Genomic DNA, 69,695 nt, shown 5'->3' on the forward strand with positions numbered 1-69,695 from the left:
CAAACTGCCGGAGCAATTTATCCACTCGGGATAGTTTATGGGCCTCGTAGAGATTATCCAAGCTGAGTACCACTGAACTGTCCTGGGCTGTGACCATTCAGGGGATATCACATCGTATTGTGTTGCTACTCACTGCTTAAGATAATTAAGATGGGCTTTGGGAATACAGGCAGGCTTTCCTAGAGTTACCTCCCATAACGGGATTAACTCTTACTCGACACACCATCATTTACAGCTCAGAGACTCTTCTGTATGTTGTCTTGAGCCTGACTGAGTTAAGCAGGGAAGGCCATTTGTGTTTTTACGTGTATGGGTGTTTTGCCTACATGTGCTCTGTACCACATGCGTGCAGTGCCCCAGGAGGCCAGAAGAAGGCGTTGGGTTCTCTGGAACTAGAGTTACGAATGGTTGTGAGCCACCATGTGGGTGCTGGGAATCAAACCCAGGTCCTCCGGAAGAGCAGCCAGTGCTCCAGTGCACGGAGCCACCTCTCCAGCCCAGTTTTTGTGTTTCTTGAGACTACATCCTCTCTGTAGGCCAGACTGAACTCAGACTTGTGGCAGCTCCTTCCTTAACCTCCTGAGTGCTGGGATTACACTGTGAACATCCCTTTTAGGAAGGCCCATGGGATCCCATTTCACAGGGGCAGAAACAGGGCCAAGAGGTTAAACCGCCCCAGAACCTGTGGTGCTCATTTGCAGCTGGAATGAGGCCCCAGCTGTCAGTGTCCTGATCCAGCACGGGGAGACCCTTGGGTCTCACTGTCCATATCATACAATGTCAGTGTGAGATGGCGTCTTCCAGCCTCTACCTTCGTGTTGGCTGAGTTTGACTTCCCCTGGATTTTGAGAAGTCTCTCTTGTCTTTTCCTCAGTCCCACTTCTAATCTCTGTCTTTCTTTTCTTGGTCTCAGTGAAATTATTGCCAGTGGACTGTGAGAGAAAAACAGATGAGGTAAGCTTTCTCTGATTTTTTTTTTTTTTTTTTTTGATTTTTCGAGACAGGGTTTCTCTGTGTAGCTTTGCGCCTTTCCTGGATCTCACTCTGTAGACCAGGCTGGCCTCGAACTCACAGAGATCCGCCTGGCTCTGCCTCCCGAGTGCTGGGATTACAGGCGTGCGCCTCCACCACCCAGCCTTCTCTGCTTTTTTTATTCTTCTGAGGACTCAAGCCACCACTCAGAGGTAAACTTTCCCAGATCATGATAGGACCATTTTCAGGGAGAGTGCCCCAGAATGTACCAGAATCACATCATGTTCCTTGGTGTTTGTGTCAGACTTAATTCTGGGAGCAAAGCAGTACTTGAAATATGGAGGACTGAGCTCCTCATAGCTGGTCCTAGGCTTCTTACAGATGTTCTCCCAGGGAGTTGGGAGTTGGTGAGCACCTCTCCAGCCTGCTGTGCTGGACACAGGACTGCCAGTGTCCAACGCTGATAAGCCACTTAGTTTTGCCTTTTCTCTGCTGTACATCTGTCTTTCTGACAGTGTTCTGATTTCTGATTTGACACATCAAGGGGCCAATTGAGGGAAATTAGCCCTCTTAGCCGATGTTTCGGTTTGTTTTATGAAGCCCTCACATTCTCCACAAATAATGTTTGGGGAAGGTGAGTGGCCCTCAGCATATGAATCATGTGAGCAGCATTAATGCACAGCCAGGAAGCGGGGTTCTGGTGAGTCTGAGGAAGATATGAGGCGGTAAATTTTCAGGTCATAAATCCTACCAGGAGGAGGCGGGTGCTGCCAGAGGGCATGACTTAGAGCTCTAATTATTAAGTGTGGGTGCCAGGCCGCCACAGCCCAGGGGCTAGCAAAGAAAGGGCAGACTGTTGCCCCTCCCCTTGTTAACGGAGGGCAGCCTGCTGCAGAGCCCCTGGTTTTATTTCCTTGGCTTTTCTGATGTGTCCTGTTTGCGGCTGGTTTACGACATTTCTTGATTGCTGTCATCCACCAAGCATTTTTTGCTTCCCAATTGTTCTGCAAAACCAGGCTCATAATAAGTTTAATCTGCTTTCCATCATAAAGCTGGGCTGATGATTACACAGTGTGCTCCAGAAACAGGCAGCCAGAGAGAGGAACAAACGCAAAAACAAGAAAAAGAACTTTCCACAGGACCCCTGCTCGCCTTCAGTTTCCCACTTAGTTAGCTAAGGCTCTTCGTTCCAGTCCTGCACGATCTTCAGAGATGGTGGGCCTCAGGTGAAGGGCACATTGGCTCCTGGCCTTCTGTGAGCCCAGACACACACCCTGCAGGTCCTGCTGGACTCTGCAGAGCTGCTCCCCTCAGCTGGCTGGAGCTCTGGGCTTTGGACTCTAGACATTGTAGATTTGTAACCAACCCATCCCACATCTGTGAAAGGACAGCAGATCTGGGCCATAGCTGCACAAGATTCATTTTCTGGCCACTTTGGGCACCCTTGGCCTTCGTGACAGGTGGGCCCAGGAACAGGCAGGCAGGGGCATCGTTTTTGGCCCCAGAGAGGTTTCTTGCTAGTTTCCTTTGGGTGGCCTGGTTCACCCCAAATCCAGACACGTATTTAAGTATCAGGTAAGTTAGTCTTGTTGGCAGCAGGATTCTGATACTATTTTTCTTTTTGCCTCTGCTGTGGAGAATGTAGGGACAGGCTGGGAGTGGGTGTGTTGTCTTAATCAGGCCATCTTCTGTCTGGTAACGTCTGTCCTGTTTCCTCTGGGTGGTGTCAGCCCATGCAAGGTTTATATGTGGGCTCACATGGAGTCCCCACTGCAGTCCCCACTCAGGCAAGGCCTTCTACCTCCTGCAGTCACTGAATTCTGTGCTGTCTTTCCAGTGTCTGCAGGCTGTGCTACATGCTTTCCAGTGTCTGCAGGCTGTGCTACATGCTCTCCCTTCTCCAGAAGTCGGGCTGGAGCCATGGTGGCCATCCCTTCGTTACTGTACTGTCTTTATGCCACAGACCCAGTTACTCCGTCCCTCCCTCCCTCCCTGCCAGCGCTCTGCAGGTTTATCTCTCTCATATGAAACTAGGAGGTGGGGGCCGGACATGTGGCTCTGGCACTACATAAAGCAGGCGTGGTGGCACAGGCCTGTAATCCTGGCACTCACCAGCTGGAGACAGGAGGAGCGGGGTTAAAGATCATCCTTAGCTACATAACCAGTTCATGGCCAGCCTGGTCTATATGAGACTGTCTCAAAAACCAAAAAAGAAAGCCCCTAAAATGTAGAGACACTCCTTGCTGTCCAAATGGATGTGGCAGTGTGGCCGTGGACACAGACAGACCCTTGACTGTTCCCTTGCCTTTCAGTTCTGTCAGGCCAAGCAGAAGGCAGCCCTGCTGGAGCTATTGCATGAGCTGTACAACTTCCTGGCCATCCAAGCAGGTGAGTAACCTACCACCGCCAAGCCCCAATTCCCCACCCACCACTCCAGCCCACTGTGGGCATGCAGTACAGGCCTGGGTCTCCTTTTTCCCTAAAGGCTCTAGGTCCACAAACACATGGGCCTCTCGGCAGGTACGAGGTTCTGCCCCCACGTGCTTTGGGGCCTTGTGTTGGTTGGAAGGGACCAGGCCTTGGAAGTCCCCTGGACCCGAGGCACTGGTCCTGGGTCTCCTCCTTGTTTGTAGGACGGGCCCAGGTGGTCTGTGGGCAGCCTGAGGTAGAGCTTCTCTGCTCCACACTAGTTCTGAGTACCTGTCCTCCATCCCACCTTTCCGATTTGGGCCTGGCTTATGCCATCAAGGGCCTTGGCAAAGGCAAGGGCTGAAGTTCAGAGACTGATAGGAAATATGAACTATACCCCTTTCTTTATCCCTTTAGAGAGGAACTGTGGCTGGGTATTGTCCTGGCCCTGGTAGGGAGTGAAGTGGCTGCTTGTGGTCTAATATGACAGTGGGCCACACGCTGCAGAAAGCATGGTGACGCATAGTGCCAGAGTGGTTAGGAAAGCCCTACGCCAGCACAGGTCGGCCTGGGTGTGTGCATGTAGGGATGGGCAGGCAAGGGCAAGAGAAGAGGAAGTAATACCAGGAAGTGTGGGTGCCCGGCCACAGGAGCCTGGTCCAGCAGGCTAGGGAGTCACATGCTGAGGGAGAGCCAGCTGCCTAGAAGGCAGATACCCAGCAGCTGAGCGATGCTGTATCATTGAAGCAGAATCATCGTTAAGCCTCATTGACAAAGCTCTGAGATGGAAAGGGGACGGAAGAAACCAATCAGGAGGCTGTTGAGGTGCCTAGCCAGGGCCAGACTAATCCAGGTATAGCAGGAGGATCAGAGAAGCTGCCTTGGCCTCAGAAAACACAGGAAGATTTAGCTGCATTGGAGGACACACCAGAAACTGCCCCTCTCTGCCCAGTGCACGCGCACACACACGCACGCGCGCACACACACACACACACACACACACACACACACACACACACACACGGCCAGGTTGAGCCCCCAGGCGCGGCTGTCCATGGGCATCAGATACCTTGTATGTGCCTCATCCTGTGCTGTCTGTCCCTCCAGAGCCTGGCAGGAAGCCCTGTGAAGGAGGGCCACAGCTGCAGCAGGCTTAGGTCTACTGGGGGCTTCTCAAGCAGGGGTCCTTAGCCAAGGCCTCAAAGGCTTACAGGACAAGGTGGAGCCAGCCTCCCGGGGTGCTTAGAGGAACTGCCCTTGGACTGTCAGCTGACACCCCACAGACGGCTCATCTTCCCTGGGTCCCTTTTGGACATCACTCCCCAGGGTCTCTCTAACAATGGGCTTGGCTTCCAGGTTCCAGCATGTGTCCGGATCAGAGTGTCTGGTGGCCGGCCTCCTGCCTTTCTTTTTTCCCAGGCTGTGTATATTTATAGAGCTGCTCTGGTACCTTCCGAAGCTCTCTGTCTGATCCTTCTAGGGATCAGCCGCAAACAGACTTTGGCATTGGGCAGCTTTTCAGTCATTTAATGCAAATCGCTGCCCTGCTTTGCAGGTCAGGTTTTAATGATCTGGAATCGATCCAAGCTAAGTGGCTTTTGATCTTGTCGCAGAGTGAAGATGCCCCACAGAAGCTGGGTGCTGCTGGGCCACATGCTCCTGATTATAGCTGATGGCTTGATTCTCGCTGTATTTTTAGGCCATTTCAGTGTGCTTTTTTTTTTTTTTTTTTTTTTTTTTTTTACCTCTTCTCTGTGTTTGAATGTCTCTCTCTCTCTCCTTTTTTTTTTTCCTCCTTCCTAGGTAATTTTGAATGTGGCAACCCGGAGAAGCTAAAAAGCAAATGCATTCCTGTTCTGGAGGCTCAGGAGTACATAGCTGTGAGTAGGCTGCAGGCTGCTCCCTCCCTGCAAGGCTGCAGCTTCCTATTGATTTGTCGGGCCCTGCAGTGTTTTGTTTTGTTTTGTTTTTCTTCCCTTTTTTGTTTTGTATTTGCTTTGTGGCTTTTGGTTTTCTTTCTTTTAATTTAGTGGAGCGTTGGGTTACTGTGGAGGGGACTGTGCCCAGGGTGGCCCTGCTGAGTGTGGGCAGGTGATCTGGTCTGACCTGAGGCCCCTTCACCAGCTGAATGGCCATGGCAGGCAGTCCCTTCTTCAGAGGACCTCAAAGGGTCCTCAGGCCCGCCCCTTCTCTGTTCACAATGGGAGGCACATGTGTCCTCTTTCCCTGTCCCCTTGTGACTACTTTTGGATCCTTGGCTTCCATTTGCCTTTCTCCGTGCCTCCATGGTAGTTCTGGAGCTTACGGATTTACAGGGCCTGAAGGGCTGGGTAGCTCAGTTTCACTTCGTAGATGAGGAAACTGAGGAAAGAGAGGGTCAGGGAGTGTCTGAGGCCGCACAGCTGTGACTGGTTGTCATCCGCTCCAACCCTGGCACTGTTTCCCGTCCCTCCCTTCCACTGGTGCCAGCTGTGTGTGCCCACTGGCCGCCGCGCCGCCGCCGCTGCAAACCTGCATTGTTTGCCTGCTGAGCTTTGCATCATCCTCTTCCTAGCTCTCCTCGCCCCAGCTTGCCCTCCCTGCCTGTTTGCTGTGCATGGGGCATGTGGGGGACACAGGAGAGGGCTTTGGCAATCCAGCCTCAGAATAATGTCCTGGCAGCAGTGTCTGAGGCAGGGCTAAACCCCGTCTTCCACCCCACAGAACGTGACCAGCAGCCCCTCGGCAAGGTTTGAGGCCGCGCTGACCTGGATACTGAGCAGCAACAAGGACGTGGGCATCTGGTGAGTGTAGGCAGTCGTCGCGGGAGGCTGGACCGCCACTGCCCTCCCCCGTGTGCTGACTCCCTCATTACCCAGACAGCAGAGGGCAGGCGCATCCAGGCTGCAGACCAGAGAGCAGCACTGCCAGGTGGGGTGCAAGCCTGCTGAGCCTGTGAGCCTGGCGCCTGCTAACTGAAGGGGAAGGAGATGGTCTGTGTGTTGGTTTTACTCAGTATGGAAAGGCCTTGGGAAGTGCTGGGTTCTGTTCTGACCAGGGGGTTTCCCTGCATTTCCATTGCTGGCGAGCACTGTTAGCAGCCCTATTTGGGAAGAGTGGGAGGGGTCCCCAGCCTGTGCCAAGCAGCCCTGCGAAGGGCTGGGACCTCACCGGCCCTTCCGTAGCTCTTCCTCAGAACCTCTGTTCCATTCCAGCTCCTGATATTAACACACACTCTAGGGTTTTGTTCTCTTTTTCCCTAATCCACCCAAATTACTGATTCCATCACAGTGCATCCAGCACAGCCCCTTGGGCGGCTTGGCCTAAAGCTCGGTAACTGGATGCGAGGCACGATTAAGATCCGATGGCTTAAAAGCAGCTGCCCTGAGCGGCTGAGCCATCTTCCTGCGTTGAGAAAGGCAGAGGAGAATCGGATTTTCCCTCCGCAGCACTCCCTGGAGCTGCCAACACAGGAGAATGATGGCACTTGCCTTTTCCTGCTGGGGAAGGCAGCTGGGAGGGTGGCTGAGGGAGCTCAGCCAGCCAGTGTTGGAAATGGGGCACAAGGCATGGGCATCACATAGCAGCCATTCCAGAGAGCATGGTGTGGGCATCAGCATCCCTGCAGGTCCTCACATTGCCTTACCAAACATTTGGCTGGTGTCATGGTGGCAGGGGTCTGGTCACTGACAGCCTGGTGGTTCCCATGGGCTTCCTCAGTGCTCCTGATCTTTACACCTAAACAGTTTGCTCCTGTTTCCCGGAAGAAAAGCGCAGCCTCCCAGGCTCTGTCTTTCAGTTCTTGCCACACACTCTTGCAAAGCCAGGGATTCAGTAAACATTTCCATTTCTCTATGCTGGGAGGTGGGAATCCAATTTACAGCTTAATCTTTTGCATGCTGAGAGAGGCTGTCAAAGACCCAGCAGAGGGGGACCCACTTCAGCGGCAGGGGTTCAAGCTTGCTGCCATCTTTAAAGCTTCCTTCTTTCTAAGTAGCCAGTGTGGGAATTTGCAAGGAGGAGCACAGCCAGGACAATGGGCTGCTCTGAGCAGGCGGAGACTTCCGGCTTCTCCATGTCCTCGCCTCCAGGCTGACGTGGGGCTCAGGCCGCAGCCTGTTTACAGCCCCATGTCTTGTTTCAGGTTGAAAGGGGAAGACCCGTCTGAGCTGGTGACCACGGTGGACCAAGTGGTTTGCCTGGAATCTGCCCGGCCCCGAATGGGTGTTGGCTGCCGCCTGAGCCGTGCCCTGCTCACCGCTGTCACCCACGTGCTCATCTTCTTCTGGTGTACGTCCTCACTGTCTGCCATGCTCTCCGTCCCTTCCTGTCCTGCCACCTGCCAGCAGCCCAGCTCCGTCCGAGGCTGCCTGGGCCTGAGGAATGAGTCAGGCACTGAAGGGATCATTGCATCTCATGAGCAGGACGGCCTCTGCCCCGGGGTCTCTACCCTTGCGGACTGGTGGCTGGATCTGTAGTAGAACCAGAAATGTCCTTGGCATAGGGCAAGTCGGCCTCCCTGAGAGGGCTGGACCTGTGGGAGTCAGCCTCTGCTGCCTCCATTGGCCCAGTCAGGCTCCCAGTGCTCAGAGCAGCTCCACACAGAAGGTGCCGTGGGATCTTGGCCTAATTTTACTCCAGAAAACTGCCAGCATCTGCAGAGGTGGGTAAAAGCAGAGAGGATGCAGACTGCAGAGAGAACGGCGAACCTGGCTTGTCTCCTTCCAGCAGTAAGGAAAAGGCTGGGGCATGGAGATGGCAGCCTTCAGCACAGCCAGCAATGGAGCATAGGCTGCCTTGTGTAATGCCTCCCCATGCTGAGATGTTGGGTTGTTACCAACTACAGCATCTCAAAATACAGATTTGGCATGTATATTTGTCTGTAGCACAGGCTCCAGCCCGTGAGGGGATGATGGTGTGAGTTTGGGATAGCCTGAGGTCTGGGTACCTGGGACACCAGGTGACAGGAGCTGGAGACAGGTCATCACTCTAGCCTGTCCTTGCTGAGTAGGTGATGGTGTTCTGGTGTGTTCTAGGCCTGGCCTTCCTGTGGGGCCTCCTGATTCTCCTGAAGTACCGATGGCGAAAGCTGGAAGAGGAAGAGCAGGCCATGTACGAGATGGTGAAGAAGATTATAGGTGCGTGTCCCCTGGTGGAAGGGTGCTCACGCCTGCCGGGTGGCTGCTGACCGCTTCACTCTCTCCCACAGATGTGGTCCAGGATCACTATGTGGACTGGGAGCAGGACATGGAGCGCTACCCATATGTGGGCATCCTCCACGTGCGAGACACCCTCATCCCCCCGCAGAGTCGGTGAGTCCTGCTCCTGGGGTGGCTGGGGTGACCCACTGAAAGCCGTGGGAGGGAGCCCTGAACAGATCAGCAGCAGACCACGAGGATCATTTGCCTGCCCCCTGCTGCCAGCCTGACTCTTAGTGGCAAAGAGCTAGACAGGAGGACCGGGGGCATCAGCCACTCTCTGCAGAGTGTGCCAGTTTGGGCACTAGTCGCCATGCTGAGGCTGAGTCCCAGTGCCCTCAGTGGTTCCAGCTACAGGGGTCTCATGTTCCTGTGAGTCCCTCCTAGTGGATACTGTCAGCAGTACCTCGTGTTTGTAAGACAGTGGCCAAGAGCAGTGTCTGCCTCATCACAGCCGACAGTGGAAGTGAACAGCTAGGCACTAGCCTCCGAGCAAGAGAGCACTAGCCTCCGAGCAAGACAAAACCTCCCAGCAGCCTTCGGGCACGCTCCTCTTGGGGTTCCATGGGCCAGCATCAGTTTGTCTCCGAGTTGGTCACTGGCAAGGGGATAGAACGAGCTTTTCAGGGCCTGTGACCCTAACCCTGAAGTCGTACACCTCATAGGGTGGATGGGGCACTCAACAGGGTCCCCCCTGCTGTCAGCACAGAGTGCATCCCCTCAGAGTAGACTAGGCTGTTCCCTAGCTGACTGTCACCTGCCATGTGATGCTCAGAGGTTACACTTCCCCTGTGCTTTTGTGGCCTCCCCAGACACACTCACTCTCCTGGTCCTAACTAAGCCCACAGACTTGAGAACAGTTGTGGGGTGGGGGTGGGGGGCATGTATGGACAAGGAAGCCCAGGCTTTGGGGAGTAAAGGGACTTAGCCAAGAGTGCTGTGGTAGCATTCTGTGTAGCTGCCACCAGGCCCTGTCACCTGCTTCGCCTTTCTGTGCAGCCAGGAGATTGGAAGAGGAGAGCATTTGCAGGTCTGGGATTTTTGTCTCGTTTCATTGACACAGAATTTCACTGTGTAGCCCAGGCAGGCCTTGAACTGATGATCTGGTGGGACAGCTTGCTGGGTTGCGCGGCAGCACACTTTCCTGGTGAACACGAATCCTGGCTGCTCTCCAACAGCATGCATTTGGCAGCTGCTGGGTTCACCTGCCCACAGGCTGCAGGCAGGGAGTCCCCGCCCACAGGGGGCCACTGCTGCTCAGAGAGGTCAGCCTATGGATCCTGTGGATCCTCAGGTGACACCAGGTTCTCCATCTCTCAGGGGAAGCCATTTGCTGCACCCAGACTCCTGCCTAATTCCTGGCCCTGCCAGGAGCTGTATAGCCAGCCTTTCAAGGCTCACTCTGCTACAGTGGATTGCACTGCCTCCAGTGGGCTGCCCCATGTCCATCCGTCCACTTCCACACATTTATTGATCCTTACTGTGTACTGTGAAGTTGGAGACAAGAGTAGGAGAAGCAAGCATAGGGAACCGTGGGATGCTGGCCAGGGCTGGGGCCTCGGAAAGGGCACAGGTGCTGAGGAGGTGGCCTTGAAGTTTGCCACGCGCGTTCCAGTCTAGCTGTGTGAACACCAGAGCTGACCTGGCACTCTGACTACAGCCGTGTCACCCACACATCACAGGCTTGCTGGGTGCATAGCTGACCCACAGCGGTCAGCGCTACCAGGAGGCTCACCCACCCCGGTGTCTTCTGAGCCGTGCCATGAGCCACCAGTCTGCCAGGATAAGGGCCTACCTGGGGCCTGGTGGGAGATGTGAGCAGCTGCAGGAGCTGATTAGAACAACTGGCTGGGCAGGTCCTTCATGAGCACTCCTGCAGCCTCAGGGACCTGGCATGAGGGTTGGCATCTTCATCCCTCAGGCTTTTTCTTTTGAGTGTGTGGCATTACCCTGGCCATCCCGCCTCCCGTCCATTTGTGCTCACACACGCAGACCTGCACAGTCGGGAAGGTGTGCTGAAGGGGAGGGAGGGCACCGCTTGGGCCGTAAAGGAAACATGGCGCGCACACACTCTGTCCTGAAACCTTTTTGTTGGGAAGGGGAGCCCACAGAGCAGGGAGTGGCTTTGACTTCTAACTCAGGGAGATACATGTCCTCTTCTTCAGAGGCTTCACTTGTCCCCCTGCCCCCCTGCAGGGCTGTGAATTTGGAGTGCTCCGCCAACGTGGTGTACTTCCCACGTGGACTTGGGTACCCACCACTGCCAGCCCCCAGCTCCCTCTTACTAAGGCTTGTGGAGTCTCTGGGGGCACCTCTCCACCCTCTACAGTTGTGATGGTGCCTGACATGTCCTCTGCTGGATAAGTGCCTCGACAGACAGGGCCTAACACGCCCGCCCTCTGTGGGAAGGTGACATGGTGCCAGCCTGATGCCTGCTGAGCTCTACCTTCTCGTTGTAGGCGGCGCATGAAGCGAGTGTGGGACCGCGCTGTGGAATTCCTGGCTTCCAATGAGTCCCGGATCCAGACTGAGTCCCACCGCGTGGCTGGGGAGGACATGCTGGTGTGGAGATGGACTAAACCTTCCTCCTTCTCTGACTCAGAGCGATAGGACAGGGCCTGTCGCAGCCAGCCTGGCCTGGTCACCCCGCTGGGGCAAGGGCACAGGCCTTCGGTGCTCACTCACACCTGCCTTGATTGCCCTCGATCTCAGTTCTGAGACACGTGGGCTTCCTTAGGGTAGCAGGGAGGACAGGTGAGACCCTCCTCTATGCCAGTCTTACTGACAGAAAGGGAGAAGGGCTTGCTCTCCCTGGATAGAAAGACGGGCAGTGGTTGGAATCCTGGAGGTCCTGCACACAGCTAGACAGCAGCCAGTGATCTGAAGCCCCTTGCTTGGGAAGTGGGTCGGGTGGTGGGCTGGGGCAGCAGGGCCTGGGGAGCGCTTATAGTCCGTGTGCCTTTGCAGTGTTTCCAGGGAGCTTGAGGGTGAGGGAGGAAGCCTGTCCTGCTGCTGCATGGGCCTCTTTGTTCAGAAGGGGAAGATGCTGGAAGTTAGAGCCAGCTGGAGGGGACAGGATAGAGGTGGCCAGGATCTGGAAGGGGTGGAGGGTCCAGCCACAGCTGCCTGTGCCTCAGTCCTTCTCACAGATGGGAAGTGTAGCCCTGAGCCAGGGTGGAGCCTCCGAGCCAGGGTGGAGCCTCCGCCTCCCGCCCAGCTCACCACCTCATTTTTACTGTGACAAGGTCTCTGCTGGCTGGTGAGCTGGAACAGGGCACAGGCGGGGTGCAGCATTGTGGCTGCACACTGCCCCCTGCAGGCTACTTGGGAGCAGTGTGCACCATTAGCCTGCTGTGCAGTAGAGGACCTGCTCCAAAAACACCCAGTGGGGGGTCTCATTAGCTGAGAGGGAGGCTCTCCAGCATCTCCTCTAGCCGCCTCACCCACAGCACAGGAGGATGGCAGGTGGACGTGAGGTGCAGCTGCCTCCAGAAGACACAGACGCCCCCTTCTGGACCTGTTGCCATTCTGTTTCTTAATAAAGCACCATCTCCGTTTAGCAATACTCTCATTTCCTCGTGTCCGGGTGGTTGGCAGGACTGGGGTCTGAACAGGTGCCTGTGGCAAAGGCCTGTTCTCATGATCAGGCTCCAGCTAGAAGAAGCTTTTGTATTGGGGGTGGAACTGTTGGAAAAATAAAATATTTATTGAAAATGGATGTGGTTTTTGTCCATAATGCTTCCCCTTTCTCCCCAAAGTGATGGTGAGTAATGAGAAGGTTGGGCCACCTTGGCAATGGGCTTCAAATAAGCGGCTTCAAGCCACATGAGCACCTGTCCTGTAGGGTCGCTTTGTGGACTCCACAACCCAGTGGGTTGAGAGCTCCCGTTCATGCTGACTTGCCTATCAACCCCCTGTCCCAAGGTTCCCAGGAGTGCTGAGTATCCGTAGAAGGAAGAGCCAGGAAGCCGAGTGGAGCTGGTAATGTCCTTGAAGGAGGCATACTTCCTATGTCTAGGCCCAGCGTTAGTGACGGGCTGGTGTGCACAGAGTTGACAAGGGGATGTTTCGAGAAGACCATAGACACATTACAGGCATTCATCCCTCTCAGGTCCCCAAGGCTAGCAGCTCAAATACAAGGTAGCCTAGCTATATTCTGTGGTTACATCCGGTCTTGGCCCCTTACTGGCCCCACCTGTGTAGACACTGGCTCAAAGGCACGTGAGCTTGGGCTTCTGTTGCACAGATCATGGATGAGCTGTGGAGGGGCCCAGCTCCTCAACTCAGGAAGAAGCCAGCCGGCCTGGCCCTCTTCTGTCTCCGTGGAAGGCTTTCCCTGGTATGTTTTGTCTGAAGTGGTGAGAGAGCAAACCCGGGGTTCTCTCCATGGCAGGGAAGCTGCTGGGAGAGCAGAAGCCAGAACAACATACAGGGAACAAAAGGCCACGGAGCCAGGCACTCATAGCAGCCTGCTTCTCAGTGAGAGCACATCAGCGTCTGAGGACAGCATGGAGCCAGGGAGTTTGTCAGAGGAGGGGGGTGGAGGCATCCTTGACAAAGCTGTGACCTAGGAGGGGTTTTGTTGTCTTTGAGACAGTGTCCGGTAGCCCAGGCTGACCTTAAATTTCTTCCTCCTCTACCTCCCAAGTGCTGGGATTACAGGTGTGCACCGCCAAGCAGTGTTTACTGGGGATTGATGGGAGAGTTTTGTGCGGGCTATGCCAGCACTCTACCAGCTGAGCTACACCTATCTGGGTGTTTCTAAAGCTCTGTCCAAAGTGTCCCTAGGCTGCTGACCTAGCTATCCTTAGTGATGAACAGCTCTCCTGGGGTGGGCCACTGAAGAAGCATCAGAAGGATGAGGGAGACTGTACCCCACAAACCTCAGCATGGACATCCACCCAGGAGCTCTGAGCTACCTTCCAGAGGCTCTCTACTCACCAACAAGGTAAACACTGCCGTTTGTCACCAATTTATCCTAAGGCTTGGGTAGCAGCTGTTTCCCGTAATTAATACACCGTTGACTTTGAGCTCAAAAAATCCCCACGCTGAAGCACACGTGTAGACTCAAATCCATTATCCTGTCGGCCTCTCCTAAACAGAAGGGACAGAAGACCAGATATGTCACCCAGTTGTCCCAAAAAAGTTCTCCTCGGGACACCAGGCAGCTTCTTCCACCACGTCTCCAGAAGAGGGTCCCTAGGATGTACGAGGGACAGCAGAGACAGACGGCTGAAGGGATGTGGTTTCACTTCCCACTGTTTCCCCAGTGCCTGATGCTGTCTGTACTCAGATGGAGAGGCATGGAGCCAGCATCCTCAGGTCAGCTATGCCCTGCTGTGGCTGGGGTCTCTGTGCTATATAGCAAGGGCAGGTAACCTGTCTCTCTTCCTGGACCCCAACCGCCAATCCCTGCCTCAGATCTTTGCACTCACTGCTCACCTGCTCTGTGTCCCCCAGCCCCCCATAGGATCCACCCCCTCCTTCAGGCTTGCTCCCTCACCTTCCCTATCTGAGGTTATACCTATACCCCTATGCCTCGAATCTTCTAGGATTTATTCCTCTTTTTCCTCTACCCGAATATCTGGCTTGCTACATATTTTTTAAAATTATATTTAATTATGTGTATTGTGTAGGCATGTGCTTGTGAATGTGAGTATAGGTTGTGGTGAATTTTACAACCTGGGTGCTGGGGAGCCGAGCTTGGGTCCTCTGCAGGAGCAGTGTGTGCTCTTAACCACTGAGCCATCTCCAGCCTCTGGCTTGCTACAAGTTTTCCTTGGTGGTATCTGGCCACCACTGCAGTGGTCTCAGCTTCTCAGGGCCACGTACATTTTTTGATCCTTTCTGTGAGGTGTGCCCAAGTTCTTAGTGCCTGGGACAAGATAGACACTTCATAAATATTCAATAAATAGAACCTCCATCCCAGAAGAAGAGCTGGGCACTGAGCCTCTAAGGTCTAAATCCTTCCAGCTTCTGTTCAGACTGACTTGATTTTGTTTTCTATTTTCCTTTTAACCTGAGGGATTAAGTCCCTTCCTCTCCTTCCAAGATCCTAGCATATCCACTGCCTTGCAGAGGGGCCTCCTCTGGCTGCCTCACTGGCGGTGTCTCCTTGGGAAGTCGTGCCCATCTCCTGGCTGCGAGACCAGGCTGGGTTGTCTGAAGTCAGGAGCAAGTGTGTGCACTGCTCTTCACGGGGAATGTGGCAGGGCATTGAACTCACAGTGTGCATAGGAATCCAAGCATGGGCAGCCACTCTGTAAATCAGGAGAGTGCTGCCCACTGAGTGCCCCAGGCCGGGTTGCCCCAGGCTGGGCAGATGAGCAAGACCAGTCTCCAGTAAGGAAAGAGGAACTGAAAGAACAGAGTGACAGACTCCTAGGAGCGAGGCCAGAAGATGCATCACTGGTGACGGCTTCTGAGCTGCTTCTGTCTCATAAGGAGACAGGGGGAAGTACAGTGATTTTCTTCAATGAAAACAGGCAACAGAATTCCCTTTGCCTCGTTCCCCTGGCAATTAAGCCCTTCTCTGCAAATGAAATGATTTGGTTTTCCTAGGGACTAATTTAAGCACACTGGAAGGACCGCTGAACTTTCTGATTGCAAATGCTAGCGTGTGCAAACAGAACTGGCATTGGAGCCAGCCTGTCGAGGGAGGCCTGCCTATGAGCCCGTAGCCTTGGCAATGGTCCCGCTCCTCTGAGCCCCTCTGTGAGGCTGACCCTCAGCCCTTTGCCAACCCATCCCAAGTGGAGGAGGCCAGGCCAGCTCACATGGCAATCTTGGAAACCAACAACACTCAGCGGGGTAAACCACTGAAGACCTCACCCTTGGCCACTCCCACACTTCCGAGATGGAGCCTCTTCTCTGCCTTCTGGGCCCTGAGTGGCTGCATTGCTGCTTTGATTAGTGTGATATGGCCCCAAGGACACTGGCTTGGTCTCCATCTAAAGCCCCAAGCAGCCTTGGCTCTTTAGTATTTTCCCCCATGAACCTGAGCCCTGTAGAAAGAACACCATCTACCTCCTAGGAGAGAGCTGAGGCAGGGATACCCAGCAGTCCTAGCGATCCCAGCTGACACACAGGTGTGTGGCTGTCCCCTTCTGTGTGAACAGGTGAGCCAACCTGGAAGGCTGAGCCCGGGAATGGAGGCACCTGGAGGTGACTGGGTTCCTCTTGAAGCCTCTCAGGGCCTGTTATCATTGTTACACCTTTTCAACTGGGAGTAATTGAAGACTGCTGGGGATGTAGCTCAGTTGGTAAAGCTCAAGCCCAAACAAGCACACATCCCAGAGTTCCCTCTCAACACCACAGGAACCAGGTGGCGCTGCGCACCTGTAGTGACTACATTTTGGAGGTCAAGAAAGGAAGATCACAAGTTCGAGATCGTCTGTGGCTAGTGAATTTGAGATCAACCTGGGCTGTATGAGACATTGTCTCAAAAAAGGAAAAGAGTTTACTTTGTAAGATGTTGCTAAAATGCCTCCCCAGAAGGAGATATAAAGTCCCAATGACAAACCAAGGCACAATTCCTCCAAAGTTCACTTTAGGGGACTGTGATTGTGTGTCGTGTTGACAAGGGGTGGACTTGGGATGGCTCCTGCTGGCTGTCAGTCTGACTGTATCCGGAATGAACTGGAACCCCCCACATGGACACACCTGTGAAGGATTGTTGCTCAATTTGAAGTAGGAAGAGTCGCTTCTTTGGTGTATGGGAGGGGTTTGAGACAGGGTTCCTCTGTGTAGCAGCTCTGGCTCTCCTGGACCTCCCTCTATACACCAGGCTGGCCTCGAACTCACAGAGATCTGCCTGCCTCTGCCTCCTGAGTGCTGCGATTAAAGGTGTGCACCACCACCGCCTAGCAAAAGATCCTAATCCAGATCTTTGAGGTAGGAAGGCATACCTCTAATCTGGGCCACCTCTTCTGCTGGACACGAAGGGAGGAAGCTTTTGCTCTTTCCTGGATTGCTCTTGCCTTGGTAGCAAGTCCATTCCTGCTGTGTCATTAGAGCCTACTTCTTCGGGATTCTGGCATATACTAAAGACCAGCTGAAATATCCAGCTTCATGGACTGAGCAACTACTGGATTCTTGGCCTTCCGTTCATATGCAGCCCTTGTTGGATTACCTGGACCACAGCCTGTAAGTCAGTCTAATAACCCCCCCCCCCTTCTTTTTTCCGTGACAGGGTTTCTCTGTGTAGCTTTGCGCCTTTCCTGGAACTCACTTGGTAACCCAGGCTGGCCTCGAACTCACAGAGATCCTCCTGGCTCTGCTTCCCAAGTGCTGGGATTAAAGGTGTGTGCCACTACTGCCCGGCTCCCCTTTTTATATATAGAAGGAGATTCGTCCTGTAAGTTCTGTTACTCTAGAGAACCCTGACTAATACAAGAACCAGTGAGTTTATTTGGCTTCCCTATAGAGCAGAAGTGAGGGGTTACATTAGGGGTGTGGGTGCTCAATCCTCTCCCCCTCCAACAAGCTGACCTGGAAAGCCTTCACACCCCATAGCTGCATAGATGGAGGCCCCTCTTCCTTGGCCTGTATACTCCAGCACCTCCTGAGGCCATGTGCAGTTAAGGGGCACTGTTTATACAACAGCTGTAAGGGGTGGGCTAGATACTCAGGCTAGGGTCTCTACACTCTCTCCACCATTCTATGAGGGGGTGTAAATGTCAATAAGCCTGGCTGGAGTAATCCTTGTGGAAGGGGGGGCCAGCTGAACTCCCCTGTGTGGTAGTTGTTTTCGGCTCTGAAGACAGTCACTCACGACACAGGAAGATGCAGAGGTAGTACAGAGTCCCTACCTCGCAAGACTACCACCCACCTTCCTTGGTGATGTTTCTCCAGTGACCACATCACAGTGTCAGGTGGCAGAGCTGGCCTGGAAATGGGCAGTGAGCTCGGGGACAGGCCTTGTCAGGCCTCACTAACTTTGCACACACCTGTCATGTAGGGGATCCCTCCAAGCCGCCAGTTTCCAGGGGGATGGTGGGCACCTGATACATAGGTGACATGTGGAAACTTAACTCAGGCAAAGCTGGGTGTGGGTGCCTGCACTCACTCACAGAAGCCAGTCCACTGAGGCAGGGTGGCTGGTCCAGGACAGGGAGGTGTCAAGGCCTGGATATGAGCCAAGTCTCCGGGGACTACTCACATGCACCCCAGCTCTGACGATAGATCAGAGGGAGGCAGTCTCAGGCAGTTGTCGGTGAACTGGGGGTCCACTTCTAGGGCAGCCCTGGGTAAGGAATGGCCCACGACGTCCCCTAGTCAGGGTCATGGTACATGTGTCTGGTGTCCCAGCAGAATCACAAGTTTGGAGGTTCCTAAAGTAAGAGGACATGTGCAGAGCAAGGCCTTGGGGTTGAGGGCCTCTCATTCGGGACTCAGAGAATGAACACCTCAGGGGTTGCAGGAACTTAGGTAGCAGGAAAGGACAGGGAGAGCTGGCATACAGAGGGAACCTGGGGGCTCTGGCCAAAATCCTGACACAAGAGAAAGTTAGGATTTGCCCACTCCCCGTGAAGTTAGGCACAGCCGTATGATGTGACAAATGATTCCTCAAGGCAGACCCATTAATACCTCATCCACGAGCTGAGGCTGTGGCTGTGCCCTTGGCCTGGGTCTCAGAGTGATGATAACATGGAGTGCCCCACAAGGTAGCAACGTCTGCAGGGACCGATTTGTCCCAGCCGGTGTGTATCCAGGCTTGCCTGTTACTGCAGCTCCAGCTAGCTCATGCTGACTGCAGGTCTTCTTGAGAGAAGGACAAAAACCTCAGTTCAGAAACATACCTGAGTCCTCTACATGTCAACAACATGCGGTGTCTGGAGGCTGCAGAACGGACTAGAAGAATCAAGGTCTGTCCAAGGCTGGATGACTCAGTGTTTAACAACATGGACCGCTCTTGCAGAGGACCCGAGTTCAGTTCCTAGTACCTACGTCAGGTGACTCACAGCCACCTGGAACTCCAGCTCCAGGGGATCCAACACCTCTTTTGGCCTCCACTAGTACCTACACTCATGTGCACATATCCACACAGACATTCAGACACAGACACAGACACACACACACACACACACACACATACAAATTAAAAATAAAATGTTTATAAAACAAAGAAGAACGATGACTGTCTGGGAGTTTGCAGAGAACCCCAGTTCTGTTCCTAGCGCTCACACTGGGTAGCACATAATCACTAGGAACCTCAACTCCAAGGGATCTGACATCATCTGGCCTTTTTGGGGACCTGCAAAAGTCTTCTTTTTCCTTCCTTCCTTCCTTCCTTCCTCCCTCCCTCCCTCCCTCCCTCCCTCCCTCCCTCCCTCCCTTCCTTCCTTTCTTCCTTCCTTCTCCCTTCCCTTCCCTTCTTTCCTTCCTTCATTTCTTTGTTTCTTTCCTCTTTTTCTTCTACAGAGCTTTTTGCAGAGGCCATGGTGGTGTCTGTTGAGCTCTGTAGTGAGGGCTGCAGCTGGAAATTTCCAGACCAGTCACTCCCGCTATAGTTACCAAAGCAGCCGACATCCCCTGCAGAAAGAAAGCACCTCTGTAGACAGGAAGGCTGCCTTACCTGTGCAGCTCTACAGAAGCTGCCGCAGCCATATGCCTGCGCCTCGCCTACTTACTTAGCAGTGGGTGTGGGCAGTGGATACGTACTGAGATACTAAGGTCAGCTTAGCCCCAAGTTTAGCCAGCAGGGCATGGCAGGTCACAGGCTGTAGAGACAGCCAGCTCTGGCATCAAACATTCCATACCCCCACAGGCCCATATGCGCACAATCTAAGGGCCTGGCCTCCATGGGTGCAGGTGCCCTGGATCTGATGAGATCTTGATGGTGACTGAGAGAGATGAGCCCAGCTGGCAGGAGGGAAGTGTGAGCACGGGAGTGTGTATGTGTTTGCGCACGCATTCGTGTGCAGGCCTATGCTTCAGGAAGGAGGAGAGCTTCCTTGGAGACAAGTGTGCTTCACGTACTTTATCAAATTTGCAGATGCCACAGAGCAGGGGTGGGGGTGGGGGTGGCAAATACGCCAGATGATAGAGCTGGGATCTAAAGAGGAGTTGACAGGCTGGCACGATGGGGCAGATCTAACAAGATGAAAGTTAACAGGGACAAACGTGTTTATTTCGTCTTATTTATTTGCCCCTAGCCTCTCTATGCAGAGGGGAAACCTATCAGCTCTCAGGATGGGGGAGGGGAAAGGCTGCAGCTCTCTCTTCTTATCCTTGCTGGGACCCTAAAGAACCAAGATCCTCTGGGCAAGGAGGGCCGTGGCCCAATAGAAAAAGTCATTCCCCTGCCGTGGTGCTGTGACACAGCTCTGAGTGGATGGAGGTTTGGGTCCGGGCCAAAGCTGGTATACAGGTCTGTGGAGGACTCACCTACATTGCAGACATGGCTCTGTGTTCTGTCTCTGCCTGTCTGTCTGTCGGTCTCCCCCCTCCCTCCCCAGGCTTCCAGAAGGAGAAGAAGAATGGCGTGTAGCAGTGAGGTAAAGATGTAATGTCTATAATGATTTAAGTCCTGGTGGGGAGGGGAAACCCAGCCTGCAGGGACAGGCAGGCAGTGTGATGTTACGGTGTGATGTCCCCAGCACAGATGGCAGGGGCGGGGATTCTGATCTGTGCTTCAGCCCCCATGACTCCCTGGCTTCCGAACTATTTGACCTTGGGTGACACATTTCCAGACTTCATGCTTCCTGTCTGTAGAATGGGAACATTATCAGTGACAACCTCACTGTGGACAAAGGACGGAGTAAGCTGGGTATGGTGTCGCATGCTACAGTTCCCGACACTCAGGAGACTGAGCAGAGGGACATGGGTCTGAAGTGAGTTTCAGGCCATCCTGCACTGCAGAGTGGCACGACACCCCGGCTAGGTCACCCAGGTTGGTCCTTAACTCCTCTGCTCTGGTGACCCTCCTGCTCAGTTCTCCTGTGGCTGGGCCTGCAGGGCAGGTGCCATTACTCTGTGCCGTCCCCGACTAGGGCAGGCTGCATTGTAGTGAGTCCCTTGTGCTGGAAGTTTGCAAGCAGCACGCTGCCCTAGGGGAGGCCAGTGGACAGAGGGGGTGAGGATGGCCAGCAGGGGTCAGCGTCTCAGCAGGAGGGAGGGATGACGCCAGAAGCTCTCCTCTGGCTCTGGGGAAAGCAGTGACTCCTCTGGCTGCCTTGCATCAGGGAAGACAGAGTTCAGAATGGGCAACCTCGGACCTGGGCCCAGCCAGGAGTTTGACAGGCATCCTCCAAGAGTCAGCAATGGTCTTACCATGGCCACTGGGCTCTGAAGCGTCCAGTGAGGAGCTTAGGAGGTGTCTCTGGCCAGGAGGGGTAGGCAGAGCAGGGGTGCTGGTTTCTGGTGGCTGAGATGGGGCCCACTGACCAGCTATCTTGGCTCAAAGGATGAGGCCTTGGGCCCTTTCCCATCTCTATATTTGGGGCTGGTAGGACCTACTGCACTCTGTAGCAGCATTGCCCATGTCCCAGAGAGGCAGCCAATGGGCTGAGACTGGTACAAATTGAGAGAGAAAGGTCCTGGATGAGAGCTGGCTGAAGTGGAAGATTGCCTAGCTCCAAAGGGGAGGGGAGGCTGGGAACTCCAGGCCTGGCTGAGGATGGGGGAGGTTGTTCCCCTCACTGGCCCTCCCCACTGAGAGGCTGAGAGCAGAGCCAGGACAGGGCCACGATGATGCCTAGGATGACGTCTGAACCAGTCCTTCCACTCAGTACATGGTGTGATCACTCCTGGCCTCTGTAACCCACCCATGTCCCCTTGGGAGTGTGCCAAGTCAAGCAGAAGGAAAACAGGCGGGCTGAAGGGGCAGAGGAGCAGCAGAGCAGGGGTATACCTGTCCCCAAGAGGTGGGCCTCCTCCGAGTAGGGGAAGCCAACCTCCCTGACTTTTACCTCCACCCCAAGAATATTCTGGCAGCACATGGGGACAGTGACTCAGTCAGCGATATCTGCCCTTCCATTTGTGTGTGTGTGTGTGACACAGACTGTGGCTTTAGGGACATAGACACTGTTCCACACCCAACCAGCCAAGTCCAGTAGAACCCATCCTAACAGGAAGAGCCCTGAAATTCATTCCACCTCCCAAATTCATTCTTTTAACTTAACCTTTGTTCCGCTTGCTTGTTTTATGTGTATATGTCTGTGTCACATGTGTGCCTGGTGCCCACAGAAGCCAGAAGGGGGCATTCAGTTCCCTGGAACTGAATTTACAGATAGTTGTGAGCCACCATGTAGGTGTTAGGAACCGAACTTGAGTCTTCTTCAAGAGTAGCACAGTGCTCATAATCACTGAGCCACGACTCCAGCCTCTGGTTCTTTCTTGAGACGTAGCCCATGCTCACCTCAACTTTCTGTGCTTTTGCCTCCATGACCCCAGTACAGGGGTAGCAGGCATGTGCCTCCATGTCTGGTGGCCTTTGGGTTTTGTTGTTGTTGTTGTAGTTTTGTTTGAAGTAAAAATTCATAAGAGTCTCACCTTTAAGAATGTCTGTCACAGGAAAGGAGAGAGAGAGACAAGGAGGAGGAGAGAGGGGGAGGGAGAGGGAGAGGGAGAGGGGAAGGGGGAGAGGGGGAGAAAGGGGGGAAAGAGGGGGGAGAGAGGGAGGGGGAGAGGGGGGGAGAGAGAGAGAGAGAGAGAGCATCCTGGTGAAGAAAGATGTGTCGAGGCCCAGGAGAGAGTCGTTATACACAGCTGGGATTTATTTTGAGGCAGTGAGGCTTTGGCCAGGGCTAGCTCTAAAATCCCCTACAGAAGAGGGAAATTCAGAGGCCTCCTCTGCCACCCTCACCCAAGATACCATTTACCCATGTTTGCACCCTGACACGTACCTGTGTGTAAGCACACGTGTGAGAGACTACACATAAGAACCTCACGTGTGAGGTAGTGTATATCACAAGATCTGGCAGACAGAAGAGTCTGGGCCAGGAGGACCCAAGGGGAAGGCTGCTCTAACCCTCCCAGCGCTTCTCCAGGATGTTGCCAGGAGCCGCATCCCACACGCTGGCTTCTGACTTTGGTGGCAGTTTCCAGTGCTCCTGGAGAGTCTGTGGGAAGCTCTCCTGAAGGGTTGCTGGGCGGCTGAGAGGAGAGCAATTAACCCATCAGCCTCATTAGCAGAATTGGTTTCTCTCTTTCGCATGCCTCAGAGCTCCTACACCCTCCATCCTCAGTGTGCTCCACCAGCCATGCCTGCCTGCTCCCAGGCACCTCTGTGGGTCTCCTCAGCGTCAGGCCTGGGAGGTGAGTCTGGTGCATGGGCCAGTATACCATGGGGTCCTTTCCTCTCCATTCTCCTCTCTGCCTTTAAAAGGTGTTGGAGAATTTTATACATAGATATAACATGTTTGGTCAGATCCCTCCCAACTCCTCCATCCCTCCCCACTTTAACCTCCATTCATGGGCCGCCTGAACCCTGAGTCCTCTTAGTGCTGTTAGAATGTGCATGGTGGAGGACCAGCCACTGGACTATGGACGACCTCTCAGGGGCCACGTCTGAAGAAAGCCAACTCTCCCTCCCCAGCAGCAGTCCCTTGACCACAGTTCTTCAGCTAGGGGTGGAGCTTGCTAAGCTCCTCCCTGTCCCTGCTAGACTCTTGACTGACTTGATCCAGGACAGAGCCTGTGCAAGTGGTCACAACCACTGTGAGTTTATGTGTGTAACAGCCTTGTCATGTTCAGAGAACGCTGTTTCACGGGAGCTCTGTATTACCTCTGCCTCTCAGAGTCCTCTGCGCCACCCCCTTCGAGACGGTCCTTGAGCCTTGTGGGGAGGGATACACCACAGATGTCCGTCCCGTGAGGACTGAGCGCTCCAGTCTCATATTCTCTGCACTGTGTCCGCCAACACTGACTGCAGAAAGCTCTGATGATAAAGGCTGAGTTACACTCTCCTGTGGCTGGAACAGGAAGTATTTAGGGAACAGTTTTACCCTACGTCCATTTAGCACAGTAATTGTAGTAAGTTCTCTCCTCGGGCCTCTCCCTCCCCAGCCACAGGTTCTTGGCCCAGCTAACAGTACCATACATGAGTTCTGTCTTGTGGAACAGGCCATAAATCCAGCCAGGAGGTGGCGGTTACTCCCCAAACATTCATGCCAGCACTGCACCAATGGGCATATTTTGCTAGGCTGGTCATTATCATAGTAAGGACGTTTAAAGTCAGGTGTGGGGGCACATGCTTGCAACCCTAGTTCTCAGGAGGTGGCATGTGGGCAAGAAGAGCAGGAGTTTGAGGTCATCCTTAGCCACAGAGTTCCAGGCACCCTGAGCTACACGAGGCCCTGTCTCTAAATAGCAAGGCCAATCGATCGATCGATGATAGAATAGAATAATGTCTTCATTACTTTTCTGTTGCTTTGATAAGACACCAAGACCAAGATGCAAGACCAAGGCAACCTATGGAAGAGTTCACTTGGGGGCTTACAGTTTCAGAGGGCGAGTCCATGATGGTGGAGCAGAGACATAGTGCAGGAAGAGCTGAGAGCTTACCTCTCGATCCAAAAGTAGCAGGCAGAGAGCACACTGGGAATGGTGTGGGCGTTTGAAACCTCAAAGCCCACCCCCAGTGACACATTCCAGCAAGGCCACACCTCTAATCCTTCCCAAACAGTTCCTCCAACCCGGGGCAAGTGTCAAACAGCTGGGCCTCCAGGGGCCATCTTCATTCCAGTCACCACAAACAGTAAGTGTAACTTTTAAATTTATGATCATTTATTGTGTGTGCGTGTGCAGGCATGTGTGCGTGCATGCATGCCATGGTATATATGTCAAGGCCACAGGACTACTTTGTGGAGTTAGTTCTCTCTCTACCCCTTTACTTGGGCTACAGAGGTTGAAGTCGGGTCATCAGGCTTGTGTGACGAGCGCTTTCACCCACCCAGGCATCTCACCGGTCAGGAAGTGTAGCCTTTATAAACGTAATCTTTGTGCAACTAAATGTCAAAAACCAAATAAACATTCTTCTGTGGATTATGAAGAAAGAGGTTGTTCTGTCCCATCCCCACCCCATCCCATCCCCATCCCGTCCCATCCCCACCCCGTCCCATCCTCACCCCGTCCCATCCCCACCCCATCCCCACCCCGTCCCATCCCCATCCCATCCCCACCCCATCCCCACCCCGTCCCATCCCCACCCCGTCCCATCCCCATCCCATCCCCACCCCATCCCCACCCCGTCCCATCCCCACCCTGTCCCATCCTCACCCCGTCCCATCCTCACCCCATCCCATCCTCACCCCATCCCCACCCCGTCCCATCCCCACCCCGTCCCATCCTCACCCCGTCCCATCCCCACCCTGTCCCATCCCCACCCTGTCCCATCCTCACCCCATCCCATCCTCACCCCATCCCCACCCCATCCCCCCCCCCTGTCCCATCCCCATCCCATCCCCACCCCGTCCCATCCCCACCCCGTCCCATCCCCACCCCGTCCCATCCCCACCCCGTCCCATCCCCACCCCGTCCCCACCCCGTCCCATCCCCACCCCGTCCCATCCCCATCCCATCCCCACCCCGTCCCATCCCCACCCCGTCCCATCCCCACCCCGTCCCATCCCCACCCCGTCACATCCTACCCCGTCACATCTATGGACCGTTTCTGCTCCGTATGTCCAGCCTATGTGACAGTCACAGGAGTCAACTTTCTTACAATGGAGGGCTGTGTTAGCGTCACACTAGTAGTCAGCTAGTCCCCTCCCCTCCCCACACCTGTCCCCTCCCCTCCCCTCCCCACATCCATCCCCTCCCCTCCCCACATCCGTCCCCATCCCCTCCCCACACCTGTCCCTGTTCCCTCCCCACACCATCTCTGTGAGTAGCTTAGCATTTTGTCAAAGCAGGACTCATGCTTACTTTACTGCCACGGGAAAAGGAAAACATTAATCTTGTAGGGTCACATTGGGTATCAGGATGGAGTTTTGTTTTATTTATTTATTTATCTACCTATCGTTTGTTTGTTTGTTTGTTTTTCAAGACAGGGTTTCTCTGTGTAGCCCTGGCTGTCCTAGAACTCACTCTGTAGACCAGGCTGGCCTCGAACTCACAGAGACCCACCTGCCTCTGCCTCCAAAGTCCTGGGGTTAAAGGCGTGAGTTGCTACCACCCAGCTTGTTTTATTTTTTTTTTCCCATGTAGAACCTATTGTCCCCCAAATTTAACTAGTTTAAAGTTTTTAGTTGCAGTCAGTTTATCCTCAGACCCTCTGGCCAAACTTGAAGCCTCTCTCGAGTTACAGACCTTAAGGGACCCGGCCACCATCATGGCTCTGGTGTCTGCAAGTGGGTGCTTTCCTTGTCTCCAAGTCTGCAAGACCCTGGGGTCCTGGGGAGGTCAGCAAGTGCTCTTAGCCTCTGAGACATCTCTCCAGCCCTGAAAATGTCCACTTTCATGACACCTTCCCAGTGAGGCTGCCCCTCACTCTCCTCTCTCAGACTGACCCCCCCAGCCTCACCCCACCCCTGCTGTGTTTATTCCATGTCTTCGTTCTGTCCCCCAAAGACAAAGTATTTTGATTGCTATCTTGTTACCTCAGCTACAGGGACTCCCCTGAGGTCCCATGGGATTAGTAGGGTCTACACCCAGCCCTCTTACCCGTCAGCTCCAGGCTGCCTTTTCCAGCTTCACACTGGGGATGTGTGGTCTTTTTGGTCTAGGAAGGCGACCAGGCTTGGCATGTTCCAGTCCTACCCCTCCTCAAAAGGACTGGAAAGAAGGCCAGAACAGTGACAGCCAGCATTTGGGAACTCAAGACAGCCCAGGCCTATGGGCAGCCTCCTTCGGCCTCAGATGTAGGGTCCTGGCTTGTATCCCAGCCTTGGCCTGGAGGACCGGGAAGCAGGTGGATAGCGAGTGTGGAGTCCAACAAGAGGGCTCAGGGGGCTCCTCTGGGACCCCATCTCACTAAGTCTCAGTGATCTGCTGCTGAAGCCCCACAAAGGCCCCCAGAACCTCAGAGTCTACCAGGAACAAGCAGTCAGGAGCCTGTGCCTCAGTGTCCCCACCTGTGAGATCTAGGATAGACTAGCACTCCCCCACAAGGGATAGCAGAGGACCAGAGGGAGGCGCTTTAGTGCCTCAGAGCAGCACCTGGCACAGAAATGTGCTTTAACACGTCTGTTGACAGTGTACAAATATCACAGTATTGATTTAACATGCCTGTTGATGGTGCTATTTGAACCCCGATCTAGCTAGTGACACCCATCCAACCCTGCCCTCCTGGGTCCCCCCAGCCCCCTTCACTGTCTACAGAGCCTCCCCAGAGCAGAGATGGGGGCTTGCTAGTGGGGCTCCCAAAGAACAAATTCCCTGACCATTAGCACGCCCAGGCATGGGTACAGCTGCCTGGGGATGGGGCGGGGGCGGGCCAAGGATGGATGGCCACTGCAGCCCCACTTGCTCAGCTCAGCAGAAACAAGGGCTGGCATAATGGGCTGGCGGCCCCCAGCTGCAACCAACTTCATTTTCTGCCACAATTAAATGATCGCGGGCATGTGCTCATGTTCACTTATTCAATTACCTGAGCGGTCCTGAAGGACTCTCAAAGAAATAGCCATAAATAACAGGCCAGCTGCCCCCAGGCTGTCATCCAGCCAGCTGCTCCTCTCCCCCACAGCCCCGGCTGACCCTCTCCCAGCAGAGTTCCCCAGGAAGCCCTCCCTGCTCTGGTCACAGCCTGAGGGTGGGCAGAAGGGGTGAACACTACCCAGTTGGGAACCTCTGGGGGCCGCCCTGGGCTTCCTCCCTGTCTAATGAGCCATGTGCAGGAGCTGTAACGTGTCGCCTTCACAAGAGACTGTGGTCCTGGCTTTGCCGTTGACATAGGGGCACCCCAGGAGGGAGGAAGAAGGGACCCCGCACACTCAGCATCCACCCTGTAATCTCCCAGAAATACCATGCTAGCTGTGCCTTTATGGGTGCTGTTCCCTCTACTTGATTACACACACACACACACACACACACACACACACATACTGGCATGCTACAGTGCACAGGTGGTGGTGAGAACTTTCAGGATATTCTCTTCTTCCTTTCCACCCTGTGGGACTTGGGAGTCAAACTCAGGTCATCAAACTTGGTGGCAAGTGCCTTTACCTTCTGAGCCATCTTGCCAGCCCTGAGCACATATTAGAGGCAGGGTACACGTATCACAGGCTGGCTTCAGGAGTGTCACCATGCCAGTTTATGAGGTGCTTAGGATCGAGCCCAGTGTTTTGTGCATGTCAGGCAAGGAGGACGCTCGTGTGTGTGTGTGTGTGTGTGTGTGTGTGTGTGTGTGTGTGTGCGCTCTCTCTCTCTCTCTCTCTCTCTCTCTGCCAACTGAGCTACGTCCCCAGCCCTGCTTCACTCTCTTCCTGTCTGGGGACTCCTCCCACCACTTATATGCCGCAGCTCCTGGGAAGCCTGTACTGTGAGCCCCTGTGGTAAGTAGACGAGTCTCTTTCACGGCCCCTCATCTGTCTTGGGTTTGAGAGAGAATCCCAGCTTGTTACCGTGTACTGTGACCAAACTAGTCATTCATGAACTGAACACAGGGTTAAGAATGTGTGGCCACCATATTCCCACCACTGCCCACACCCATATGGCCTGGCTCTCCTTCTAATCACAGCAGAGACAGGTAAGGTGCGGGGGTGGGGGGGTGGGGCCGCGGGCTTGCGTCAGCGTGGAGTGTCACAGCAGCCCCGAGAAAACCACTCTGCTTTGCAGATTAGGAAACCGAGGCTTCCTGAGGTTGAGGTGCCTGTCTGCGGTGGGTCTCATGGTCAGTGATGGCCAGAGCCAGGAATTAGCACCGGGAGCATCTGCATCTGCAGACTAACCCCTGGGCAGTAACAGGAACTGGCAGTGGGTGGGACCTGGGACAAGTTCTATTCTCCCTCTGGCCACTGAGAAGCCCTGCAGGCCCTTTCATCTTCTACAGAGGCCTTTAGTCTCTCTTCCCTGTGAAATGAAAGGGCCATAGCAGGTGGCCTCCAAGGCCCTGCAGCTCTGATATTCTGGGACTTTCTCTCTGCAGAGCTCTGCTCAGGCAATGAGCCAACAAAGCTGTTAAAAAATCAAGGCAGGAAGATGCCCTGCGGCAACGCCCCCACCCTCCTATATGGCCTAGGGGATGGCAGCCTCCTCTGAGGGGTGCAGCCCTGGACTCTGACACAAAGAGGCACAAAAAGCCAGATGTGGTGGTGGGTCCCAGCACTCAGGAGGCCCAGCCTGAGGCTTAAGGCATCCTGGAGTTCCACAAGCCTAAATTACATGGGGGAGGGAGGAGCTGGGTTGATCGGTCAGTTGGTAAAGTGCTTGGGCATGATGACCCAAGTTCAGTACCAGAACTCAGGTAAAAAAGCCAGGCATGGTGGCACAGCCTTGTATTTCCAGTCCTGGGGCCCACTGCTCTGCCAGCCTGGCCTACTTTGGAGTTCCAGGCTAGTGAGAGAACCTGTCTCAAAAAACAATGTTGGTGGTACCTGAGGAAGGACCCCTGAGGTAATCCTCTGGCCTCTACACTTACCCACATGCATGCATGCACACGTGCGTGAGCACACTCGCACACACAAAAGCACAAACGTGGAGAGAAAGGAGAAAAAGACACAAAGAAAGAGGTTCTCAGGGGCCAGCTGAAGGATGAGGCAAAGTCCTGGGGCTAGCCTCTGCCTCTGATTGTGCTGTGAACCTCAATCTCCAGGAATTCAGCTGTGTCCTTGCAAAAGGATCACCCCAGATGGGCTGTTGACTGTTTACAGCTCTCATGGAGGGTGGGAGGTCACAGACCTTCACCTGAGTATCCAGTGGCTCCCCACCACCCATTGTGTGCAGCATTGCACACGGCCTCCGGGAGGCCTCCAGCGGAGGAACCATGTGCTAGAACACACAGCACAGCAGAAGTCAGTTAAAGGTGACTGTCTTGAAGGGAGCATGCTGGGAGAGTGGCCTCAGCTGTCCTCCTCTGAGTGGCCTCCGAGTGGGTCAGGGCAGATGGAGGTATAGAAGGGGAGCAGAGAAGGCTTGGTGAGGTCTTATCTGACCAGGGACAGATGGCGGTGTGGGTAAAGGACAGACTTCAGGTCTAGGTGGCCCTGGATCAGTCTTTGCTTCTGTCCTTCAGCTTGCTCAAGCTGTGCCCTTCTCAAGCCTGGCTTGCAAGAGATAATCATCTGACATGGCCACAAGGGCCCATCCCATGTGCAGGGATGCCTGGGCAGCTGAGGGGACCCCTCCCTGCTGCCTCTTCCCACTGACCTCCTTTCCCATCTCTACATGCCCCCTCCATCCCAGCAGACCAGAGCAGGCCCCACCACACAAGTGTCCTGGAGCCCTGAATGAACCCTGGTTAAAAGTGGGACGGAGCAAATTAGGAGATCGATCTGGAAAGTAAAATGATTTCCTGCTGATCTTGGCCTGACCTTTATCCCTAGCACTTAAAAACAAACAAACAAACAAACAAAAATACCAGAAGTGCAATTGATTTCATGTATGCCAGCCTGCTCCCCCGGCCAAGCTGGAGATGGCATTTTCCGGGGAAGTGAGCCTGCTTCAGCGCGGCCCCACCCACTGCACAGCTCTGGTTACCAACTTGGTTTCAACTTCCTCTCTCCCCTTGGCTGCTCTCACATGCCTGTTCTGGGAACCTTGGGGCCACCCAGTGTTGAGCAGTCCCAGGAGGGTCTGGAACACATGAAACTTCCCACCCAAGCTAGGTGGCTAGTGAGTGGCTGAGCCTGGACTCAAACCCAGGTCTTGAGGAGGGCCGCTTTTGCTACATGCTTCCTTTCATTGTTATGAAGAGCCAGGTCCCACCTGCCTTCTTTCCCATCTAATTACCACTGTCGGGACCTACTGTGCAACAGAAAGACACAGCTATTACCAAACACCGGAGCCGAGCCGGGTGTGGGAGCTTTGTATTACGTAATCAAGTAGGACACTTTATTTCTGTCCTTGGCCCTGGCCAGGCTCTCTCTGTGCCATTTTTCCAAAGCCCAGCTTCACTTCTGAGATGCCTGCTGTTCAGCCTCTCTCCAGGACCTCTGCCCACCCATAGTCCCCTCCTCCGGCCATCACCAGATCATCTGCTCCAGGACTGACATCAGCCCTGACCAGCACCATCTCCTGGAAACCACGCTGTTTGATGGTACCTTCCATGGTGTGGGGGCTCACATATACTTCCCAACTGTTTGCAGACGTATCCCTTCAAGGCACAGGAACGGGCTGGTCCCTCTTGGGCAGGCTGGACATCCCTGGCCCTCCCCTAGCCCTTCACACATCATTAAACCACAAACATTTCTCCAACGACTACACCCTTGCCTGGCCCAGCCATCTCCTGCTCCGCAGAGTGACCTACATCTACAATCATCCACAGCCTCTCCCTGTCCTCAGAACAAGGTCTCAATCCTTCTGTAGTGCCCAGCCCTGCCTGCCTCAGTGGCACCTCCTCACCTGCGGAAGCCCTGGCCAGGTCCCACCCTCCACTGCTCCCTCTGACCCCAGTGCCCGTCCCTCACTCTCTACCTGGATGCCTCCTCTTTATCCTGTAGACTCCAGCTTGAGAGTCATCCTGGGGAGCCTTCAACCTCCCAAAAATACCTATGCCAGCCTATGCGTGGTGGCTCCCTACTCGTCCCTTCCCCTGGCGGGGAGGGTTGGGGCTGCTCAGCGCTACAGCACCTGTCTCAGTGCCAACCTTCTTGTAGGTGTTTTCTGAGTGTGTGTGAGTGTGTAAGTGTGTGTGAGAGTGAGTGGATATATGGACTCGTTCTGGATTCTGGCATCTCCATGTCTGGCATGCAGGATGGGAGAGTACTTTTCTCATCTTGACTTCTTGTAATTGAGGCCCAGACTAGGTCACCATGGCTCTGAGGTGTCCCGCCATACTGGCTGCCCCTTCTCTGTTCCCATGACCCAGTGTTCCAGCTCTCAGAACAGCAGCATCAGTATCCAGGATGTGTCATCACCCGTCTTGTCTGGTAAACACGCGTGGCTGCTGACCTGTGATGCCCCTCCCCCAGCCATGTCCCGTAATCCCAGGGCTAGGAGGTGGAGGCAGGAGCGTCGGAATTCAATCTCCTCCTTGGCTACATAATTTAAGACCAATCTGGGATACATGAGACCTGGTATTAAGAGCAAACAAACACTACCAACCTTTGCTAGGCACACCACACCCCAGCAGGGCACACCCCGTTCCTTCATCATGCCACTGGAATCTTTAGGAAGCCGGCCTGAACTATACACCTGAGTCTTCACAGAGGAGAGGCCTAGAGGCCAGCAGTCTGCAGTGCTCCCCACCGGCGGCGTCTCCCTAAAGACCCGACCAACCTGGTGCCTAGTCCCAGCTGGAAACATCAATCTGGGTATTGGGCTCTGCCCCAGAGCCTGCTGGGCTTCTGTGTGGCTCCCAACAGCTACATCACAGAGACCTCCTGTGGTCTAGATGGCTGCAGCTGCTCCCTCATCTTCACCTGCTCTAACAAACCCAGGTGTCCACAAACTGCAGGATCAGGGGTATTATTGAGCTATCAGATTGAGGGTCTGCCTGGGGAGCAGCAGGGACATTAGCACTTGGATCCCAGAGATGGGTTATATCACGGCAGGCCAAGAGTGCAGTGTGTGTGTGAAGGAGAGGCCCGGCTCTGGGAGGGGCTGAGGACATCTGCATTCACACCTGCATCTGTGGAGCGGCTTGTGAGCTGTGGCTGGGGACAGCAGTGGGGGGGGGGGGGCGAGGTGGCTGCTCTGGGCCTCACTCGACACTCCCGCAACGCCTGAGGTTGAGGAATCAGGCAGAGACCTCCTCACCCAGCTGGTTGATGATGGAGCCAGGATCTGAGTCCCACCTCTCAAGCCTACCTTACTGTCATAACCCCAGAGTCACTGGCTCATCCCTGTGATCCCAGAACTTGGGAGCCTGAAGCCGGAGGATTGCCATGAGTTTAAGGCCATCCTGACACAGACAAAACAACGAGGCCCAGCCAATCAGCCGCCTCCGCTCCACACCCCAGTGTCAGGGGCCCTCACTTTGAAGCCAGCAGTTCACTGCCCCAGCTCCATGTGCCACCACTGGCCTGGGAAGATGCTCTGGGCACTGCACATGGCTGCAGTGGGGACTGGGTCTTGTCAGTTATACTAGGTGACAATTGGCTTCCTCAGCTCACATTTGGGGTAAAGGGCCTCTGCTTGGGGTGACAGTGAAGACCTGGGTCTGCGATCTCCAAATGGAGACAGCTCTCGAGCAAATGGTCCCCGTGGACCTTTAACCCACAGAAGAGCCAGCAAGCGTCCCTGAGGACCTGATTACATTACAGCGGGCAGCATTGCCGCATTGTCCCTTGGCGCTTAATCCACGAGGAGCGTTTGTGAGGCCCCTATGGTGGCCGAAAGCCAAGACCATCTGCCGCTAAAATTCCTTCCGGGGGTTGAGAGGCTTAAGCAATGCTCACCCGTTCTCCTGAGCCGTAGTGGGAGTGGCAAACTGAGGCAGGAGCCTGCCAGTTTGTTCTGGCGGATGGGTGAGTGTACTGGGCCTCCTTTCAGAGCACAGATGAAGGGTTCTTACAGGGGTGTAGACGCTCCTCCCCAAACGGCTGCACCTGGAAAGCTTTTACCTCAGCTTGGGCCTGAGGCCTGCTGCTGTCCAGCTCCCATCACTCCTGGCCACCTTGGCTTCCCCTTGCTGGCCACCCTGCCCTGGCTGGGCCCTCACTCATCCCCCAGCTGCAGCAGCCCCTCCCCTCCTCTTCCCTGCTGCCCCTTTCTTCCTTCAGACGTCACTTCCTAGGTCTGTCCTCCCTCAGTTTGGGTGAGCTGCCCTCTCTCCCCACCCGAGTGCCCCTCTCTGGAATTGCTGTCCCGAGTCCCCAGCCTCTGTTCTGACAGGCTTGTCTGCCGGCACCTGAGCAGCCCAGGTGCCAAGGGGCCTCCAACGGTGCTTGTTGGCATTGCTTGCTGATTGGTTGAGGGCCGGATGGTCTTACCCTGGGACAGAGCTCTCTGAGCAGCCGCAGTTAGAGGCTGAGAGTTGGTGGGGCAGGGGTGCCAGCTGGAAGAGAAGACATGGCCCAGCCTTGTCCTTCACCCTGAACAGGGATAGAAAGCAAAGCAAGGAAGGCTGGGGGTGGGCCCAGTAGGTCTGCAGGCACTCTGTGTATAAGACCCTGGGTTCTACCCCAGCGTCAAACAAGTAAATAAGGGGAAAGTGAGGTGGATCAGTGGGGAAGGGCACCTGCTGCCCATCCTGACACTGGAGTTCAATCCCTGAAACCCACATGTGGAGAGGACTAATGCCTACAAGGTGTACACTGAGCTCTGCAGACATGTCATGTGCGTGTCCTTACACCTGTGTGTGCACACACATATGCACACACATGTATATGTATACATATTCAGATTTTTAAATAAGTAAATAAGCAGGGGCCTGGCAGTGATTAGCGCCTGGTGCTTACAGCCGGCTACTCTTCAAGACAGCTGAACTAAATTCTCTCCCCTACGCCTCCTCCCCAAACCTCCCTCCTCCTCTTCCCCCCTCCCTAGCCCCCCCCTTCTTTCCTCTCTCCTCTTTTTCCTCCCTCCCAGACCCCTGGCCCTGCTCCAGAGCTGTAGACACCCAGCTGACAGCTGGGCATACCAGCCCCAGGGGATCAGGTGGCCTCCTCTACCCAGGCCACTGGCAGCCTAGTTCTCCTAGGCAGAAAGCTCCACCCAGGCTCCAGTGGAGAGTAGAGCTGGGCCAGGCCTTTGTCCCATGCTCGTAGACAGAGGAGGCACTGAGAGGCAAGTGTCCCTACTGTGTACTCCCTGACACCCCCCGGAAGGAGGCTCCGGTGAGTACTCCCTTGATGAAGGATGGGGAAGAGCCATCTTGCCGAGCCCTTGATGGTACCTGGTGAAGGACAGACGGGGTCAAGGCCACAGGCCTGTTCCTGTTATAGGGTGGCCTCCATATAGGCTGGCTGGGATTGCCAGGGCATATAGACCTGTTGAAGGGGCTGGTGGCTTAGAGTGTGTGTGTGTGTGTGTGTGTGTGTGTGTGTGTATTCTGGGGTGAGCAGGGGCTGGGACAGGCAACAATTTTAAAATGTGGTTGTATGTTCCTCTCCAATGTCTTCCTGTCTCCCTAGCATGATCCTCTCTCCCTCTTTCAGGGTGCACTAGTGTGCTCCCCTGGCCCACACATGGGCAAGCCAAGTCTGCAGTGGTGGCTGTGGGTTACAGGTGAAGGGATGATTCCTCCACACTAAGTTAAACCGTCCTAGAGGCAGACATCCAGGGAAAGTCCCTCACACTTTTGAGCCAGGGATCATCATGTCCTGTCCCATCTGCCCCACCTTTCTTCCTGGGTGGGGCCATGGGGCTGGGTGACATCAGTGCCTATGGGCAGTGTGTTGGGGCCTGGGGGTAGGAACACCCAGGAGAAGGGTGGGTGTGGTGATGAGCCACCACAGAGAGATGTTCATAGGAGACAGAGGCACAGCACCGCCAAGGTTGGAGATCTCTGCTGCCCTAGACAGTGGTGGAATCTTGGGGACCCCCATCTCCTTAGTTTCTGCAGGTTTTTCAGGGACCCCAAGCCCTGAACCTGAGCCAGCCCTGTGATCTCAGGATCATACATGGAATTATGGGAAGGGGACCCAGCCCCACCCCTTTGAAATAGGGTCTCACATAACTCACGTTGGCCCCAAACTTGCCATGTTGCCAGGTCTAGCCTTGAGTTCCAGATGCTCCTGCCTCTACTTCCCAAGCTCGGGGACCACATGTGCACCACCATGTCTAGCTTGGCTATAGTTTTCAAGCTGCCAGATTCATTATTTTTCCTCATGAAAGACCCTATGGGAAAACACAGAGGTTGCTACCAGACACACTTACAGAGCCCGCCCCTGGCTCTGCACGCTTGTTCTGAGTCTTGTTACACTTACTTCACAAACAACTATTAACACTAAAGGACTCTGAAGTCCTTTATGGGCAGCACTGACTCTTCCCTTCACAGCACACTTCCCTGGGTCCTGACAGAACCCCAGTATCATGATCCCCCCGACATAATACACACTGCACCTGGATCAGGCCTACCTAATTAACGCTTTGTTAGAACAAGCACTGACATGACTGTAAGATTCCTCTTGGTCTGCCACACACTAATTCTCCCACACACCCCCACTGAGCTGGAAGTACTGTTGGCCCATAGGACAGAAAGGACATGGCTGGGACAGACCACTCTTGGTACAGATGGGGAGTCTGAGGCAGGAGACTCCTGTGGGGGTGCCTTGCATCCAGGCCCCACCATGCTCTATCAGGAAGCTGAGAAAACCCTCCTCTGTCCTCTTCTTGGCTGCATTCTGGGGCCAGCAGCAGCCCCTCCTGCTCCGAGCAGGGAGGGCACTTGAATAAATCCTTCCCAGGTAGAAAGCCTTATGGCTCTGTCTTGTTCAGTAGCAGCCGCTGGGAACAGCAATAAACTTTATGAACATTGGTTGTTAGGGAAGGAAACCTGCAGGCTGGTGGGGGAGGTGGGAAGTGTGAGGGATGGGGCAAATATACAGGATCTTGTGTCAGACTGCATCATGCATAGCCATTTCTCAGCCTCTGTTGGCCCCTGGCCCTGGTGAAGTAGCTACAGAGGCAGTAAGAGGAGACAGAGCCCAGTCTCGATGACTTCAGAGCTTTCTAAAGGTATTCCTGATGGGTCAGGAGAACTTCAGCTGCAGGCTATGCACTTGGGGACAGGTCTGGACAAACTCAGGGTGACCCAAGAATAAGCTTACTGGTTGTTGGATGTAGAGGGGGGTGCTGGCTTTAGTTTTCAGACAGCGTTAATCCCTCTCTGGGCATTCCTGGTATCGGCATGTGTGCTGCTGCCCTCTGCTGGGGAGAGGGTGTGCTTGCATGTCTCCCGAAGATTCACTCCAGAGATGGACAGTGCAGGACTCTGGTGGGAATGAACACAACTACACCACACACGCAGCACAGGCGCGCGCGCGCACGCACACACACACACACACACACACACACACACACACACACACACACACACACTCACACACACACACACACTCTGCTTAACCTTTACAGCTGTTGCAATTGACAGCATGCTTGTTTGGTATTCACAAAGCCTAGGGTCCAGCCAGCACGGCATAAATCGGGCATGGTAGCACACCCCTGCAATCCTAGCACTGTGAAACTCCCCTGCCCATTACCACCTCAGGGGTTTTCAATGAGTTTCGGGTCCTCTCATCTCTAATGGATTAAAAAGATGATCCCTCGGGCATTACAAGGGCATTGAACGATACTTGTCTCAAAAGCATGAAATGAAATGAAAGCAGGAAGATCATGAATTCAAAGCCAGACTGGGCCAGAGACCCTGCCTCAAAGACAAAAAACGAACCCAAATAAACAATGGCAAGATGGAATCTGTTGCCGTCTGGACCATACAATGCCATGCTAGCCATGGGCAAACCCATGTCTCCAGCACAGAGACCTCTCACCCAAGCCCGGGAACCAACCCTGTTATGAAGGGAGAGGCACCAGGCCCGGGGAAGGGGCTGGAGTCATGTCTGTAGGTCTTGGTCAACAATGTTCAAGGTCCTGAGTGCAGCCTAAATGCTGTGAGGCGCAAAGCCTGCTGGGAGGGGAGCTGTTGAGGGACAGTGTACCAGCCTTGCCCCTGCAGAGCAGCCCTTCTAGGGTTCCTGGCTCCTACAGTCAGCCTTCCCCATGCTTCTCCTGCCTCAGCAGCAAGCTCAGAACATTGCAGGAGCAGCTGAGTACATTTGTCAGTGGCTGAAGGGCTTCTGAACTAATAATCACAGTATTAAAATTGTATTTGGTCCTCAAGCTGGAGGAATGTTGGGAGATTTTAAATGTTAAGAGGAAAAGAGGGGGAAATCCCCTCTCAGAGAATGAAATTGGTGTGGGAATAAGTTTCCGGGGCTGAGGGATATGGAGCGTGGGCCCGAGAGCGTGGAAATCTTGCCTTCCTGGGAAACAGATGTTCTCTAAAGACATATTTCAGCCACAGCCTGGAAGGTGATGTAGGCAGCCCCCCAGAGCTCACTCTGTATTGATCCCACCCAGCCAGGGAGTCAGGAAGGGGCAGCACACTGGCCTTGGGCTCCTGAGTTGTTTTAGAATGGACTTGCAAACGCCATTAATTCCCCTTCTGGAAACATAAGCCTCGGCCTTCCTGGCCTGGATGGGCCCAGATAATGCACGGCCCTCAGCCACGTGGGGAACTCTGAAACTTCCCTGCCCATTACCACCTAAGCGGTTTTAAATGGGTTTCGGGTCCTCTCATCTCTAATAGATTAAAAAGATGTTCCCTCAGGCATCACAAGGGCATTGAATGGTACTTGTCCCGAAACACTGGCTAGGAGAGGCCTGTGAAATGTATGTTAGAGCTTTGGAGACAGAGAGCAGACCATAAACCACTCCGCTTTTGAATTGTGTGGCCTGCTGGGCCCAACTGCAGTCTCTCTCTTCATAATGCCCTTCCCAGAAGGCCCTTCCCCCACACACCTGAGATTTTTTTTTTCAGGATGTGTTCTCTCTCTGTGAAGCCTTCAGTAATTCTATAATCTGAGTGGGACTGTCCCCTCCCCAGGTTGAACTAAGGCCCAGCAAGCTTGTGTGTGTATGTGTGTGTGTGTGTGTGTGTGTGTGTGTGTGTGTGTGTGTGTATGCACACATGGAGGCCAGAGGTCGATGTCAGGTATCTTAATCACCTCTCCAGTTTATTTTATCTTTTAAATTTGTGCATATGAAGGTTTTGTCTGCTACATGTGTGTGCATTGCATGTGTGCCTGGCAGCAGCAGAGTTCAGTTTGGGTCATCGGACCCCCAGAACTAAAGTTATAGATGGTTATAGCCGCCATGTAGGTGCTGGGAAACTGGGTCCTCTACAAGAGAAGAAATGATCCTAACCACTGAACTATCCTTCCAGTCCCTACTTCTTCAGTTTGAGACAGGGTTTCTCTGTGCAGCCCTGGCTGTCCTGGAACTCACTCTGTAGACCAGACTAGCCTCAAACTCAGAGATCCATCTGCCTCTGCCTCTGCCTCTCAAGTGCTGGGATTAATGGCCACCATGCCTGGCAGCCACCTTACTTTTTTGAGATGAGATCTCAGACCAAACCTGCAGCTCTCCAGTTTGGCTAGTCTGGCTGGCCAGAACGTCCCCGGAACCCGCTGCCTCTGCTTCCCCAGGGGCTGGGATTACAGGTCATCCCTGCAGCAGGCAAGGCTGGGCTCCCCCTCTTCAGCCCCTTCCATTGACCACTCAAGGCCGCCATGAACCAGGCCTAGCATCCCTGCCCTCTAGTCACCCATTCCTGCCCTCTCCTGCCCTGTCTCCCACGGCATTCCCTGAGCAGATCCTCTTCAAGCTCCCCAAGGCTAAGCCAAACCTCTGCCCTGCTCCTGGTCATTTCCTGGGCACCCCAACTTATGCCTCTCCCAGCCCAATGCAGAAAGCCCCTTACCCTTCCACAAGGACTCCTGTTATTAGTAACCCATGTTAACTATACAGATGAATAAGACCCACTGTGATATTTCAGTGTGTGCGTGTGGAGGACCTAACTCACGCCCACCCTTCCCAGGCTGGCCATCACGCTTGTACTTTCAGGTCAACCAACCTTGTTTTAGGTTTCCGTAGGAGAGAACATAATGTCTATTTGTGGTGCTGGGACTCGAACCCAGGTCTTCGTGAATATTATGTTCTTGCTGTATCATTACTGAGCTGTACACCCCCCACCTCCAGCCCAGAGGGCTCATTTTTCAGCATAATTTTCCCCTACCCATAACCTCGAAACACTCGTTAGACCGTTAGTATCTGTTGATTGAGAAAACAATGATGACCAAATCCTCCAGGAATCCGATAAACACCTTTAAATGAATCTGTGCACCGGTAATTATAGTGCTTATGCATGCTTGGGAAATGGCCAGGCTCCCCGGGAACCTACCCAGATCATGCTGGGTGGCCTAGTGGGGAGGGTCTTGGAGAGGCCTGGGATCCTCACTGCTGATGGAGCCCAGTTGTCCCTACCCCATTTCAGAACGGGGAGTGTCCCCCAACCCAGCAGAGGCAGGCTGGCTGCCATTCAGCCTCGTAGAGCTGCAGGGTAGGGCTTGTCCTGATGTGGCCGGCCCGTGGCCTTACTCACTACTGGCCCCAGGGCCACACCCCAGAGGCCCAAGTTAGCCCTGAGGCTGCTGGAGTGAGGCCCAGTACCGCTACATTCAGGACATGACCCAGCCAGAGGGAGCAGGGCGGGGCCTTCTGGGGCAAGGGGCAGCTCTTTGTGGAGCCCCTTCTTGCCGGGGGGTGCCTCCACAACTCCTGTCTGCTCTTCTAGCTCTGCCGTTCCGACCTCCCCAAGGGCGCTGGAGAAGGGGAAGGTGAGGAATGAGGACCGTGGGGTTTCAGGAAGAGGTGTGGGCTAGAGAAACGCTGTCTCTTCCCAAAGCAGCTAAGGGTCTTCCAAAGGTGTGTCAGAAGGGGGGGGGGGGCGTCCCATCAGGCAGCACCTCACTTGCCTTCCCAGCATCCCAGCTGACCCAGTCATCTGGAGAGTCACTTGTGCGCTGATGTCCATGTGGAGACTCCACAGAGGAGTCTTGCATGCTCTGTCCTCTGAGCCTCGTGACAGGGCCATGGCAGTGTGCAGTAAAACAAACTCTTATCTACTGCCAGCTCATCCTCGGCCTCAGTGAGCTGGAGTGTGTGTGGGGGTGGGGGGGTGGGGTCGTGACAGATCCTGGGCTTCTGACTCACAGGAAGAAGAGCAGGGCCTGTGGGCCAAGATACAAAGCCCAGGCAGCTAGAGTTCTGGGACTTCAGGAGAGGATGAGGCCACCTCTACCTCAGACTCACAGGGTTGCAGGCCACACCAAAGGGAGTAAAAGGGGAAAAACTTCAGACTCCCTGGGAACCAAGGTCCCACCTCTGAGGGGCAGAGCCCACTCTGTAGCATACTCCCCCACTCCCCCCCCCCCCGCACCCCTGTGACCCCTCCCCCTGCACCGTTCTCCTGCCACTGTTCCCAGCTGCCTCAGAACCACAGACTGTACAGCCCAGGAACAGAAATACCTTGAGAGGTTACCTGGCCTAGAACCTAAGGCCTGCAAGAGCAAGTTCCTCACTTTACCCGGCCACCAAGTGCAGTGTTCTTCAAGACAGGATGGCTACCCAGCAGACTGTATCACTGCCCTCAACCCAGACTCAGGGCCGAGTGCAGGGACCAATCTACTCCCAGAAAAGGTGTAGCCAGGCCTGAGCATCTCATTTCAGGAAAGGAACAGCAGGCTGAGGCAGGAAAGAGTCTCTACAGACAGAGACACACCCTCAGATGGTGCTGGCCGCCTGGCCAGGAAGCTCTCAGTAGCCCCTGCCTGTCCCCTCGTGACAGATTCTACAGAGGTGGAGGAGTGTTCCAACCACCCCCCCAGGACAGGCACATTCTCCCAGAGAGGTGCAGGGACCTTCATCAAGTTTGTCCGGGAACCACCTGCGTCTTACAGGCGACTCTGGCCAAGTCTCAGCCTCTTTTTGGGGGCTCAGTTTCCTGATGTTCAAAGCAGTAGAGGACATCTGATGTCAGCAAGCTGGGAGCTGGTGAGCACAGGCTAGGCTAACAGGCCTTAGTTCAAATCCCTGCTCTTCTCACCCCAGCTGGTACACACAGGAAAGCCTCTTGACCTCTCTATGCCTCAGATCCTCAGCTGGAAAGCCGGCTGCTAGCACCAGTTACCTCGTAGGGTAGTTGTGAGGTTTAAACTGAGGGACCCAAAATGTCACGTGGCATACAGCAAGGGCCATGTGTGTGACAGTATGAGGAACAACATGGAATCAGGCAGTGTGTGTTGGCAGACTTGAACTGGCATCTGAGAGCCGTGCCTGGCAAGTGTGGGGCTGGGTCCAGGGAGACGAGTGTGAGTCAGGTGCTTAGCCTCCTTCCAGGACGGGCTATAAATGAACTTTATAGCTGTACCTCTAGTTACCACAGTGCGGCTGCCTGGGGAAAGGTGAATCACCACAGGCTGACGTGAAAGTTATGGGGGCTGTACTATCCTGGCCCATGTGGTCTGCAGGCCCTCTTCCCTTAGCTGTCCACATGTATCCCCAGCTTCTCTAGGATCCCAAAAGCTACCCCACAATACCACCACCCCCACACACACACCAGTGGCCTCTCTCCACCTCAGGATAGAGATTCGGAAAGGGCCCTCTGGGGTTACTGGCCCAGCCTCTTGCTTCAGGCTTTTGCCCTTCCCTCCCCCAATGCCTCACCAGCCACCTCAACATCCCAAGCAAATGTACAGGTGCCAGGCAGAGCCCATGTCCCTTCCCCCTCCAACAGGTGTACTCTGTGGCCTAGAGGACGGGAAGGTCAGGGGAGCCTGTGTAGGGACAGGGATAGGACAAACTTGGACTTGTGGCATGCAGGCAGTCCAGGCAGTAGGCAGCCAGCCATGCCCAGGGCCTGCAGTGAAGGTCAATTAGAGGGTTAATGATGCCCAGTACTGCCCAGTCGCATGGTGGCCAGGAGTCCAGCAGAGGGAGAGGTATTAATAACTTGCAGTGAGGGCCCTGCTGTGGGAATGTCCTCTCAGATGGGACAAACCCTCCACAGAAGAGCAACCCCTCACCGTCTCCTTGGCACACTCTTCCGAGACAAAGTCAGAATGACTTTAAAAACTGGTTTTCCGGAGTTCCAGGTGAGTCAAGCCCACTTTAGGCAACTCAAAGGAAATGGAGGCGCTAGGCTCAGGGAACCCGCTGTGTCCTTGTCTTAAGTCTGGCCCTGACACTACGTCCTGTTCTACTGCATAGAGAAACTGAGGCCCAGAGGCTTTGGTGACCCGCCCAAGGTCACACAGCAGTTGTGCAAGTTCATCATAAAAAGTAACACAGACAGCATGACTCTGCTCCAGAGAAACAAAGCAATTGTGTCTGGAGTGGGCACCCAGCAGCTCCGCTTGCTTCTCCCTGACTAGAGATGGATATTTCCAGAAGAAAGGCAGCGTGGCAGAAGTCAGGACTAGACCCTGAGGCTGGAAACTCCTATTTGTGTGGGTTGCTTGCTAGTTTTAGTAATTAAATTCAAAAGGTGCAACATAGTCATTTAAAATCTCCCTCTTATCCTTGATTCGTGGAATCCAACCATGGCCAGTTTCTCGTGAAGACTATTTCAGAAGCAATATACACCTATGTGCCATTTTGTTTCAGGGCCCATGGGTGACACACCCAGCGCACCCCCTTCTTCATATAATTTCTGTTTCCCTTTTTGTCTGCCAGAGAAGTGTGCTGCCAGGAGTCACCTGTACCAGGACAGCAAGCAGTAAAGGCCAAGAAACAGAAAGCCGGGGACCACGGGCAGCCCACCCGGTGCAGGGGGCAGCAGCTTCTGCCTCTTGCCTGCCTTGGGAGGCCGTGGTGGTGCCATGGTGGTACTGCGCAGCACGGACAAGGCGAACAGCGGGGTAGGTGTGCCGCTGGCACCCTTCCTGCACCAGGTCGGTGGCCACCTGAGTATGCTGCAGTATGATGCGCACACGGTATGCAAGCCCCTCGTCTCCCAAGAGCAGAAGTTCTATGAGTCCCTGCCCCTGGCCATGAGGTGCTTCACTCCACAGTACAAAGGTGAGTGAGTGGTGGGGCCCGGGCCCGGCGGCATTCCTCGCTGCTGTCACTGGGTATGGGGTGTAAGCCTGTGCAGCGACAGCCCTCTTCCCAGCAGCCAGTGTCCCTGCGCTAGGGTGTCTCTGAATTCCTCCAAGCCTCCAGATCATGAATGTTAATGGCTTTGGAGACAGGTCAAGCTACTCGGCTTCAAAGAATTGGGAATAGTATCAAGAGATGCCCAGTCCCACTGGGTCCTGATGGGATATTCTACTCTGCTCTTTGGGGATGTTGTGGGTGTGGCTGTGGTTAAACGTAAGACCAAGGGAGGTCTCTTTGGTCTCCCTTGGAGACCAAGGCCAGACAGGACATAGGGAATCATGACTTGGTTAGGAGTCCACAGATTCACACTCCATACAGGCATGGCAAAGGCCAGACTGCCTTCCAGTGTATGCAGCTGGGAAAACTGGCAGTGTGCATCCTGGAGCCAAGAACAAGGTGCTTGCGGGAAGAAAGAGCTCAGTGGAAGGGCTGTGCCTGTTGGCTTTCTTGTCTGGTGCCCCTGCCCAGATCCAAGGGTAGGAGTTTGGTCTCCACTCAGGGGCTGGTAAATGAGGTCCTGTGGAGTTGACTGCCAGGTGACACCCCCCCTCCCCCAGGACATGCCCCTCTAAAGAATCTTAGTTTTTCATGATGGAGGGCTGTGCCCTGTTTCTGAAGTGTCTGCAAGGACAGCAATTATAACACTCAAATAAGCCCATCAGAAACCCACTGTGGGGGCTGGGGACATGCCTCAAACTTCTGAAAAGTACTTGCCTAATATGTATGAAAACATGGTCTCCATCCCCAGCCATGCACCAGCTCAAGCATGGTGGCACATGCCTGAGAAAGCAGCATTTCACGCTTGCTCAGCACAGCTCTGGAGCTGAGAAAGACTGTGGGGGTCTGCTGCAGGCAAAGGGAGAGACTGTTAGGGTCTTTAGGAGACCCCCACCTCACCATGACTCTTTGTCCTGTCTACACAGGCCTTTGGTGGGGACGACAGGGTGCTCTCAGGTACTAGATAGCACCTCTGCTGTCTGGGGATACCTCTTGGGGGCTCTAGTATTTGGGGTTCTAATTACAAGATGCTCCCTGCTTAGAAAAGGGTTACAACCCCAAATAATCATTGTAAGTTAAAAATATCATAAATGAAAACTGCATTTAATAGACAGAACCTGCCTCATACCCTAGCTTAGCTGTGGTGTGCCACGGGAGCAATGGGGAGCGACAGCCTCTGTCCGGCGTCCTGAGAGGCCTGTGTCATGTATCACTAGTCCAGGAAAAGATCAAAACCGAAAAATCAAAGGATGTTTTCTCTTGGATACATTTCACTCACACCATTATGAAGTGGGAAACTTGTAGGACAGACTACCCTGTACTGAGGGCTCCCTGCACCTCAAGCCAAAGGTTGTCGCTAACTGATGACCCTCGCTGCAGGGTCTAGGTCAGCCTTGCCTTTGGGGTGTCTTACAGATGGTGTATCTAGACACAGTGGGGTTAGCTGGAACAGAGGACCTCCTGACTCCCTGGGATAACAGATGACTACCAGCCGGCCTAAGAGAGGGCTTGGGTGGCACCCCAATGCCAGACTTTGATGAAGCAGAAATACTGACTCACTCTCTGGCCATGTGAGGAGACCCTAGAGTAGGCCCAGGGGGACACTTGGTTCATTTTTGGGCACCTGCAGCAGAGCTGGGAAGCAATGGAGGTGGCTGGTTTTAACCAGTAAGAGAAGTGGTCACAGCTAGTCCATCATGCTTGCTCTGGGCCGTTGCAAGAGGATTCCATACCCTGGTTTACAGAAACCTCATAACCCCAGAGACATAGATGAGGAGAGCTGGCTTGCCCGAGGCCATGAGAGGCCGGGCCAGGATTCGAAGCGGTGATGTCTAGCTCTAGAGGGTGGGTTCTTGGCCTCATTACCCACTCCACTCAGCTACCTGGAGTGTCAATTTCAGGGGCCATCTATCCCCAGGAGGGAGGAGACAGTCTCTCTCAGAAGCACTCAGCCAGAACATCATGTCAGTAGAATAGATAACCTGCTCCTACATAGGAATAGCTTTCTCAGAGAGGAGGGGCCATTTCTGAAGTGGCTGCTACATGCCATGGAGCCATTCTATGCCTTCCCCCACAATGGCATCAGGAGAATTTCGGCTAGGGTGGCATTCTAAAAGGCAGTGCCGAGTACCAGCAGCTTGCTCTAGATCTGTCTGGGTTTGCTGCTTTGCCATCTTGGGGCTGTGTCCCTTACCTCTCAGGCAGCCTGTGGGCCTTGGGTGAATGAGGACAGGCACTTGGGTTCAGCTGGCGGAGGGTTTGGCCAGATTCATATTACAGATGGCGGCGGCGGTGAATGTTCTCATAAGCTTAAAAATAAACCCATGATACAATATCCGCCAAGGCTCGGGAAGCCGCTTGGTCAAACCAAAACTGCTGAGATGCTCCAGGCATGCCAATTGTGGCAATAAGCGCTCTGTCTGCCCAGCTGGCAGACTCTCAGGCCGAGGTACATGGAAAGAGCTGTAGCAGGCCCCAAGGCTCCCGTTAGGACCTCAGCAGCAGATCTCAGGCCTCTGGGGTCAAAGTCCCATAGTCACAGTGGCTCCTGACCCCTATAGCACCACGCAAGCACCAGAGAGTCCGGGTTCCCCTGGGTGAAGGGCAGGCAGCCCGGCACTGTTCACAGGGAGATCTCAGCGGGTCGGCTCCAGGGGAGTGCTATGCTGAGTGAGAGAGTAAGAGGGGGGTTACAGGGTAAGAGGAGAGAAGGAGGACACAAGGGCTGGGAGACAGCCAGGCAGTGGGCCATCAGAGGCAAAGGCTGAGCGGCAGGGACGCTGCGCCGGTGGTGAGTCCCTGACAATATGAGAAATGGAAATGACTTTTGCGTTTTATTAGTCGGGGGTTATTTGCACCTCCACTCTCTGGCATTTATGCAGGCACTCAGAGCAGATGAGATCAGACAAGAATGAAGCCTGCAGCAGTGGGAAAGGCCACGTTTCTTGTCTCTCTAGGGAGGCCTCTTGGGCACAAGCTGCCAAGAACTGTGTTTTCTGGCAGGCATGTCACCATAGGCCCTCAAGTAGGAAAGGCCAGGGGGTGCCAGATGGGAGCATGAACTTAAAGAGACCCCGGAGGACATTGCTCTTGGATAGTGGGGCTTCCTGGACCCACTAAGCAGCTAGAAGGGTGCAAACTCCCTCCAGGACAGGCACAGGGCAGCCAGTACTTTCTGCTAGTCATGGAGGCTTCATGTTGACTTCTGGAAGGTTCTCCTCCCCAGAACAAACACAGCAACCTCCTGCCAAGGACTCAGGGCTGGAAATGCAAAGCTCATGCCCCAACCCTCTGTGATGACCCTGTTCCCTGAAGGCCCAGAGAACAGACTGGCCAGAGCCAGTGTTTCTGGGAACACAGCAGGGGTGTCCCTTATACATGCGTAGGTAAACACAGCCTAACTCACTCCGTGGAGTCCTGAGCAATGTGTTATAACCTGTCCCTTCAGCGCCCACCTGTTAGGTGGCAGTATGACCTTGGCTCAGACTCCCTGAGCCCTGCTGTACCACCAACAGCCTACGTATGTGCTGTAATTTAGAAATCACAAGTGAAAGGTGAACGGTGCCAGTCCTGGGCCACATATAGTAAGGGAGATGAGGAAATGTCCCCAGCCGGCCACTCTCAGGCACAGGACGAATGAGCGTGACATGCGTGATTCAGGATGAACACCAATGTCAGATAAATACCAACAGCACTATTACTACTGCTGAGGTGTCTAAAGGATGCAGGCCTGGGTGGGGTGGAGGAAGAAGCAGTTTGTCAGGAGTCTGAGAGAACTGCATGTCCCTCCCAGGCTGCAGAATCAGGCCACTGGGAATCTGAGATGACAGGACTGGCTGGGAGTCCACTGGGCTAGTGTGGATGGCTCTGGAGAGCCACATGCTGAACTGCAGAGTGGCCCTGGGAAAGAGGGTCCACAATGACAGCCCCCAGGGGCTGGGCAGGGGTGCAGGCAGGAAAATCGGCAGCCTCCCTTGCCTTCTCAGCCAAATATTCCCCTTGCCACTCGTACTGGGCAGGTGACCAAGGGGCCTGGGAAGAATGTAGAATAGAAACGCACACCCCCACCCCCACCTCCTCTCCATCTCAGTCAGTAGGAAACAAACCGTGCTCGAGAGAGTTTTTAAAGGGACCGTGTAGAAATTCATGTAGGTTTGAGTGTGCACTGAAAACGTAGCCCCTGCAGGCATGCGGGGCGGGAGGGAGGAGGAGACCCCTTGACCCAGCCACAGATACATGGGGGGCACATATAGCTGAATGAGTACCTTCCTTTCCTTATCCTCCCAGCCCTGCCAGCACCCACTGGCCAGAGCCACTGGGAAGCAGAGCATAGGAAACCATCAGGGCACTGCCAATGGTTAGCTCCTCAGCACCAAGCAGGTGGAGAAGCTGAGAAGTGGTGAGGAAACAGCAGAGGTCAGGGCCACCTGATGCCCTGTACTCAGAGAACAAGAGGACGCTAAGTCTGTGGCATGGTACCAGGGCAAGCCCAGGTACCACTGGATGCCACACCCCACAGAGGGAGACCGGGCTCCTCCACTATGACAAGGGCTCTACAAGGTGACCACGCAGTGCGAATGCCCAGCACGGATAGCTTTCTGTCCCACCAGGGTGTCTGAGGAGAACACAGAGCATGTGGTAGATGAGCTTTGGGGAGGTCCTTGCCTACATGGCCGGCAGTTTTCCTGCCGTGATTACCAGCTATGGTGACATGAGATACCACATGTTAGGGAAACCTCGAAGACTCTGGAGTTTTCTCTAAGAACCACATGTAACCCCCGCACCCCACCCCGTCTCCATATGCTGATAGATACAGCCAAAGATGATGGCTGGGCACCAGTGGGAAAGGCAGGGGACAAGGCTCTGTCTGATGGGGGACAGAGTCCCGAGTCCAACCCTGCCTTGGGAAGGCTTCCTGGAAGAAACTGGTTGGAGGAAGGGGAATGAGGAGAAAGAGATGGGGGGGGGGAGGCAAAGAGGAATGGGAAGGGGATGGGCCAGGGTTCCGTTCATTGGCGCCCCCTGGAGGTGGGGAGGTGGAGAGGCGGGGAGGCGCCTTCATGGAGGACCAGCTCTGAGGTATCCCAGGTTGGCCATGGCTGGGTTGGCCCCCGTGTAACTGGGAAGGTGTGAGCAACGGAGCAGGCAGGAATCCAATTCTGGAACAATGTAGCAAAGTGTGAGAAGCGAGAGAAAGAAGAGCACAATCCTAGGTCACCCCGAGGCTACTTTCTGCAAGCTCCAGGGGGTGGGTAGGGAGGTGTGAGGAGACATGTTCAGGACCAAGATCAGGTTCCAGTACAACCGCCCTAGCCTTGACTCTTCCTTGAGAGAGGAGCTAGGGAGAGGAAGAGGCTGCCCAGGGCCACTACTCTCAACAGCTATGACCCATACCACGTGACCTGGTGTGTTCTTCCCTCCTTCATGTCCCGCAGGAACCATCACAGTGCGCCTCCGGAGGGACAGCAGAGGCCATCTTGGCCTGGTGGCCAACCCACTGAAGGAGAACTTGGAGCCTCTGCAGGTCTCCCCAGATTCCAGAGCGGTAGCCATCTGGCAGACACTTCAGCAGACTGTCAGCAGTGACAGCGGCCCCCGTCCCCTGGCCCAGCTGGCATGCTCACTCAAGGAAAGGTGAGACCCACTGAGCAGGTGACAGAAAGCTGGGTGTTCGTCCCTCAGCCGGCACCACACTGCACCCAAGGCAAACTGCTCCATGTGAAGGTTGCTGTCAAGAAAATGAGAAATGGAAATGAAGGCTTAGTCTAGAACAACCAACGTTGCAAAGAATGGGGGGGGGGGGGTGGGGGTGTGTGTTGTCTCTTCCATCCTTTCTTGGGGGAGGATAGGCACATGTTCTAGCTCACGGGCTGACACACAGGCAGGGCCTGTGTCCAGAGCTTGTTTAATTAAATACCTACTTCGCTGAGACCACACAGGTCTCTGGGGGAGAGTATGCCGCCAGAGACTTGGAATAGTTTATGCAGAGGAAGTGTGCCTAATTTCTCTTGAAAGTCAGCTTTTAGCAGACCGTGGGGCGGGAGACAAGGAGAGTGAGTCCCAGGAGACAAAAGAGGCCCCCCAAGGGCCTAGGGACCTCAGAGAGATCTTGGGAGCCTCTGATAATGTCAGCTGACCTTTCCCAGGGTCCCTGGGGGCTTTAAAACATTTATGGGAAACAAAAGGGATCAGATACAGTGACAACTACCGCTTTTTCCCCAAGGAGCCACAGATCTAATTAAGCTCTTGGCTCAGAGGCAGGGCTATGTCATCACAGCTGGGGCCAAAACGCAGAGGGGGCACACTCCGCGTGGCGTTGTAAGGTCTCAAGGTCGTAACCGCATACCAGGGCATGAATCCAGACCCCTAGCCTTGAGATCCCAGGTGGGGTCGTCATCCCTTTCCTTCATCACTTTGACCCCAAGAATGGACCTAAATCGCTCTAGCCCTCTGAGGGCAGCACACCTAAGCAAAGCCCCCAAGAGGACCTGGGCCTGGTGTGATCTGGTGTCAGGGACCCAGTTTGGGCAGGGAGGGTCTCGGGACCCTGTGGTGTTTCTGGTGGTTTGGCGAGAGAGTCCTATGCAGCAGTCTGGGTGGCCTTTGTTGGAGGCCATGCCAGAGAAGCCAAGCAGTGAGCCGCAGGCATCTTTCTTGCCTCTGGCTGCTGCTTCCCTGGCTGTCTTCAAATGCTTTTTTTCTCACCACAGCACGGCCAAGGTGCTTCTGAGCTCCGACTGCTGCCTCAGTCCCCAGGCCTCCCCGCTGGTGGTGGAAAGTGCTGGTGGGAGCCAGGTGGAGAGAAGGGGCTTTAACCCATGGGGCCTACACTGTCACCAAGCTCACCTGACGCGCCTGTGCACTGAGTACCCACAGGACAAGCGGCACCGTATCCTTACCGCCCTTGATCCACACATAATCCCTAGGGCAAGTGTAACAGATGGACAGTGTGTGTGTGCGTGTACACACACACATACACACACACACACACACACACACACACACACACAGGCACAAGGAGACAGGTGGGGTGGGGAGGGAGAAACAGATGTGCGGTGGTAAGTTGAGGGTATGAAGCCACAAGCCCAGGGTCTAGAAGAAATCAGATCCGTTCAAAAGAAGACCCAGAAAGTGGCCAGGTAGAGACAGGGAGAAGACTCTGTGTCCCCCCTCCCCCCCCCCGCCCCGCGTCCCAACATCTCCTCTGTCACCTCACTTTCTACCTGCAGCCCAAGAACTGTGGAGGGACCTTCCCCCCCCCCCCCCACCGCCACGTAGCTTCGGCCCCTCCGCCCCCCAGTAACTGCAAACATTGACTGCTCTTGCAGTATTTACAATGACACATCTGCCGCCCTAATCCCTAAGAGGCTTTGGAAGGATAATTACTCTGCTGAAATTAATATTCCTGCAACTTATCTCTGAGGCGAACATCAACCCCCTTGTCCCAGAAGGTGCCGGCCCGTTCAGCAGCCCGGGGGTCTCAGCCCTATGATTTTCTGCCATAAAATGTAAATTGGGCATGGCCTGCCAGGAATTTCATGCCTGCAAATTTAAATTTCAACCTCAGAGCAAAATGGGAAAAGGTTCTCATAAACTCCCCCTAAATAAATGGACTTATTAAAGCAGACTACCAGTGAATATCTTGCATTCTTAATAGCCAGGTTCCTGGATAAGGCTGGAAACAGGAGGGAGCAGCGGACAGGAGCCTCAGGTACTCTGACTGATGACCCCAGAGCTTTCCTTGACTTAGTGCATCCAGGGTTCTTGCTCTTGGAAAATGTGGTGTCACAATACAAGCAGCCGTGCATCTTGGATCTAAAGATGGGGACCCGGCAGCATGGTGATGATGCATCTGAGGAGAAGAAGGCCCGTCACATGAAGAAGTGTGCACAGAGTACTTCAGCCTGCCTGGGGGTGCGCATCTGCGGCATGCAGGTAGGTAGGTGCAGAGGGCTGGCTGCAAGGGGCAGAGGCTGGCATCCTGGCAGGCCTGGATGCCTGTCACCCACACCTCTCCCTCCCTGCAAAGCCTTAAGGAAGCAACAGAGAAGGTCGGAAATGCTGGGTGCTTGTTGTGGTGTTTTGTTTGAGACAGGCTCTCGGGGAGCCAAGGCTGATTTTATATTCTGTATGTAGCTGAGGCTGACCTTGAATCCCTGATCCTCCACCTCTGGAGTGTTAAGATGACAGGAGTTTAGTTGTTTTGTTTTGCAGAGCTTGGGCTGGAACCCAGAGCCTTGGCAGGGGAGGCAAGCAGTCTACCACTGCCTTGCATTCCCAACCCGCACACTGGTTTTTTAAAGAGCACCACTGAGATCAGTCCCAAACTCAGTCTCACCATTTGGGGCAGCTAAAACTTTGTGTGATGGTCCTGTGGATCCTACCCATATTGGGAGGGGCTTTTGATGACAGTGTGGGGGCAGGGGTTGGAGAAGAGCTGAGAAAATACACCTGGTGGCTTGCTGATCCCACATTCGTGATAGGACTGAGCCCTGTCTCCTTTGGACGGGCAGGGTGCAGTAACCCGTTCTTTTGAATTCTTGCTAGCTATCTCTCATCTACATTTGGCCTTCCTGCTGCTTGGTTGGGGTAACCAAGTGGGAAGGTCAGAAGCCACTGAACCCAGTCACAGGGGCGGCTTGTTCCCTTGCTGCCTGGGTCCCCAACCTCTGTACCTAAGAGGCTGTGGGAGGACTGACTGCAGAGAGAGAGGCAGGAATCTACCCCATCTACCAGGCTCTGTTTTGACGGCAAACGTTATCGCTTTCCTTAATCGAGGCTGCCACCCCTTGAAGCTGGAAGTTGAGTCCATAAATTCATTGCACAGATGTCCCTGGGAAGGCTGGGAATGCAGTCCTCAGAGGACAGAGTGGGATGATTTGTGGAGTAAACGGAGTCTCTCTGCGGACCTCCGACCTTCTGCAAGTGACCTGATTTATCTGGAGAGTGACACCTGTCACATGCTTAGGAAGGCTGATTTAGCAGCTGATCTCGGGTCTCCCAAAAGCCTATTATAGCTTTCTGATTAAAAACAAACAAAGAAACAAACAAACAAAAAAACACATTATGTAACATGAAGGCAAGACAGGCCTCAAAGTTAGCCAGGCACAGGCGGCCATGTCCATGTGTGCCAAGTCCCCAATGGCTGTTGTAGCTGCAGGCTTTGACTCAGTCTCTATTGCCCCCTGAGCTGCCTGATGGACTGGGTGTGGCCACCATGGTGTCCTCATCAGCATCTTTCTTCTGTCTGCTCCCTTCTGATGGCCAAGGCGTGGCAAGGGCAGGAAATTGAGACCGTGAAGAAAAGAACCGTTCACTGCACAGGGAGGCTATGGACCTCTTTCCACTTCCCACACTCCTGGCAGCTGCCTGCAGGCACACCCCTCCCCCCACCCCAACACCTGATCTAGCCCATTTCTTTACCTCAGCAATTCACCTGGGCTGTTTGGAAGAGCCATTCCTGCATACTTAAAATCTGTGAGAAAGGACTCAGTAACTTTGTTAGGGAGAACTTAATCGAACTGGCTCTCTGAGTCCATTGGCCCGATTTCAGGTTCCTACTGCAGCATTCCAGCTTGAGTTTGCTAATATCTGAATTGAAGACGGCCAGAAGCCAAGATTTAAATCACGACTTGGGAGTTGACATCGGAAATTCACAGGAAAGGCGATCCAAACCACGGAGTGGTGTGCTGAGGGTCACCTCTGCGGGTGAAGGATCTTTGGGCCTTGGGTTGAGACCAGACCTGCAAAGAGAATACTTTAAAATGCCGCACTGGAGCATGCTGGGAGACCACCTCCTGTGCATCCTAACCACTCTTCCCCAAATCTCCTGGAAATCATATCATATACTACTTGTGATGCTGCCACTGTATCACAAGCAATTTTGATTTGTTTTGTTTGGAGATAGGGTCTCATGTAGCACGGGCTGGTCTTGAACTCACTATGTGGCTGAGGGTGACCTTGAGCTTCTGATTTTCCTGCCTCTATCTTTCATATTCTGGTTTTATAGGCTTGCATCACCATGCCCGGTTTATACTGGGGATTGAACACCAATTTGATCTTGTTAGGCAAGCTCTCTATCAACTGAGCCACATCCCCAGGCCCCAGGGCATGCTTTTAAAAAAACAAAAAACAAACAAACAAAAAAAACTTTATAATCCTTCATATGTTCTCTCTCTTTCCCAATGTAAGGTTTATCAAACTGAAAAGAAGAGTTTTCTCTGCAAAGATAAGTACTATGGAAGGAAGCTCTCAGAGGAGGGATTCAAACAAGCCCTTTCTCAGTTTCTCCATGATGGAACCCGCCTACGCACAGAGCTCCTGGAGCCCATCCTTGGCAGGCTGCAGGCCTTGCTCACGGTCATCAGGAGCCAGAGTTCTTACCGATTCTACTCCAGCTCCCTCCTCATAATCTATGATGGGCAGGAGCCTCCTCAGAATACTCCTGAGACCACCCAGGGCAGCCCTTCCGGTGACCCCGCCAAAGTCGACGTCCGAATGATCGACTTCGCTCACACGACCTACAAGGGTTCCTGGAATGAGCACATCACCCACGAGGGACCAGATCCTGGCTATATTTTTGGCCTGGAAAACCTCATCGGAATTCTGCAGGATATCCAAGAGGGAGAATAAAGGTTGTTGGAACTGTCTAGAATTTTCTAGGCTACAGATTTTGCAAAGGGACCCAAGCTAGCGTAGCCTAGATCCCCTGTAGGTGTCTTTATAATAACCGTATCTACCTTCAAAAGCCATCTCCATGCATGGCTGGCAATGTTGACAGTTGCTACAGAAATCTGCTCTGCAGGCATCCACCCCCCACCGGGCATCTTCCACAGGGCAGCTCCTCTGGGAGCAGACAGTGAAAGCGGCACCATTGTCGGGTGCACAGGGGGTGTAGCCTGGGTCAGAGGCCAGCACTGCAGTGCTGCAGGGTGCCTGCATTCCAGAACACTTTTCTGTTGTCACGCTGCAGTCCTCAACAGCCAGGAGGGACAGGAAAAACAAAAGAAAACCTCCTGGAGAAGCCTTGAGGAATATTCTGCTTGTGTGGATGGCCCACCCCACAGGCAGACGTAGCTAATGCCTCTCATCTCCTATGGTGAGTTATAGGTGAGACAGGAGTAAGTGTCCCTCTTGTCCCTCTTGCCTGCCTTGTACTGGCTGGGGTGTGGTGGGGTGCAGCTCAGGAGGAGGGCTTGTGTTTCGCATGCAGGAGGCTCTGGGTTCCCTGAGGCCCAGAGTCACAAAATAAGAATAACAATAATAATGAATGAATGAGTGGACAAGGAGAAGCCCAGGCAAACCCTGATACCCCCCTTGGCACAGACTTCTGGGGGATGGGGCTACTGGAATTAGCAAGTCGGCCACACTGTGACCATGTGATGTCCCTGACCTGGAAATACAGCTTCCAGTGGAGGTTGGGTGCACCAACAGAGGAGCCAATAGCTTTTGGCTCTCTTCTGCATTTCCATTTATTTATTTTGGGTGTGGGTAGGGGGTGTTGGAAGCAGAGAACCTAGAAGACCAGGAAACCCAGGGCGATTGTTTACAAGAATGGTGGATGCTAGTATATAGGAAACCAGAGCAAACAGGTCTAATGAATTCCTTCTTCTGCAGCATTGGAACTTATTACAATGCCCTGGAGCCTGGTGCTGTGCTATACTCCCCAATTAGGGAAATAAATTTGTTAATAAAATTGCTGAGGTCACCAGTGATTACTGGAGCGCCTTAATACCCTATCTGTTTGTTTATTCTCGTCAGCGTGCTGTCCAGTACTTACAATTTATGAGAAACTGGAGTGTACGGCAAGAACAACTCACCAGTTACCCATGGTCCCTCAGGACATTTGGTAGCAGTGGGACTAATAAAATATTCACATTGGGTGGGGAGGAGAAGGGCTGAAGTTGGTAGCCTGCTTGCCTCCATTCCAAGAAGCCCTGAGTTCCATCCCCAAGACTGTACTGCATAGCAGTGGGTACATGCTTGTAATCCCTGCACTTGGGAGATGGAGGCAGGACGATCAGGGGTTCAAGGTCATCTTTGGCTACAGAGTGAGCTTTAGGCCATCTTCTACTATATGAGACCCTGAGTCAAGAAAAAAAGCAAAATTGCATGTGTCTGCAAGCAGGCTCAGAAAGAAAGGCCTTGAATTTGAAGCCCCTCCAGCACAGAATTAAGGCACCATCAGGCTCTAAGGATAAGTGTGATGTTTCCAAAATCCACTCTGAGGGAAGAGTAGCGTGGACAAGAACACTCCTGTTTAGTGGTGCACACCTTTAATCCCAGCACTCTGAAGGCAGAGCAGGTGGATCTCTGTGAAATCAAAGCCAGTCTGGTCTACAGAGTGAGTTCCAGGCCAGCCAAGGCTACCAAGTGGGTCTGCCTCAAGAAAGAAAGAAAAGGACATGGATTTCAAAGCAGATCAGCTTTCCAAATTACACTCTGGCCAAGGTAATGATGTCATTAATTTGCATACTCTATGCCCTTGGCAAGAAAATGGAAGCTGTCCTGAAACAAAGTATTTGCCAATGACAAATCAGATCCCTGGAGGCTGCTTTCTCTGGTACCACATCAGCCAAGTCCACCGTTCCCCAAGCAGCTGCCACCTCCACCCTCTCCCAGCTGAGGGACTGGCCTGGGGCACTACTACACAATGCCCTCCTCTTTCTTACCAATGGTTGTTTCCACTATGCCCTTCCTCCTCCTCTGTGTATGTTCAAGGCCCAGACTCAGTTCTGTTCTCAAAGACGACCCCCATGAAAGTAGTTTATGATGAAAAAGGAACAGAGCCAGGTTTAGTTTTAGGTAGTGTTACTGGACCCAGAGGGGTGGCTGTGGTCTGGAAACTCACCCTGGCTCTGTAGATTTCAAAACTCAGTGGACCGAGCCTGCCTGGCCCAGCCAGGGAAGGAAGAGAGGAAGAAAGGGCCAGAAAAGATTAGGTGTGGCTGTACTTGGTGACTCAGTTTACTCAGAACTGACCCCAGGACTGAAGCACTTTAAGGAGCATGGCGACCAGCATCCTAAGCCACACACGTGAGTTAGCGCCCAGTGATGCTAAGGATTCATCTACATGGGGCAGAGGACTGGCCCTGTAACCTCTTTTATGTTAGAGAGGTTTATTGAGAGGATCTGCCTTAGTTGGGGTTTCTGTTGCTGTGATGGAGCACCATGACCAAAAGCAGCTTGGGGAAGCCAGGGTTTATTTGGCTTACACATCCAGGTTACAGTCCATCAGTGTGGGAAGTCAGAGCAGGAACTCAGCAGGGCAGGAACCTGGAGGCAGGAGCTGATGCAGAGGCCTTGGAGGGGAGCTGCTGACTGGCTTGTTCCTCGTGGCTTCTTCAGCCTGCTGTCTCTCCTTCCTTCCTTCCTTCCTTCTTTCTTTCTTTTTTTAAAAAAGATTTATTTGTTTGTTTGTTTGTTATATAGTGTTCTGTCTGCACATATCCCTGCATGCCAGAAAAGGTTGCCAGATCTCATTACAGATGGTTGTGAGCCACCATGTCGTTGCTGGGAATTGAACTCAGGACCTTCAGAAGAGCAAGCAGTGTTCTTAACCTCTGAGCCATCTCTCCAGCCTTTTTTTTTTTTTTTTTTTTTTTGAGGCAGGCTTTCTAGATCAGGCTGGCCTCGAACTCACAGAGATCTATCTGGCTCTGCCTCCCAAGTTCTGGGATGAAAGTCCCGGCTCAGCCTGCTTTCTTATAGCACCACTTAGGGTGTGCTGTGCCTTCCTACATCAATCACCAACCAAGAAACTGTCCTATAGACTTGCCCACAGGCCAATCTGGTGGAGGCATTCTCAACTGAGGTTCCCTCTTCCCAAATGACTCTAATTGATAAGCTGACATAACACTAGCCAGCCAGCACAGAGTCTGTGGGAGGAGGCTGGCCCTCATCTGGGCCCTTCTGGGGGTGGAGGGCTGAGGAATTAGTTAGGGAGGTGGGGAGGAGCAAAGGAAAGGAAAAGCCCAACAGAGTCATACACTTATAGACAAACCAGCGGATTCAGATGTGGCTCTGTGGTGGGGAGTGTGCCAAGAGTAAAGTACAGAGAGCCAGGTGATGGGGACACTTCAAAACCTGGCCCAGGGGCTCATTCATTGTGATTTCATTAACTGGTCCTTCTCTTCTCTCCTACTGCCAAACACTTACCAAATCCCTAGTCCATGCAGCCCGTGCTGCCTGCAAAACAAGTCCTTGTGAACATCATCATAGCATCACTGAGAACTCAGTAAGAGTTCTCATGCTGTGAGAGGGGCCATCAGTACAGATGTTACCAGGAGTTGCAGAGGCAGTGAGGAACCTCACCTCAGGGCGGGATCCTGGAGGCAGCAGCTAAGATGCACCTGGACAGAGTGAGGTCTGAGGGGTGCCTGTCAGGGCAGGTTGTTCCATCAGGTTGACTGGCAGGCATGAGATGGGGGAGCAGAGCCCGGAGCCCACAGCTAACCCCCTTCCCGCACACTGTGGCTCTCTTCTGAGTTGAGAAACACACAGGTTCAAGTCAGAGTGGAGTGTAATTCCAATCAGTGGGGGAACTTTCAGCTGGGGCCAGCCAGCAGCGAGTCTCTGCGTGGTCATCCAGGACCCAGGCTCCTTAGTCTGAGGCACCATGGTCGTCCACTCACTGTCCAGATAGCTGCAAGGGAGGCAGTGAGAGGAAGGATACACCCACACCCCACCGACAAGAACTAGTCGTGGGGGCCTGCCCAGATGCCAAGGAGCTGCCGTGAGGCCGGCAGGGAGGAGGCTGAGTCACGGGCTCTGCCCTGACTGCTCCATCAGGGTTTTCCAGCTTGTACTTTTCCTCTGTTCTCCCCCATACCTCTTCCTCTTCCTCCTCCTCCTCCTCTCTTTTCTGGCCTGTGAATTCTGCTTTTTCATTCCTTATTTATGTTCTTTTAATGGATGCTTTGGTCTGTGTGTCTTCTCTCCAAATTCACTGGTTGGAACATGATTCCCCAGCCCAGTGGTTCTCAAAGGGTGGGGCCTTTAGTAAATGATTAGTGCCCCTTTAAAGGGCGGGAGCAGGGGTGAGGGGGTGTCCCTGATGGGATGGCTCAGTGGGTAAGGGTGCAAGCCTGGTGACCTGAGTGAAGCTGCAAGAGGAGAGCCTGCCTCTGCCAAGTTTTCCTTTGACTTCCGTGTGTGGCATACTCCTCCATCACACACACACAGGGACGGGAAAGGCTGGGGCTGTGCCTAGAACCTCAGCCTTTGGAGGGGAAAGGCAGGAGGACCACAAGTTTTAGGTCATCCTCGGCTACACAGTGAGTTGGAGAACCAGCCTAGAGGAGCTTGCTCGTCCTCCTCCCCGAGAGCACACTCAGCAACATTCCCTCCTCTCAGGGACCACACACAGCATCATTTATGAAGAACCAGATTCACTAGACAGCATCTGATAGCACTTTTATCCAGCCTCTAGAATTATGAGCAATAAATTTCTATTTATGAGGAAATTTATCCAAAGAAGAAATGGATTTGATGAGCCCAGCCCGTCTTTACAATGGCCTCTCTTCCCATTACCGTCATGTCGATATGATACTTGACGTGAAGGAGATGAAAGGAGGGTAAGGGGGCATGAGGGAAGGCAGGCAGGGGCCTGGAGTCCCTCCGGGCAGGTTCTAACCAGGCCTTTCCTCTGGCTAAATCCTCACAGGCAGTGTGCACTGGCAGACATGGTTAGGGCCACCCACCTCATTCCTCTGTGAGACCCTAGCGTGGTCCCAAAGACAGGTGACCTGAAACAGCATTGCATCAATACCTCCCCTGGGAGTCATAGACTCTCCAAGGTCTTGACAGCAGACCAAGGTAAGATTCACCCCGGGAACCTAAGCATTTATTGGGCTCACTTTCGGAGCATGGTGAGGGGTTATAGTCATGAGTGCGGGTGACCCCCAAGCAGCCACACTAGAAGGTGTTAACCCGGCATGGATGATGGAGTTCCCCTAGTTAACTTCCCCCAGCCTGTATACTCTAGCATCCCCCTGACCCCCTGAGGACATGCGCAATTAAGGCTGAACTGTTTGCAACTGGCTGGTAAGGACGGGAGGGAGCCTTGGAATCCCAGGTGAGAGCTCAGTGGCCCTCAACACCCCTTCTCTAACCCAGATGACCTCTAGCAAGCAGGCCTGGCTTTTTGCAAGGAGGATCAAAACTTTGCCACGAAGGGCAAACCTAGGTCACCCCAATTCATGGAGCAACCTGCTCCTCACCTGGCCTCTCCCCCTGCGGTGGTGGCGGGGGACGAGGGAGCAGGGCAGCCTCAGAGACAGTCATCCCCAGCCCTGTCCCTCTGCTGTCCCCTGGGTGATTAAAGAGGAGGTGGAGGAGTGGGATGTCATTACAGCTTTTTCATAATGCAATGTTGTCAGCGAGCCCTGGGCCTCTGGGCACGGCTCGGGCCGCCTCATTTCTCTTCCCGGCTGCGGAGGCTCCGAGGCTACTCGGGGAAAGGCAGGCTGCAGTGTAATGAAAGGAACGTCCAGGCAAGACAGCTCATCAGCTGCTCTTCAGAATGATCTAAACTTCTTCCCTTGGATTTAAATCTGCGTCCCCAGTGGCCAGAAACACAAAGCAGAAGATGAGAGAGAGCCGAAATGAGCACTCAGGTGCCAAGAAGCCGAAGGGAGGGGAGGAGGCTGGAGGGCTGCACTGGGGTTGCTGAGTGAGCTGCCCGGATGCTGGGCTCCCGCCAGACCCCGGCCTGCTCTGGCTGCTCTGCCCCTTCCTCCGCGGCTAAGCTGTCCTGAATGGGGAGGAAGTTTCGGAGGGTACCCAAGAACAAACTCCAGAGACCACCTCCTCCTGGTTTGCCTGAGTCTTTCTCAGACTAGCATCCTGGGGGGCGTGGGAGGGGGCACAGTCTCGTTTTCTCTTCAGTTCCATTTACTCCATATACTTCATTACCACAGTTGTTGGGGGCAGAGCCTGGGTCCTAGCAGAGTTACATGCTACACTCTGTTACCTGCCCTCAACAAGCCAATTAAACAGATATGTAACACTGAAAAGCAAGAAAGGGAGATTTATTCAAAATGGCCGCATTGGGAAGAGGAGCAAATAAAGAGGTCCAGCGGTCTACCCGCCCACACATTCATCTCTAGGGTCCTGACTCGACGCTTAGCTGTAAACAGAGGGCAAGGAGCATGTGTACCCAGCAGTCCTGGTCACGGTGCGGTCCTGCCCATCACTGACCCATCATTGTCTTAGCTTCAGGCTCTCCTACAAGGTGATGTGACAGGCTGTCAGGACTGTGTGAAGTCTCTTTCCAGGGAGACATGCTCCCCCTCTGACTAGTGCCTGGCTTCAGTCTCTTCTTCTCCCAATAAGAGACTCCGGGAAAACTCCCATTCCTTGGGGCGGATTGTCTGAACCATCTGATTGCCAAAGGGAGAGGTGGAGTATCACTCTAGAATAACTTATCCCAGAAGCTGGAGATGGCTTAGCAGTGAAAAACGTGCATGTGTATGCGCGCGCGCGCGCGCGCGCGCGCGCGCGCACACACACACACACACACACACACACACACACACAAGACTTTTCTAGAGGACCCAGGTTCATTTACTAGTACCAATATTGAGAGCTCACAATTGCCTGCCACTCAGGTTCCAGAGACCCTGGGAGTACCTGCACTCACTCATGCCAGGGTAGTTACAGCTCCAGTGAGTGACTACCTCCTGGGTGCCAGGCTTCCAGACAGCGAGTGGCCTGTTCTGTGAGGCAAAAGGGGACATGCGCTGAGACTGCTGTCTTAGAGGAGCAGGGACACCATCTCGGGCTGAGGGCAGTCGATCCCTGGAGCACATGATGAGCTATCTCGGCAGAGTGTAGGACCTCTGGATGCCCAACCTCTCCAACCTGCCTGGACTACCCAAGTGTGTTTAAAGGTACCCACTCACTGTCAGCTAGATCTTCCTTGGGGACATGAGGTGACTGTTCTGATACCTAGGCAGGGTCCCTCCCCTTCTCGGGGAGCGTATCTGTGTGTTGGAGCCAATCCTCCCCTCAGTGGGTTAGGCTGAGAGAGGAAATTGCGGCTAAGCATTTAATTCCCTTTTAATGTTTACATTATTAACACCAGCATTACAAAACGATATTTTTACTTTCACACCATTTAAATGTGCAATTCGATGTCTAGATTACTGGGATCATTACAACTTGGAATCCGAAGCTGTGCTCTCTCTCATAGCTCTCCCTTGCTAATGCCTGGTTTCTATAAAGAGCGATTAGGGTTCCCCAAATACCCATTCCAAAAGGCTGGGGAGGAGGGGCCCCAGTGGGGCTTTCCGCTGAGCCAGGAGGCTGCATTGGCTGTGAAATGAGTGACAGCCAGCAGGTGGGTGTTAAAATGGTCATCAACTCCCCACAAGGCTGGCACCACTGAGCTACATTCCAGGCAGTGCCCATTTATGTGCCCTAAATGGCTCTGGGTGATTGACAAGCTACTGAGCTCAGAATCTAGCTCAAACCACCCACAGAGGGGAAGGGAAAAGGCCCTAGGTAAGACAAGGTCAAGTGGACCCTGGGAGCCCTTGGAACATGATATATAAGAGCCTACTCCCTGCCTGTGCTGGCTAAGGCCTGCCAGGAACATATCTCATGCCTGTGGCTCACCACTACAGGGCTTTCAAAGATGGAGGGGCTCAAATCTGAACTCTGCCACTTCCCAGTTGGTGATCCTGGCCAATCTTAGCCTTTCTGTGCCTCAGTTTCCACCTCTGAAAAAAGGAGGTAATAGTGGCACTTGAACCATTGTGGAAACTGTAAGTTTAATCTGTGGGTAACATTTGGTTGTTGTATTAATTTAGCATGTAATTCCCACTTTCTTTATTTATGTCAAGTTTATTTATTGATTAATTTACCTATTTTGAGATAGGATAGCACTATATAGCTAGTTGTGGCTGGCCTGGAACTTACTATGTGGATTAGACTGGCCTTGAACTCACAGAGATCATCAGCCCGCCTCTGCTGCCCAAATACTAAAATTACATGTGTGAGCCACCAAGCCTGGTTTATGTGGTGTTAAAGATGGAACTCAGGGCCTCATACATGCTAGGCAAGTGTTCCACAGAACGTAGCAGCAAGTGTCTTTAGACAGGCATAGAGTTCCTGTCTCAAAAATAAAATTACATTGATTTATTTTCTGTTTATATAAGTGTGGATGCTCCTTTACCAAAGCTCATGAGTGCCAGTCCTTTGCCGCGTGGGTCCCAGGGATGAAACTCAGGTCATTAGGCTTGGCAGCAAATGCCTTTACCTGCTTTAACCAACTTACAGGAAGGGATCAGTTCTCTCTTCCCACCATGTGGGTCCCAGGAATTGAACTAAGGTCCTCAAGTCTGGCGGCAAGCACCTTTACTTACTGAGCTCTCTTGCCAGCTCCATATATTTTTTGAGGAGTCTGGATTGTGCGCCCCGCACCTGTGCAACTTTATATTGCTGCATTTGGGACGCAGAGCAGAAGGTTCTCAAGTTTGAGGCCAGCCTGGGCTATTTAGCAGAACCATGGGGACTGAGGAGATGGAGCCCAGCTGGTGGTGCATGCTTTTAATCTCAGCCCTCAGGGTAAAGGCAGTCGATCTCTGTTAGTTCAAAGTCAGCTGGGTCTATATAGCAAGTCCAGGACAGCCAGGGCTACCCAAAGAGACCCTTTCTCAACTCCTGCTCTGCCCCTCCAAAACAACCACAAACACCCATACACATACACAGAGGATTTGATTTGATTCCCCAGCACTCACATGACGGCTCACAACCATCTATAACTCTCATCCTAGGGGATCTGATGCCACCAGATGCACAGGTGGTGCACAAATATACATGCAGCCAAAACACCCATTCTGATACAATAAGAATAAATTGATGAAGTCAAAATAAAAACATGGAAGAGAAGGTGCTTCCGTATATTGCCTAGCCACATGGTACCGTCTTAGTGTGCAATCTCTGATGTTCTCATGACGAAATCTCCTGACAATGTTCTTCTCGTTTTCCCCATCGTTAAGCAGAGCTTGGCTGTATTAGGCAGTACTGTGGAATACAGAGAAAGAAACATTACCCAACTGTAGAGGAAAATGGGGGGGGGGATCAGGGGTGGCTTGGCAGTGATAGGATGCAAGCCTTGGGCGGATGTGGGAAGGAGGCAGAGGGAGAGGTTTCATCTGAACGGATCGGGATCGGTGGGTGGTTTAAACAGGGAACAGTTTTCCACAGCTCCAGGGGTGATGTTCAGAGAGAGGAATTAGTGAAAGGGAGTCTTGGCTGGGGCACTATGCCAAGGCAAGGTGCTCAGTGGTTGTGGCCCCCAGAAAACATCCCTGATTCCCATCAGGCTCTAAGCCCTGTCACAGCCTCACCTGTCACGGCTCTCTTAGTAGCCACAATGTTGGATGGCTTTCCTGAGGTCAAAGGGCAAAGTTGGTTCATTTACTCCTCAGTTCTAGGCGCTGAGGGCGGGGTTGGAAACCACAGTGCCCACCCCAGGTGTGACTTTGAAGAGCACAGCTGACCTGGGGCAGAGGTGGGGAGACTCCCTGACTTAGGCAGCAGGCAGAATAACTTGATGGCAGTGAATGGTCAGCAGGCAGAATAACTTGATGGCAGTGAATGGTTTTTCGTTTCATTTGAGGAGAGGTTGAGAAAGGTGCGGGGTGCCAGGGGAAGTTCAAGCCTGCCTGCCTCCTCCTGGTCACCCTTTCTCGGCTTGCTGCAAAGCAAGGTGTCCCGCCCACCAGCCCTCCTCCCTCAGCCTCAAGAGTTTGCTCCCTATGTTGTGAAGGCTGACAGACCTAGGCTGGAATGTGGTTTTGCTCACTCACTCATTCATTTATTAAACACAAATTTCTAGGAGCCAAATGCAAAACAAAATATGTGAAATTCTTTGTTTAAAATATCAAGAGGAACCAGGTGGTGGTTTAATCCCAGCATTTGGGAGGCAGAGGCAGGCAGATAGATGTCTGTGAGTTCCAGGACAGCCAGGGCAATACAGAGAAACTCTGTCTCAAAAGGAAAACCATATGTGTATATGAAGAAGAAGGGGGTCGGCTGGCAAGATAAGGTACTTCATCGGTGGTATTTGTGCCTATAATCATGGGAGGCTGAGGCTGGAGGATCTCAAATTCAAGGCCGACCTGGACCACGTAGCAACAAGCACCCTGTTGCTTACATGGTACATTTGGGACTGAAGAGATGACTCGGTGGGTGGTTAAGGGCCTTTGCTGTTCTTGCAGAGGACCCACGTGGTAGCTCACAGCTGTCTGTGATCCCAGTTCCAGGGGATCTGATGCTCTTTTCTGGCCAGGAAGGCACTTGGTGCACATAGGCAGATATTCATACACATACAATAAAAAATTTTAGAAATTAAAAGACAGTACATTTTATGTTATATTTTGCCATAACAAAAATAATCATCCTTGGGGCTGGAGAAATGGCCCAGAACCCACATGCAGCTGTGGTGCAGAGACATATATGCAGGTAAACACTCATACGTATAACATAACAAATAAAATAAATACACTATTTTTTTTTTTAAGTTTTCTAGGCTGAAGCAACCTTTTTGGTACTATGTATGAGGTGAGGAGTACATTGGAGAGGATGAAGAGAGAGGGATGGTAGCTGAGAAACTGTAGCAGAGGTCCAAGTACTAGAGACAAGTACTGGGCAATAAGTGTAGGGTCGGGCAGGTGTGTGTGGACCACCAGTGCCTGCGGGAGATTAAGTTCAAACACACCTTCATCCAGTAACAACCTGTATTTACATGCAAATGTTTCCCTTAGGCGGAGGTCTCGGGGGAAGCTTTTTCAGGCTCGAGCTTATGAAGTCATTGAAAACGAAAAGCAAAGCTGTCTCCAGGGTACACCGCGCCTGCTTTGCCCCTGGGGGAGCTGGGCGAGTTCCAGGTCGGAGACCGAAAGACCTCAGGGCTCCCACTCACAGGTGAGCAGCGCCCCTGCCTGGAGGGCAGCAAGCCGTCGGCGGAACCGCGCATGTCCGCCGGCCGAAGCCCGCGCGCCTCAGTGCGCACGCGCGGTCCGCGGCCTCGACTCCTCCCCCAGGGGCGGGGCAAGCGGGGCCCAAGATGGCCGCTCTCCGCTACCGTCGTTTCCTTAAGCTCTGCGAGGAATGGCCGGTGGACGAGACCAAACGGGGCCGGGACTTGGGCGCTTACCTGCGGAAGCGGGTAGCACAGGCCTTTCGGGAGGGAGAGAACACCCAGGTGACCGGAGGGGAGGAGGTGGGAGGCGTCGAGCGAGGGGCGGCGGCGGGGCGGGGAGGGTGTGTGCGCGCGCAGGCGTCGGCCCCGTGACAGGGCTGCACGTGTGCGAGGTACCCACCTTCCTGCTACCCAGGGACGTCCAGATGCCACTAGAGAATCAGCTTGTAAGCGGGGTGGTTCCTAACGCCACGTTGTTGATGGGTTGTGAGACCCCGGCCTTGGTTCCCTGATCAAGCACGTTGCCACGAACGAGGTTAGGTTCCAGGGAGACAGCAGGAATTAGGTGAGGTCTTGCTTTTTTTTTTTTTTTTTTTAGATTTGTTTTTAAGATTTATAATGTAGACAGTGCCCCGTCTGCATATATTCCTGCCCACCAGGAGAGGGCGCCAGATCTCATGACAGATAGGCTGTGAACCAGCACCATGTGGGTGCTGGGAATGGAACTCAGGACCTCTGGAAGAGTAGCCAGTGCTCTTAACCGCTGAGCCATCTCTCCAGCCCCACCCCATGTGGCTTTGGATGAACAGGACACAAGGAACAAGTAGACGCATAGGACAGCCCCAGTGAGCACTGTGATCACAGAAAATGTGGTGTTCCTGGGGCTTGCCTGAGGAACATACATAGGTAAGGCTCAAGGCCCGAAGACAGCGACCTCTGCTCTTCAGGAAGGGCGGCTGGGCCAGACTGACACGTTAGAGAAGAGAAAGCAAGCCAGGATGAAGGGCAGTGAACGGTGTGTCCACAGCTAAGATTGGAAGCTGAAGAAGAGCAGGAGCCAGGCACCACACAGTTTTTGTTTTTGTTTTAAATGTGTTTGGGTATTTTTGCCTGCACGTATGCCCCTGCACCACGTTGGTGCAGCGCCCACGGAGGCCAGAAGAGGGCGGTGGATCCCCTGGAACTGGAGTTACTGGTGGTTGTGCGCCACGCGCCCACCACTCCAGTCCTCCCATTCGGTCTTCAAGGCCCTGACTAGGAGTCGGATCTTACCGTAAGGCCAGTGAGAAGCCACTGGGGACATTTAATCAGGGGACTGATGTGACCTGGTTTTAAAAGGTTTCTCTAGTGCTGTGGCAAATGGGTTATAGAGGCCAAGAGAAACAGGGAGGCTGCAGAGGAGCCTGCTGTGGTACCCCAGGAGGAGATGCTGGCTGTTTGAATAAGGGTGGCGGCACAGGAGATGGAGGTAACTGGAGCAGTTCGGATTGTGCAAGTCACATTAACAGCATGGACGTGCAGGCTGTGGGGTAGAAGGAAAGAGGAACCAAGGACAGCACCTAGATTTTCCCCCTTTTCTTTTTTTGGCTTGAGCAGCTGGGTGCCATTTACTCAAATGGGAAAGACTAGATGAGGAACAGGTGGGGTGTGGGAAGAACATCGCACGTTTGACATGCCGAGTAGACATTTCCAAGTGGAAATGTCAAGTAGGCAGGAGGTTATTTAAGCGTGGGGCTTAGGCAAGAGGTCAGAGGTGTCAAGTGAGATGCACAGCGCATGTACTGGCTGAACAAATAACCCGTGAAAGCAGACTATGACCTGCCAGGAACATGGGGATAGTGCAGCTAAACCAGCCCACTTTACGAGTGAGGGCGTGCCAGTGGCATCCTCATGACTAGACTGCTGTTAGTAATGTGGATGGAAGTCTGGCCCAGGACTTCTGTGAGTCAGGGGAGGTCCTCACATGGTGCTTAGTGGTCTTCACTGAACCAAATCATACGGATCTTGAGGTGAACCCCGTGGGCTTTCTAGAGCTGTGCTCCCTGATTTATAGTATGAGCTTCCTGAGAATAGAGATGAAGCCCCCGTCCCCATTCATCCACCATGTCTGATCTGGTTCTTGGCACACGAAAGCATCCAGTGAATATCTGAATGAGCAAGCAATTGGTTGTGGGTTGTGAGGCCAGTCATCTCCAGTCCGGTTGGTTGCCCATGGAGCAGAAGTTGGAAGAGGTGCTGAGGTGGGAGGGCAGGCTTTTGTGGCCTGCATGCAGACTCACGTGATAAACTCCTTGGTTTGAAGCTTTCTGTGTATGGAGTCCTAGGCACTGCTCCTCAGCCCCAAGTACCTTAGTTGGGCAGCCAGAGGCTCGAGGGAGAGATTGACACTCACCTACTTGATTGTTAGCTTAACGCAGCCAGCGGGGAGGGAGAGCTTGCTGTTTGGGAGATGTCATCCTTTGTCATCACCTAGGGACACAGTTTCTGATCCGCTGAGGCCCACACAGACTTGAGTCATAGCTGCAGATGCAAGTCAGGGCTTCACCGATGGTTCTGCCACAGCTGATGGATGTGTTCCTGGTGGAGTGAATTAGGGTGTCGTGGTGGCAGTGGACACATTCCTCAGGACCTTTGTCGTAGCTCATCCTGATGTCACCTGAAATTGAGCCTGCCTGGGCTTAGTAAATCTTGGTGGTAATTTTTGGAGGGAGCAGTCCTTGGCTGGGACAGCGAACAGTGTGTGAGTCACTCCCACCTCCTCCCCCGATCACTTAGAAAAGACCTTGAGAAAGAAAGGTGGTTCTGAGAGACGCTTCATTAAACAGCAGAAGGCGGGATGAGACTTGGGGTGGCTGATTGCTGTGTCCCCCACCTTCTGCCACTCGTCCAGAAAGCGGCACTGGGGTAGGTGGAGCAGCTTTGCGGAGACCCCATCCTCTCGGCCTCTTGGCTTCCTGTGGTCTAACAAGGACATCACAGGTGCTTGGAGCACTTGGCCCATCTCATCTGGTCTTAGCCTTTGTGCCGCCACCACGTGAAAGTGGCCATCACTGTCCTGAACCTTCATTGAAATCACATCAGAAAAGCAAACCAGCTGAGCCAGGTCCCTTGACGCCCAGCCAGTGCCCTGGTCTGTGTGTGTGTGTGGGGGGGGGGGGGGGGACAGGCATCAGCAGGTCCCCCGTGGTCAGTCCTCTTGAGAGACCCCTGTGAAGTTCCTCTGTGAACCTCGAGTCCCTCCCTCCCTCCCTCCCTCCCTCCGTCCCATTCCCTGCTGGGCCAGAGAATGAACCACCTCTGGCACTCTGCTCTTTGCCTGATCCCTTCCTCCCCAGTGCAGCAGGAGGAAAGGTGCTGCTCCTGCTTGGCGGTGGCAGGACACCAGTACAATTAGCAATTGAGACCGCAAGCCTGAGCACAAACCCTCCTCCGCCCCCCTCTAAGCTGCCAGAGGTTGCCCTTCCGGGCTTTTCTCGGGCTCACCCCAAACCCACTGGGAAGGGAGATGGCAGTGGGGAGCCGGAACACACGGACCTCCTCTACCACCTTCCCTCCTGTTGTTCCCTTTTGAAGTTCATGGTTATGGGTCTTGTCTCCATTGAATAGGTTCCTTAAAAGAGTTCTCATTCCCTGCAGCACCAGAGCTTCACAAAAGAATCTCGGCGTGGGGGAGGGGCGAACAGCTGTGCTTATTGACCGAACTGCAGGCAAAGAGCAGATCGCTCCGAATCGGCTGCTGGGTGGCGCTCCGAAAGCTCTGCCAGCCCAGCCTAGCCAGCTCAGGCCAGCTCGGGGAAGGGTCTGGAGATGCTGCTGCCTGTCCTGCACAGGCTGTGGCAGTTGTGTTTTATGAAGGGTTAGATGATGGGCCTAGGGGAAAGATGTCAAGCTTTGCTGGGTTTCTAGCAAAGAAACAGTCCCCACACCTCCTCAAAGGGAATCCAAGGTGTGTAGTCATCCAGCTGAAGCCTGAGCCTCTGCACCTCAATGGGGCCTGGCATATGACAGCCACAGAGAAGGCATCTTGGTGTTGTTGGTGTGTACTTCAGCCACCAAATCAGATTTGGGGGTGTGGTCTAAGGACAGATTGTGCTCTTTGTGACCTGAAGGCTCTACAGAGGTGGGTTGTGAGGACAGTGGTCTCTCGGACACTGTCTTTACTCACCTGGGTTGGAGTGGGTGTACGTGCATGGCTGTTCCTCTCAGAGCTCCTCCAGTGGCTACCACTTCCTCAGACATATTTGGAACTGGCCTGCTGCCTCCTGGGCATTGGCAGGAGCTCTAAGCCTTCATTGCGGGCCAGCTCTGGGTATCCAGGTCCAGCCTGGCTTCCCAGCCTTGCCTCTCCCCACCCAACAGGATAGCATGCTCAGCACCCTGCCCTCTCAGGCCCTTACTTTGCCTCCAGAGCTTGTGTCTTATCCTTGAGACCTAGTGACTGTGAACTGCTGTACCCCACACCAAAAACCCAAACTCAGCTTGCCAGTGGTCTGGTGGCTCCCTGC

The 69,695-nt window shown here is 53.7% G+C and overlaps 3 protein-coding genes across 3 annotated transcripts in view; all 3 read left to right on the plus strand.

Moving 5' to 3' along the window:
• The window catches only part of Lemd2 (LEM domain nuclear envelope protein 2), a 14,061-nt gene extending 1,944 nt beyond the window's left edge, over positions 1 to 12,117 (plus strand). The window contains exons 2-9 of the mRNA XM_036167556.1: positions 914 to 954; positions 3,285 to 3,360; positions 5,185 to 5,261; positions 6,085 to 6,164; positions 7,505 to 7,650; positions 8,397 to 8,498; positions 8,570 to 8,672; positions 11,018 to 12,117. Coding sequence (XP_036023449.1) covers positions 914 to 954; positions 3,285 to 3,360; positions 5,185 to 5,261; positions 6,085 to 6,164; positions 7,505 to 7,650; positions 8,397 to 8,498; positions 8,570 to 8,672; positions 11,018 to 11,168 — 776 coding nt within the window. The 3' untranslated portion in view covers positions 11,169 to 12,117. The remainder of the gene's footprint in view (positions 1 to 913; positions 955 to 3,284; positions 3,361 to 5,184; positions 5,262 to 6,084; positions 6,165 to 7,504; positions 7,651 to 8,396; positions 8,499 to 8,569; positions 8,673 to 11,017) is intronic.
• A 30,865-nt stretch (positions 12,118 to 42,982) lies between these two features.
• On the plus strand, positions 42,983 to 53,908 carry Ip6k3 (inositol hexakisphosphate kinase 3). Its single transcript, XM_036168447.1, has 5 exons — positions 42,983 to 43,181; positions 48,695 to 48,893; positions 49,970 to 50,148; positions 51,019 to 51,194; positions 53,451 to 53,908. The coding sequence occupies exons 1-5, from the start codon at positions 42,983 to 42,985 to the stop codon at positions 53,889 to 53,891; spliced, it is 1,194 nt and encodes a 397-aa protein (XP_036024340.1). The 3' UTR covers positions 53,892 to 53,908.
• An 11,383-nt stretch (positions 53,909 to 65,291) lies between these two features.
• Positions 65,292 to 69,695, plus strand: part of LOC118569454 (ubiquinol-cytochrome-c reductase complex assembly factor 2) — a 12,491-nt gene continuing 8,087 nt past the window's right edge. Inside the window, exon 1 of the mRNA XM_036167216.1 lies at positions 65,292 to 65,472. Coding sequence (XP_036023109.1) covers positions 65,335 to 65,472 — 138 coding nt within the window. The 5' untranslated portion in view covers positions 65,292 to 65,334. The remainder of the gene's footprint in view (positions 65,473 to 69,695) is intronic.

Source organism: Onychomys torridus, chromosome 18 (genome assembly GCF_903995425.1).
Source record: "Onychomys torridus chromosome 18, mOncTor1.1, whole genome shotgun sequence".
In the NCBI taxonomy this organism is placed as follows: domain Eukaryota; kingdom Metazoa; phylum Chordata; class Mammalia; order Rodentia; family Cricetidae; genus Onychomys; species Onychomys torridus.

Excerpts from the sequence above, each read along its gene's own strand:
- Ip6k3 (XM_036168447.1), top strand. The coding sequence starts at position 42,983 with ATGGTGGTACTGCGCAGCACGGACAAGGCGAACAGCGGGGTAGGTGTG. Across the intron at positions 48,894-49,969 it reads GCATGCTCACTCAAGGAAAG|CACGGCCAAGGTGCTTCTGA; the intron begins GTGAGACCCACT and ends TTCTCACCACAG. Across the intron at positions 51,195-53,450 it reads TGCGCATCTGCGGCATGCAG|GTTTATCAAACTGAAAAGAA; the intron begins GTAGGTAGGTGC and ends TCCCAATGTAAG.